Source organism: Lotus japonicus, chromosome 2 (genome assembly GCF_012489685.1).
Source record: "Lotus japonicus ecotype B-129 chromosome 2, LjGifu_v1.2".
In the NCBI taxonomy this organism is placed as follows: Eukaryota; Viridiplantae; Streptophyta; class Magnoliopsida; order Fabales; family Fabaceae; genus Lotus; species Lotus japonicus.
In genome coordinates, this window is record NC_080042.1 from 63079435 (window position 1) to 63151523 (window position 72089).

General features: G+C 36.5%; 5 protein-coding genes and 1 long non-coding RNA gene across 9 annotated transcripts; all 6 read right to left on the minus strand.

Annotated features, from left to right (window-relative positions):
• Positions 1–1180: 1180 nt before the first annotated feature.
• Positions 1181–8077, minus strand: LOC130738786 (phosphoethanolamine N-methyltransferase). Its single transcript, XM_057590939.1, has 12 exons — positions 7959–8077; positions 7665–7795; positions 6056–6193; positions 5794–5931; positions 5528–5671; positions 5157–5267; positions 4916–5057; positions 2432–2712; positions 2173–2334; positions 2024–2077; positions 1758–1832; positions 1181–1538 (listed from the first exon to the last, which is right to left on the minus strand). The coding sequence occupies exons 1-12, from the start codon at positions 7981–7983 to the stop codon at positions 1440–1442; spliced, it is 1500 nt and encodes a 499-aa protein (XP_057446922.1). The 5' UTR covers positions 7984–8077; the 3' UTR covers positions 1181–1439.
• A 2979-nt stretch (positions 8078–11056) lies between these two features.
• On the minus strand, positions 11057–14682 carry LOC130738785 (nucleolar protein 56-like). Its single transcript, XM_057590938.1, is given in 9 exon segments — positions 11057–11577; positions 11882–12016; positions 12106–12254; positions 13206–13401; positions 13404–13457; positions 13534–13721; positions 13805–13962; positions 14056–14270; positions 14398–14682. Coding segments are annotated over 9 exon segments (1668 nt in total). The 5' UTR covers positions 14603–14682; the 3' UTR covers positions 11057–11209.
• Positions 14683–17187: 2505 nt separating this feature from the next.
• On the minus strand, positions 17188–19884 carry LOC130738784 (G-type lectin S-receptor-like serine/threonine-protein kinase RLK1). The gene has a single exon (XM_057590937.1). The coding sequence runs from the start codon at positions 19873–19875 to the stop codon at positions 17410–17412; it is 2466 nt and encodes an 821-aa protein (XP_057446920.1). The 5' UTR covers positions 19876–19884; the 3' UTR covers positions 17188–17409.
• A 6052-nt stretch (positions 19885–25936) lies between these two features.
• Positions 25937–29457, minus strand: LOC130738787 (uncharacterized). 4 transcript variants are annotated; one of them, XR_009019582.1, is made up of 7 exons: positions 29042–29457; positions 28891–28933; positions 27787–27874; positions 27646–27704; positions 27290–27361; positions 26500–26794; positions 25937–26374 (listed from the first exon to the last, which is right to left on the minus strand). It is a non-coding gene; the product is annotated as an uncharacterized LOC130738787 (long non-coding RNA). The 4 variants fall into 4 exon arrangements; XR_009019583.1 differs by having other exon boundaries at positions 27783–27874; positions 28891–29457; XR_009019581.1 differs by having other exon boundaries at positions 28891–29455.
• Positions 29458–29676: 219 nt separating this feature from the next.
• On the minus strand, positions 29677–30499 carry LOC130736814 (pentatricopeptide repeat-containing protein At5g39710-like). The gene is made up of 2 exons (XM_057588596.1): positions 30053–30499; positions 29677–29994 (listed from the first exon to the last, which is right to left on the minus strand). The coding sequence occupies exons 1-2, from the start codon at positions 30497–30499 to the stop codon at positions 29677–29679; spliced, it is 765 nt and encodes a 254-aa protein (XP_057444579.1).
• A 28149-nt stretch (positions 30500–58648) lies between these two features.
• On the minus strand, positions 58649–65703 carry LOC130736815 (uncharacterized). The gene is made up of 3 exons (XM_057588597.1): positions 64386–65703; positions 60905–64237; positions 58649–59253 (listed from the first exon to the last, which is right to left on the minus strand). Exons 1-3 carry the CDS (start codon positions 65701–65703, stop codon positions 58649–58651), a joined length of 5256 nt encoding a protein of 1751 aa, XP_057444580.1.
• Positions 65704–72089: the final 6386 nt, after the last annotated feature.

Consider the following 72089-nt stretch of genomic DNA (forward strand, 5'->3'; position numbering starts at 1 on the left):
TTGAGGGATGGTGTTGCGAACACTTAACTTTTCTTTGGTCTGTACATATTGCCTACGGGCGCCACTTTTTACTACTTCCCGTCACTGGAGGATACTCGTGACGTGGTTTGTTACTTACAACGTGGGCTGTAAATATTATTGTATATTAGTTATGTTATCTTTTGTTGTCAAGTTTATTTCTTTCAGTCTTGATGATATTATCGAAAAAAAATATTCACGTTTTTCCGCTTTAAGTTTCTTTTTGGTTACTAAAGTGACGCTACCGAAAATCGGGGTGTTACACTAAGAGTCACTAGCCCACATTCTAGAGTAGTTATGGAACTCGAAGATGTAGTTGTCGGATTTGAGGCACCCGTGAAGGGTTCGAAGTATAGTGCTCAGTCTGATGCTTCATAATCGGGTCAAATGAATGACATAAATTAGGCAATTTTACCTTATTTCATTTTCACATGTAAGATTAGAATAACAGTTATCTTATGAACACTATAAATAGTGCATTGTAATTCAAAAAAGTTGTTGGACATCTTATTACTATACAAACTCTTGCAAGTTATCTTGTGGTTTTTTTTTTCAATTAATGCAATTTATTTCTTCAATTACTTTTGCAAGTTTTTCTTTAGTTCATTGCTTTAATTTTGATTTGTTAAACTCAAACTCTTTGAAGTATTGCAATCCTTTCATATTGTCACGTCTTGGTCATTCCTCATCGAAGTATTGATCTTTCAAGTTATCACCGGATAACTTGGGTTACTTTCAACTTGAACACTACCAAGCGTTTTTTTAAAACAAACAAACACATAGTCTTATTGCTTATAAATCACTTAGCTTAAAAAAGCCCAAATAGTACTTTATCTAAGTTCCCATATTGATCTTTTGATACATTTGTTTGGATGTGTTTATTTCACGTGTAAACGTGTGTGTTTCTATAAAACAAAGTCTATACTCACTTATGGAAGAAGTTAAAATATGTAACTTTTAGAGTTTTTATGCTTTAAATTGTGTGACACTACGAATCTAAATATTTTATTTATCTTAGCCACCATACACAAGTGAATAGATTAGTTTGCCTGGAAATCATTAGAAAATAACATGTTTGGAGTGACTTTTCTTTACTCTGAATCAATTTTGACACCCAGAAACTACTAATATATGTTTCTCCATAATTAATGTTTAGGACGGATTTCCATACACTGCACTAATTAATAACTACTTTCAAAGGTGGAAACGTGTCAAACCAACCAAAAACATTTTGAACAGAAGCCATATTAATTAGTCAGCATCACATTCAAATACAAGAGGATGCATAGAATGTTTCCTTCATCTTCTGCTACAACACACAAATACTTTATAACAAGAATACTTATCTAAACCATTATTTAGAAAACTGTTCACACTGAACTAAAGATAGTCATTACAAGACATCATTATAGAATGAAGCATTATTTTTTCTTGGCAATGAACAATCCCCATATCTGCTCACCAGCTGCACCCCTCATCTGCTTAGCCCTCCATCTTTCAATAATTTCAGTGTAGTCTTCCTGAAAGCAATGATTCCAGAAATGAATTGACTTGAATTTAAAAGAAATAAGCACCTAAAAAAGTAACTAATAGCATGTTTGGAAATCTTTCTACAACTGATTTTAAAGAAAAAATCAATCATGGAGAGAAGATTTTGGATACCAGAATTCATTCTTAGGAAAATAAACTGATGCAAACATACTATAAATAGCCATGTTCAAAACACATAAGAAAACCACCTCAGAGAAGTCATCAATGAAATCTTCCTTCTTGTTCTCAATGCCAAGTAACTCCTGTTGCAAAGTTTTCATGAACTGAAACACAGTTGATAATTTTGTTACAACTCCAATAGGGCAGTAAAATGTGAAATCCTTCTATAGTTGATTTTAAAGCTAGAATCAATTATGGGAAGAAGCTAATATGAGTAGTTTCTGATGTCAGAATTGATTCTAAGGAAAAATAAGCCGATTCAAACATGCTATAAATCATAGGTTGTGTGACAAACCAAATTTGTTTGATCCTCTGCAATCACATCATCAAATCCAGCATTCTCAAGCATCTGTGGATGATTTAGAATACAAGAAGCATGTCATGCAAAACAAATGTTACCAGAATAACTTCAATTGATGATACTAGCATCACATGATATCATACCTGACAATATGCTTTCATGTCATGGATATAATATCCTCTTTTTCTTATGTACTCAGCATATTCTAATGATAGATCTCCACCACTTTTGCAGTAATCCGTAATCAAAAGCGTACCTCCAATCTTCAACCATTTGTAAAATGATCTGAAAAGTGCTGGTTTATCCTGTACAAATCCTTGTAAGTTATCTATTCACATATTCTATAAAGCTTAACTTTGCTAAAATCTACAGTAACAAATAAAACCAAAGATGCTTCCTTACTTTGATGTGAAACAAGGTGTCACGAGTGTAGATCACATCAAATGTGTTCTCAGGATATGTTTTACTAGTGCAATCAGCACACTCAAATTCCACAGTGCATTTGAGTCCAATGGCTCGTTCAATAGCCATGGAAATCATGTTTATGGAGAAGTCAATGGCAACAACCTCAACATCAAAATTTTCTGCCATGTAAAAGTCACCACCTCCAATACCACAACCAACATCCAGCACTTTCTGACCAGGCTTTAGTCCCAATTTTGCCACAAACTCCCTTGTTGTTTCTGCTCAAGGAATTATAACTTGTACATTAGAATTATCTGAAATCTACAATAAATTGCCTTTACATTGATGGAATGCTACTTTATGTGATGAGTAATGAAACATCAAACCTTTTTTCCAGTCCATGGATCAGTTAAATGATAAGGATAGGCTCAAATAAGTATTCAGCCCTCCATTTTATTTACTGTCAGATTTGGTTTTGATTCTATCATCTAATTTTTATGATTTTAATTTCTTCTTTTACAAGTTACTTTGGCTTCAGTCTCCGCTTTAAGATATCTCACTATTAACAGGTGATGCAGCTAGCCACTATGCGTACTGAGTAATATTATGTGACATATTTTGCTTCCAAATCAGATCAATGGCTAGTTCTTGTTATAAAAAAGAGATCTAGGAAAGGTTATCGTTTCTCGATCGCTATGAAATTGTAAAGGGAATCAGTTTCAGGGCCTGAAAAATTTTCGCATCAAATTGGGTCCCTAAGACATTTTTTTAATTCAATTAAGGACAAAGTGTGTCAGACGGTGATGTGACTTCAATTTTAGCCTACTTAGCTTTTCCACATGGCATTTTAATTTATTTTTTAATTAAAAATTTCCAAAACTTAATTTTTTAATTCCAAATCATAAATTTAAAATAAAAACTTAATACAAACCTTAAACTAATCACTAATACTCTCTAATCTTAACCTAATAATCCCAGAATCAGGATCTCCAACCCTAAACTAATCCAATAATATAATTCTGACTGATATTCTCATCTTCTTTCATCCATCGTTTTTTTTTCTCATCTCCTCCTCCTCCTTCTTTTTCTCATCTTTTCCTCCTCAACCTTCTTCTTCTTAACCCAAACCCAGAAATCTTAACCCAATAATCCCATAATCAGGATCTCCAACCCAAAACCCAAACTAAGAAATCTCAATACAGAAACCTCAAACTCAAGTTAGAATCAAGCTTCTCTCAGGCTCCTTTCTTTGTTCTGATCTCGGATTCAAAGAGAGGAGAGGAAGATCTTCAAGAAAGTACCTTCCTTTATGAAAAAGGAGGTCGCCGGAGATGACGACCGGAGACGGCGGTCAGTGGCGGAGTAGCGGCGGCGACAGCAAGGGCCACTGGATCTCCTTCTCCTTGCGACAGCGATCATCAAGGTGGTGATTGAGTGTTCCTGGATGTTGGTGATGTTGGGGATGAAGATTTTGAAGAGAAAATTTTAGGTTCTAAACCTAGGTTTTGGAAATTAAAAATGGTGGTTCTGGTGGAAATTTTTTAATTTTAGGGTTCTGGTTCGTCGTGATCTTTGATTTGTTGGTAAATTTGTATATGTTTCAATGTGTGAAGAAGGTTATGGTGATGAAGATGATGGGGTTTGGTAGGATTGGAAGCAAATAAGAGTTGATTACTCAGATTTGAGTGGTGAAGGTCTGCTCTTCAACGGTGGTGAGGGCAATTTTGTGCAGTTTTCTTCCCCTGCTTTTCCCCTGTTTTCTTTTTCATGTAATGAAACAAAATTGCACAAGGTCAATTCAATTTGGGGAAAGATTTGGGTTTGGTAATAATTAGATTATGTTTAGATTATATTATTAGATTAGGTTTTTATTAAGATTTTTAATTTTTTTTTCTGATTATTTTGATGACTTGGTATTAAAAATTATTTTTTTAATATTTTTTAATTAAAAAAAAATTATAAAAGCCAGGTGTCACTGATGACTAGGACAAAATTGAGATTTGGCCTTAATTGAATTAAAAAAAATTTCTTAGGGACCCAATTTGATGCGAAAATTTTTCAGGCCCTGGAACTGATTCCCTTTATAATTACAGGGGCCTTCTGATGTATTAAGCCTTGTTTTTTATTAAAAGTACTAGCTATCAGATATGACTTGGAAGCAACATAGCTCATTCAACATTATCAGGACATGTGGTGCTTGTGACGTGACTCTCTATTAGCCACATCCCCGTTGAACAGTAAGATATTATAAATCAGAGACTGAAATTAATGCTATTTGTAAAAGTAGGGACCAAAACCATAAAAATTAGATGGTAGAGACCAAAATCAAATTTAAGTGTAAAAATTGGGACTAAAAACTTATTTAAGCCATAATGGTATCATTGATGAAGATCATTCCTCCATCTTAAATTAAATGGAAGGGAAATTCTCTATATATAGGATAACAGGGAACACATTGATAGGAAAATGGTAATTACATACCAAGTCCTCCAGTGCTCACAAAGCCTTGGCCAAAAACTCTCTCATAAAGTAAAATATCCTTATGATTATACTCAACACTATCTAAGAACCTCTGGAACCCCCTATCATCTTGTGATCTAACCTTTTGCCATATCCAGCAAATCTGCATCACAGTGTTACAATTTCAAATCACATGTGTTGACCATTAACCAAACAAGCTGAAATAAGAGATGATAAAAGAAATAGAAACCCTTATTATCACCTGGTTTTGATTCTTCTTATTTCTGACATAAGCTCCAATGCATTTACAGCCAACAAGAGAAAGTTCAAAGGAACTCCCCTTATTATCACTCATATGGAACTCTTTGAATACCTGCATGAAAATGGGGAAAATAAGGTGTATGGATAACAAATGGTAAAACTGAATGGAACCCCATGAGATTAGGGTCTGTCTTTACCATCAGAAATTCAATTTATGCATCATAGGTTGTTTTATGTATTTTGAAGGTACTATCTCCATGAAATACAACTCACAACATTTCACATAAGCCCAAAAATGTCGAACTCATATCTTTAATAAAGCAATTGTTGGACTTGGACTAAGAGGGAATACAAATTACACTAAGAACAAACCTTAGTGTAAAATCTGGGTTCCCTGTAGTGTGTTGGGTTGTATTTTCTCTTTGAATCTCCAGATTGGTGGAAACAAGATTCTCTGAAGAATATATATCCACCAACATTTAACCATTTGATCATCCTTTCAGCTAAATTCTCAACCTGAAGTGAATACCAAACATTTTGATACATTATGTTAACTTCAACATATCTTAACTGAAAAACAAAACCTTGAAAATTCTATGCCTTAATACTTTTCTAAAAGGTAAACAAAAAAAAATAACCTCTTGATCTGAAAGATACATAAGTAACCAGTTCGAGAATATGAGATCAACGGATCCTTCAGAAACATGCAAGTTTGGAGATGTGACATCAGCACACATGAACTTGACATTCTTGTGGTGTCCATTAATGCTTTCATTCTGCAGAAAGATAATGTGAGATTCAGGTAATCACTTCACAACAAGAGAACCAATTTCTCTTTTTTTTTTTTCATTTGACAAACATCAATCATGAATGTTCAGTGTGGTGAGAGAATGTAGTTACCTTCTTTATTGCACTCTCAATGAAGTCCACAGCAAGCAGTTGGCCAGATTTCTTAGCCAATTCACCTGTAAATCTTCCAATACCTGCTCCAAGCTCTATAACTGATTTACTTTCAATTGCAGGTAGAAGGGAGAGTACCTATGTAATTAAGAAATCACTTATCCTGACTTAAAAGGAAGAAAATAAAGGATACTGAAAAAGGGACAAATAGAAATTTGCAAGTGTTTCATGCTGCTTCTAGCCTCCAAGTATCAAAAAAGAAGCTCAGGCCAATAATTTAGTAGTTTAAATTCACAATCATAAGGATGTGAATGTTCCCAGCTTCAAACACTAGAGGTGTTAAAATAGATTTAGTCTCACAAGCAAACATGAATACTTTAACAAAATGAGTGAATTAGACCAATGAAACTAAAGAAAACCAAATATAGTTTGTAAGTTAGCTGGTAGTGCACACTGTTTGAAATTGTGAAGAAAGCAAGCAAGGAAATGAATAGGATTAACAAAAATGGATTTCAATATATTTTCCTTTGTTTATAGAAAGGAAAACAGGGATTATGGAAAAATTACATGAATGCTGATGTAACATTTTTTCCTTCTCAATTTTGGACAGAAAAGTGATTTTTTTTTGGTACATAGAAAATTGATATTAGAAAGTGCATGTGCTGATTTGTCTAAAATATTTTTCAATTCACATCTTATAAAAATAATTAAAATATAATAATAATAATAAATATTAATAATGATATATTTTTAACTGTATGCTAAATAGTTTTTTTTATCAAAAGTTAATTAATTATCACATCCCAATTTTAGTTGAAGAGATTTATATCATTTTTCAACATAATTTTTTTCTTTCTTTTTACTTTTCCTTCCAATTTCTCTCATAATAAATAACTTTAGAATTGTTCCTTTGTTAAAAAAAAACTTTAAAATCATTTATCTTCATTCCTCTTTAATTTCCCTTGCATTTCTTTCATTTTTTTTTTCAACCGAACCAAAATATAACAAAAGTCATTGTTAAATCTGAATAGCTTGTAATAACAAGCATAAAATTAAATATGGACAACAAATTGGAATATGAAGTGATTTGAGTATAAGAACTCCTCAACAATTTTGAATTTTTACACCAGTATTTTTTGTTACAAAAGGAAAATACACCGGTTTTAAATATCGGTATGTTAATAGAAAATAGCAAAAAATTGTACCAAATTTTAGGGAGGGGTAAGCAATAGAACAAATGACATTTTAGGAAATCACTGTAGGGTGTGATTTGAGGTGTTGGGGCATTAATAACAACTCAAAAATAGAAACGGCCATCACCCTCTCAGCTCAAATAAATAAAAGATCCTAAAATAGAAAGAAATTAAGTGAACTATGAGACAAATATGCAAGCCAACTTCTGGCTTCCATATTTGTAAGCATAGTGTAAGACTGTAAGGAAGCATATTATTCTTGTCTAAACGATAATGTGAAAAGTAAATATCCATAAACGATGTTATACATAAATATGAAATAAAAAGAGAGTATATCCAGCTTTTCATAACAAATTTTGAAGAGGGTAATAAAGGAAACATGTAAGTTTGTACAAAATGAAAAGAAACTAACTCACTTCTGGTCTCTCTTCCTTGTCGAGATTGGAGGCGTTGGAATCGAGCATCATTGACTCCATGGACAAATCTGAAGAATGTTCAATCCAATAGCTTTTCTGAACTTCACGTTCTTCTACAACACCTTCCATGCCTTCATTTACCAATTACCATACACTTCCAACAATTAATATATCATACTCATAATAATTCACACACCAACTATTCAACAAACAATTAAACAAACAAGTTGTAGTGCAACTAGCTAAAGGATGAAGGAAATGTATATAACATGTGTATGTATTAACAGGACTCACCTTGCGGCATTACCACTGAACCCATGGCAGAGATAAAGAACAGAAAAGAGAAATTAAGAGCTCTTCTTCCTTCGCCCTTCTATCTTTCTTCCTTATTTATAGAAACAATTGTACATTTTTTTTTTTGGATTTAGCTCTTACTCTTTAAAGTGGAAAGTGCATTTAAATTAAAAGTACGAAATTAGAATCATTAATTAACAATTAAAATTTCATTTACTTTTTTTTTTGGGTTCCATAATTTGTCATAAATACATGTCAATTTTTCTTTACTTTTATTGAATGAGACTAGTGGGTCTCACCTTTTTATTTATTTGTAACTACACTACTTGTATAAACTAGCTACTTTTCACGTGGTGTTCGGACTCCTTGATCTATTGCTCTTTAATTGACCATTTTTGTCTTTTATCAAAAAATTATGGAATAGAGAATAATAATATCAAGGGTTATGCTTCTTGAAGACTGAAGATTTTCTCCTTCACATATGGTGGCCATTAATCGTGGACAAACTAAAGATTGGCCACTATATATTATAAACCGCTGGTAATTGGTATAATATAAAAATAAACTATTAAGATCATATTACATGACATATTAATTTTTTACTTTATTTTTCAGTATAAATTCAAGGGAAAAAACAGCCAAAGCTATACATGCATAATTTGTAGAGGGTATTCCCCAGCCATAAAGCATCATGTAACGAAAAGACAATTTTTGCTAATCTGAGCTGCTTCAAATGCCATAAAAGAATATTCACTAAATTATCGTCCCATCTTTGATGCCCAAAGCATGCTGACACTTACATCTTTAGAAAGTTTTTTTACGGGGAGTGCAAAATCCTTATTGATTTGGCAACCAACTACCATGAAAAATATAGATTTTTCTATCTGTTCATGTTGACTAAATGAAGAAGGTCACCAAGCTTAAACCCTGATCAGAGTTAGGGTTTTTGACCTAGTCGTTGTTTTAGTATATCGAGCGAACATGCTTTTATTATAATGATCTTTTTCCTTTTGTAGCAGGAAAGGTAAAACTCTAAACATAATCCCGCTAAGATTTGGGCCCTATACAGATGCAGCCCAAGTACTCATATATCAACAAAATAGTGCATCACTCGCCAGACAGCGCTTGAGTACTCTCAAGATAAAAGCATCACTCGCCATACAAAGGAAATGTTGGCCAATCAGGAAAACCTTAGTTGGCGCGCCATTGAGGAGTCGCCCAAGATCTCGCTGCATTAGTCAAGCCGTCAGGGAATTCTCGCCCGACCTTCGTCTGTCTAGAGTGCTACTCTCCACTGAGGACCGTCATTCAAAAAAAAAAAGATCTATATTGTATGTGATGTGTAGCATTGAATTTCAAATATCTTCATAAGCTGAAGCGCCCTGATCAGTCCGGTGAGGGATCCGGCGTCACCCTATCCACTGTATATGAATATGCTAAGCTTCGTCTATGGAAGGAGGTTATGGGGAACAAGACTCGTGGTTGTTAATACAATACACGAGACTTGTCCTCCAAACGTTAGACCAGGTATCACCTCACTTACATGAGACTCTCGCGTTTTCCACGGTCCACCTGCCTGATGGAGGAACCTTAGCGAGGTAGCGAGATTTCGAAGCTGAATCTACACACCTAAACAGGAATAAATTGTAACTTTTATTCACTGATTTTTAGTATTTCATGGTCATGAATAAATTCTCAGATAACATTATCTAACAATATTAAGAAAAAAAGGAGAAAATAGTAAGCCTATAGAATGAACCTAAAAAAGAAGGAAGTCTATAGAGCTAGTAACATTATATTTAATTATTGTACAAGATTCTTCATTATAAAGACAAAATTGCCAATCTCTATCAGAGATTCAGAATCCAATGTCGTATCTCCGCATGGTGGTTGAGACTTGAGGGGGACAATGCATGGTTATTGGTTAGGAGCATATCACACCACTTGCATTACTCTCATATGGAGCCAATACCGTGGGGCATAAATAATTGAGATGTGGCGTCAAATAGTTAATAATTGCACCTTTGAAAAAGGAAAATATGATTAATCTTGAATATGTACCGTGCAAACACCTCATAATATTTATCCAGGTGTGAGAAAAGAAAAAAAAACAAATATATATATATATATATATATATAATATGATAAGAAGTAAGAAATAAAAATAAAAATTGAATATTATTAATAGGTGGGGACAACATACACATAATTGCGAGAAAGAACAAATCAACAACAGAAAGCCTTTATGTGTTTTGGTGTCATCTAACCCATCATTTGCATATTTGCATACTTGTGATTGTGGTGCATACGCCATACTGTCTCAAGGTACTATTCCAATCCACTCCACTCCACATATCATTCCCCACATAGATTCTGCCACTCATTATCACAAAGATATAATTAAAAAGTTAAACACGTTAATTAGGATAAATTGGATGTTAGAAAAATAAAGGATTATAGAAATTTAATTTGTGATCAATGATATCTTTAAAACCCACCTATGTTGAATGTATATACACTCAATGCTACATACACTCAGTAGCATTGAGTGCATGTTTGGTTAAGGAAGGCCATGTCTGTTTTGGTCACTCTTGGTGCACTAAAATGATAAATCATTCTTTCTAATTTTTTTTAACTATAAAAATAGTAGAATGGAGAGAAAATGCATCCACATTTCACACTGAATAATTAAAACTTAATTTATTATAATGGTTCTATGTGGATGGAATATGGCCGAAAAATAACATCTTCGTCTATTGAGAGAAGGTAGGAAAAGGAAGAGAATGGAATAACATAGGCATGGCTAGCTCCACCTAAAATGTTTTCCTCCCAAGTCCCAATATGCCCGGAATACTTACAATACATACAGATCCGAATTTGTCTAATTTTGTTATAAAAAACTCAACTCGTAAAGCATTATCCATTAATTATTTCATTAAAAGGTGACGATCGCGGTGGTCAAAGTGGCTATTTGAAAGCCTGGTCGAAAGTTCAATCTTTAAGAACCACACTCTCGAACTTTGGCTTTCACCATATCCGGGTCGGAATTGCTAGAGCAATAGAAAATAAAACATGTGACAGACTGGAAAATGATGCAATGATGCCAAAACTTGCTACGACAAAAATTTTATAATATGTAAAGAAGTCAAAGACAATTGCAACAGAAGTTTGAAAGCAGAAGAAACTTTAACATCATCCATAACAATTACATATCTAACACGATTTCAACAGTTAAACCAGCAATTCATGGTTTACTCAGTACCTTTGCTTTTTGAATTCTTTTTCTTCTTCTTAGACTCATCAGCAGCCTCCAATACTTCCCCATTATCATCCCTCTTATTCTTTTTCTTCTTTTTAACTGCTCCATCTTTCTCACTTGCAACTCCATTTGTACCATCATCTGCAGTCTGATCATGAAGCTCCACCTCCTGGTCCAATTTCCTCTTTTCTTTCTTTTTCTTCTTCTTTTCTGACTTATGATCCTCTGATGCGTCACCATTTGTAGTTTCTGGGGCCTTATCTACAGCCATGTCATCACCATCAGTTGTAGCAGCAGCTTTATTTTTCTTCTTGGCTTTCTTGCCTGAAGCATCAACCGGCACTTCTTCTGTTTCCATCTCTGTATATGCAATAGTTACTACGAATCAGCAAAATTTCATTCTACACGTGCAGTTTATTGGGAAGTACATACTTCTTGTAAAAACAAATTTAACTCTCCACCATATGGCTCAGCAAAAGAGAAAATAAAATATAAAAAAACAACAGTTAGTGGTAAAATAATTACAAATTCTGATTTATACTCACAACTACACGCATATTATTCAAGTTTAAGGAATCAAACAAGAAAAGTTTTCTTGACCAAAAAATAGGGAACAAACAAGAAGGTTTTGGGGGGGGATGGATTGCTCTCTTTTCATTCATACCTCTGTTTTCAACACTTTCAATAGCAGACTTCATGACGTCTATGTTCTTACGAGGGGCTACCCCCTTGTCATAAAAGTCAAGTCGCTCCTCAACTTGCTCACGAAGTTTCTCCCCAAATGCAGTAGTGCCACTTTCTGCATCACGGTACAACAAAATCATCTCCCACACAACAAGATGTAAAGATAGAGATGAGCCTACTAAAATTAAAATGAAATAAACAAACCAGAGAAGCAGTCAATCCGTGATGCAATTGAACATTTGTTTGCAAGATAACGAGCCATTCGGCCCTTATTTTTGGCAGATGCTCGACCAATAAAAGAAGAGTGGAATATCAGACCATATTTGGGAGTGTTTCCTTTTGTTTTTAATGCCCTGAAAAGTGCAGGCAAAGGCATTATATATTTGAACTAACACCATACAAGAATAGTTAGCATCATAATTACAGATCAAAATGAGCTATTTTCTTGACAAAACACGCAGTCAAAACATTAACAAAATAGTTTGGGGCCATATGATGGGTAACTATTACCTTTATACATCTGAACACAAGTCCTAATTATGACTTCACTTATGCTATCATCAGTCATTTGTAAAGTTGAAGGAAGGAGTTAGATAAATAATATGTAGTTTGCAGTTGCAGAGTTTGAGCTATTTACTGGTTTAATGTTATTAGTGAAATAAAAATGCACTAAAACACCAACTGCTCCAGATGTAAAAGAAAATGGTAACCTCTGAAGTCTGAAGCATGGACACTTCTTTTGAAGTGTCGGACACATTTACAACACCTATACGTGTACGACGCATTTTCCAGTCCTTATCAGGTGTTCTATTAAATTTTTTTATCGCTACACACACATACATACATAGCGGTGTACATACATATATAGCGTTGTACATGCATATATAGATACACATGTAGTTGTATGTGTGTTCGTTTCGGTGTCATATCCAGTGCTTGTGTCTTCATACTTCATAGATGGTAACCCTCTTAACATATAAAAAGACAGGATTGAACTAGAAGGAGAATGGATATGGCTGTGAAGACAGGATGGCATTGGGAATGGGAAGAGTGGAGTAAATGCGGGACAAAAATGATCCTGCCTACATATTCTCCTCTGTTGCCATCTCGGCAAAAGAAATTGATAAGAAGATTGACATCAACATCTCTGACCTAGAGTATCATATATAACAAAGCACCTACGCCCTAATGAACCCAACTCCCTTAATGAAACAACAAATTCTCAGTGTAACATAAAACCTTGAGGTTTTCGTTTTCTATGAACAAAGAAACACAACTTCAATATAAGAGGTTAAGTTTAAAACCTGAACAAAGCCTTCTCTGCGCCAAGAATTTGGAGGGTAGAAGAGGGGCATTTGGCCAAATTTGTGAGGCTACCAGCATGGGAAATTAACCGCGCACCAACAACTTCACCAATCAAAGAGGCCAAATTTGGTGCAATGTCACTCATTTTAGCAACCAGATAATCATATAGTTTCCGCCTGTACTCAGATAGGTCCTTACCCTTTGAGCAAACTGTTGGACATTAATCAAGTCTATTGGGGACAAGTCCTGCCCTGAAGAAATTCAAGAAAGAGAAGATTTAGATGAATGAGATGACAATTAAAAGCAATACAAGGTTGAGAAATCTACCCATGGACGCCTTAGCAGCTTCCACGATCTCCTTTGCTTTATCTTCATCCCCAACTATGTCAGTTAAGTCTGAAATATTGTCCTCAGATAACTTTGATTTATCCTCAATAAATTTTGCAACTTTAGCGTACAGATAATTATCATTTACAATCTTCACTAATTCCGGAAAATGCCACGAATACCACTCCCTGCACGCAATCGACGAACCATCAGAGAATTAAACTCTTCATGTCTAACGATAAAACATAAAATTTGAATATGAAAATTCTACCTGACTCTCATGGAGAACGAATTAACATCCTTATCAAGGGTATCAAGAAGAAAGATTGCTTGAATGACCATGTTGTCAACTCGATTAACATTAAACTTCACCTTAGCTCTGCTGTAACTATGCCCGAGACCAAGTTGCGCCTTTTCTAAATCCCCCGCCTACAGAATTTAATCAACAAAAATCATTATACATACGACACGGGAATCATCCTTCTTGTAAAAACACAACAAGAGGCAAGAGCAAATGCTAACCTTGAGATCGTTGACAAACCTATCGAAATGGAGCCGCACACCGCGGAGCAGCTCGCTCACAAACTCATTACATTGGCAAGGGATTTTAGTCACTTCAGATATCTGGGAACCAATCTTAGGATCCGATACACCTAAACTAAACTTCGACTTCTTCCCTTCCTTTACTTTCGGTAAGTTAGTTTCCAGTACAGTTCTCAACTCATCAGTCAATAAACCTAAACATTGAACAACAACACGTAACGTAATCAAAACACAAAATCAAAAAAAACCATTGCATCAATTCAGTTTAAGCACAGAAACCAAGAAATAACTGATTCTGAAGTGAAGTGCGGTGGTTGTTACCTTCGGAGACGGCGTTGCACTGTTTGAGGGCATCGAGGGCGGAGGTGAAGGGGTTGAAGGAGCGGAGCTTGACGACTTTGCCGAAGCGGTTCAAATCGGAGACGGAGTTGCGAACGGCTTCGGTGTTCTGGCCGATTTCATCGACGCCGTGAGCTTCCAGCAGAGCGTAACCCGACGCTGACTCGTACAGAAGGAACAGCGCCATTGTTTCCAACAGCAAGCAAGTGCATGTGTCACACAGAGAAAAGAGATGGTGTGAAATATCAATCAGTGCTAAAACCCTAATTGCTGGTTATTGGGTTTATGATGGGCTTTACTAGCCCATTCCAAGAGAATAAAAATATAAAAAATCAAAGCCTTAACACCACATAGTTTCAACTTTATTCTTCTTCATAAAAAACTTATTTTTAGTTGTGGTTACTTTAATTATGTTGTTTACTGAGTATTATTAACTGTAACTCTGATTGACTCCGTTAGAGCGTCGAGCTAATGGATCATGTGTGAGGCACGTGTCACCTTCTGTGGGAACATCGTTGTCTCACTACTCCAATCTTTACTTGTTTTTCACATGTGGAGATGATGCTATTTTACTTTACACTTAGAGGTGCTCTCTCATTCTCATTAACCAAGATATTATCGTCAACTTCCTTTCCTTAGCATTCCAAGACTAATATTAAGAATCTAGAAGATATGAGGCTTGAAAAACACAACTTAGTTCGTATTTGAAAATCTTAAATATTTTTCCTCAAAACTAAGGCTTTGTCATTACGACATGTAAATCAATCTTGTAAATGTGTGAACTAGAGTAATATTTCAAGGCAAAACTAGTCCCACATAATGCCATAACATGTCAGAGCGTGCACACCAAACATCAATATCACATATAAGTAGACAAAAGAGTCGTAAGATAATAAGACTCATAATGTCATGAGGGAACCGCCGGGTCAAACCCTCTCCAAAACAAGTAGTACAAGAGAAACATACACATAGTGCATCATCATGTTAAGGATACATGCCACTAGCCAAAATAACACAAAACATAGCTAGATACACACATACACTAAATTGAACCACTACCTCCCTCTAGATTGCCTTCGTCCTCCTCAAGATCCTGCTCCTTATCATTGGTGCCTCTCTTTGGATTGCCTTCGTCCTCCTCGAGATCCTACTCCATATTGCTGGTGCCTCTGACATAAGAATTAAGGTGGATGATATGGCATCCTCAAGGTCTCGTAATAACAAGCGAGGATAAGGGATCTCCTCTGAAGTATGTGTCTTCATTCTCGTACGCTACCGGTGTAGATGTAACGCCTTTGAGTGTAGTCAATATCCCAAGTTGACATCGTCATCCATATCGAGCGGGTACAAGGTCACATCTCGGCTGACTGCACGCCAAACAACAAACAACAAACAAGCAGGGTCAACTTCTAACACTCACATGTCACAAGTATGGTATATTACCCTAACAATCGCAGTTAAAACCCTAGACTAACATTCGCACATAGGGAAACTATATCATAGCTCTGGGTTATAGTTAGTCAATGCTCGTGCACATACATGAAGACGCTTCGGATATTCATTCAGCCAATCCCTCATGGAAAGGCAGGACAAACAAGACTCCACGATCAGGGTCGACTCTCAGCCAACGATCCGATGTCCCACAGCTCCACGATCGGGGTTAGCCACTCATGCTAACACATTGTCGCTTCATGTTTGTCCTCGTTTAGGTCCATCCGCTAAACCTCGCCACAGACTAGCCCAGTCCAGGTCACCAGTCATGGCCACCAAGCCCAGTCCAGGTCCCTTGGTGTGAAGAAAATGAGAATGAGAGGCCTCCTATTTATTAAACTTGCTGCTACAGATGGTGAAATCGGCCGATTAATGTACCTGACAATCTCTAGACCGGATATTACTTTTGTTGTTCATAAACGGAGCCGGTTTATGTCAAAACCATACTCATCACACATGTTCGAAGTCAACCATCTTCTTCAGTACCTTAAGCAGAGCCCATGACAGGGCCTATTATTCTCATCTTGTTCTAACATGCCATCTCTGATGCCAATTGGGGTGGATGCTTAACCACTTGCAGGTCCACTATTAGGTTTTGTGTGTTTCTTGGGAATTCCTTAGTCTGCTGGAAGTCCAAACAGACCATTGTGGCTTGGTCTTCAGCTGAAGCGGAATATATGGCCTTAGCTTGTGCTGCTTCTGAACTGTTGTGGTTGAAACAATTATTTCAGGTGTTTTAGATGTCAATTAATTCAGTCATGCTTTATTCCAATCATGTTTCTGCAATAGCATTGGCAACGAAATCCAACATCTCATGATCGTTCCAAACATGTTGATATCGATGTCCATTTTATTTGTAAACGTGTTGCTTCTAATTTTCTGGTCTTAGTCGTAAATTTATATTTGTTTGACTTGACACTCTTCGTAGGGAGAATTCAATTGTATACCTCGAATTGTTTTTATTGTATCTCAAACTGATTTCTACTTGATATATGCTTCATAATATTTTGACATTGCTTTATCATCTTGTTATTGCATATAAATTGTGTGGCAAGCTAGAGGACTCATGTTCTTCCCGGCCCAAATGACCACAAAGCCTTTAATCGTCCCGGTCGGCCCGAAGGATTCATGACCAAGTGACTGTCGTCGTGTTGCTCGGCTAGGACGACCAAGATAAACTCCTTAGTTGTATAGTCAGCTAGCCGAGCAAAGGTAACACTCATAGAGTTAGTAATTCAAAGACTACACAAGTAAAGCTATAATCTTGGAAGTTATTTGCAATGACTTAACAAAGGTTGAAAGACCATTATTACTCATGTAAAATTCTATAAATACAGGTTTATTTTGATCATTCCATCAGCATTGCTCATTGCTTACATACTGCTATTGTAAGACTTTGAACTTTCTCTCTGATTTTGGGTTGACATGAGTGCAAATTATACAATTCAGATAAGATAACACAGCAAGGGATAACACAACCTGACAATCTAGCTTACCAGCTAATTAATCTAGAGAATACTGAATACTAATTGGTGAAGGACATGGTGGAACTGGCACTTCAACAATACCTTCAAGCATAAGCGTCACAGTTCTCATGGTGGGTCTAAGACACGGATCCTCTTGAACACACCAAATAGCAATCATCACCAACTTCTCCAAGTTCTTCTCATCCTCCAATGCCTCCTGATCACCCTCAACCAAGGCAAGTAAAGTACCATCGTAGTAGCAGTCATAAGCCCAATCTGTTAGGATTGCTTTTGCTTCATCTTCTGACTCTGCTTCTACATTTCTTCTGCAGGAAACTATCTCTAGTAGCAGCACCCCATAACTAAAGACATCCACCAGAGCCGTGATAGGCATGTTTTTGAACCATTCAAGTGCAACATACCCTTTTGTTCCCCTTATGGCAGTGTTGGTTCTACTCTGATTCATCTTCAAGAGCTTGGCCAATCCAAAGTCGCATATTCTTGCACTGAAGGAATCATCAAGGAGTATGTTCTGAGGCTTTATGTCACAGTGGATGATCTTTGTGCCGCATTCTTCATGTAAATACACAAGTCCTCTAGCAATCTCAATTGCGATTTGTAGCCTTAGTTTCCAACTGGGTTTTCTTTTTCCCCCATTGAAAAGAAAACTTGCCAAAGTGCCATTGCTCATGTACTCATAAATTAGTAGACGCTCAGATCCTGCCTCACAGAATCCAACTAAACGAACCAGGTTCTTGTGATGAGTAAGACCAATGGCATTCAACTCATTCTTGAACTCCTTGTGAATCTCTTCCAAGGAGAAATTGTTCAACTTTTTCACCGCGACACAAGTTGTTGTGGAACCCATGTTCAGGACTCCTTCATAAACAACACCAAAAGCTCCCCTTCCTAGCTCTTTGTTGAACCCGTTGGTGGCTTCTTCCAACTCCTCGTAAGTGAAGCAACGCAAATTTGTTTCAAGTTCAACACGACTACCAGTAGTACCTTTTCTAAGCTTCTTCTTGTACTGAAGAATAAAGAAAGTGCTGAAGCATATTGCTCCAAACAATACAACATTGAGAAAAGCAGAGGTACCCAAAAGCACAGACCCAACCAAAACTAAAGTGTTCCTGTTCTTGTTTACGATGACGGGAACTGGAATTGGAGGAACAGCAAGAGAGGAATTGTCTTTCCTCACTTTCAAGAAGGCCTTAGCATATAGAGTGGCATCAACTCTCCCATTTGAAAGTGGAATTTTCTTCTTCCAGCAGCTATCACCTGCCCTGTGAATGGCAACAGAACACAAACAATCTTCCATACAAGACTCCATGCACTGTTCTTCAGTGAAAGGCTTTTGAAGCACATAATCGGAAAGAGGCCAATCAGTATCTTTCAAAACTTCATAGTCATAGAGGTCTTTCTGGTGACTGAGTTCATCTTCTGCACACCCTTGGATAAAATCAGGCTTGCAGCTACCATAAGGATCATTAGGATCAACCAGTGAGTAGCTTTTTGGGCACTGACATTTTGGCCTCTTATATTCACTCAAGGTGCAGTAGCTGTTATATCCACAAATGCCACTACCAGACTTTACAATGTAACTGCAGATATTATCTGGTTCAAACCACACTTGAGTCCAACCTCCACCCCCAATTGAATTCTTCGGATACTGATAGAGTGTGAGCACCCCATCAAAATCAAGAGTTGCTCGAAGATAAAACTGAGTAGTAGATGTTGCACTCTCTCTCTCTAACACGTTGTACTTTTCATTATTCTCTCTCAAAACATAAAAATCCCCTGATCTGTCAAAGATCAGTTTTGTTCCAGGACTTGATGAGTTGGACTTTATGGTTCCACTTTCATAGTAGTTTTCATTGACAGACCCAGATGGCAAATTTATAGAATACACCACAAGGTTTCCATCATCTTTAAAAAAGAGCTCAGACCTTCCCTTGCTAAAATTTGTGTCTGTGAGCCTTGAAGAAAGCTTTCCACCCTTTTCAAGAACCTGAGAGGGCAACAACGTGTCTCTAGGATCCTTGAAACTCTCCCAAACAGTGTTGGAGTTATCATCCTCAAGCACAAAGTTGCCAGTGTCATTCAACAAACCAAGAGAAACTCCAGCACTGACGTTCCATAACTGCTCACTACTGGGACCAGTGAGCACTAATCCTTCACCACTGAGCACCACTTTTGAGCCCCTTGGAGCAGGGTTGCCTTGGTCAGCATACCAGACAATGGTCTTCTCTGGAATCTTGGCATACCAAGTTGAAAGTAAGAAAAGGTCATCAGTGTCGTTAAGTTGGAGAAAGCCAAAGGCAAATTCACCAGAAGGTGAAACCAACCAAGGGGAAGTGCTGGTTCCAGCATTAAGAGAATCACCAATGGTTAAGCTGCTTTTGTTTTGTGATAAAACACAGATGGGTAGCAGAACCAGTGAGCAGAAGAGAAAGGGAAGCAGAGAGGAAGCCATGACTAGTCTAGCAGTATGAACTCTGTCCATACGCTTGTGAGATCTTTTTTATAGAAAACAAAATTAGAAAGCATGTCTGTTGACTTGTTGCTGGACTTCGTCAATATTTTTTTGGAGAATGGTCAATTTACAAAACCAGACGGCCAAAATTAGTAGTATGAAAGAGATTAAATAAGTATAAATATAAAATATTTCAGTCAAATGTCGTCCATTCACTAAAAAATTAAACTAAAATTTGTCACCTCATTCCCACTTAAACTAATATATTACACCAGCTCATCACATTGTAATTTTCCATCGTGACATATTATTTTAAGTATATACTATATAGTTTTGCATAAAATATAGTATTTTATATCATGTATCAACTTTATAAAATCTCATACGTACTCTCTACTCTCATAATGTTCAATGTTCATCAACTTGCTTCATAATTCATATCCTAAGTTCTATGCACATACATATATATTGAGATGTATCTTATGAAAAATATAATTTTATGTGAGAACATAAAAATAAATCATTACCATTAGATTTTAATTATGAATGATCTAGAATAAAAAATTAATAGTCATGTGATCACATAAAAAAAACATGAGACTTTTTAACAAAGTCACATGACTTCATATTTTAATCTTAACCATTCATAATTAGATACAAAAATCGTGATCTAGTATATGTTATCAGATAAAAACATTTTTTACACAAGACACATCCACACACATATATATATATATATATATATATAATTTTCTTAAATAAATAAAAAATACTTTTTCTTCACTTCTCTTCCAAACCCCTAAATAAGCCAAAGTCCTTTTTTTGAAAAATATTTGGTAGAGGGGAGATAAAATATCTCCGGACACTAATGTTAGTGCATGTTGAAGAGATCATCAAAGACCAACTATATATACTTGATAAGAGTGTCAGAAGATCTCCCTACTCTCCTTGATATAAGGGCGTTAGATGGTCTCCCTAAAAATAATTGTTCACAAACTGAAATTTTATTGATAAAAGCAAGTGGTCCTTGTTAGTAATCGAGCCAGTGACGGATCCAGAAATTTGATGGTGTGAGGGCAATACACATATAAATTCGTATAAATTTTTTTAATATTTACTATTAAAAGTGAGTGCATATTTTACCAAATGGGACATAAGTAAGGACATTTTTTACCAAATAGGTCATCAAAAACCACACACTTTTACTACTCAAGTGAGGGCATTTAGCAATGTGGAATACAAGTGAGGGCATTTAGCAATGTGAAACACAAGTGATAGCATTTTTTATCAAAAGAGCCATAAAAAACCACATACTTTTACTACTCAATTTTTTTTTCTAATGATTTTTTTAAAAATCAAGTGAGGGCATGTGCCCTCATAGTGTTCTACATACATCCGTCACTGAATCGAGCAATGCTTCATATATTCGATATAGAAAAAGGATTATGCACTGACAGTGTAAACTTTTTTTACACTGTCAACAAATTAAATTGTAAGATGTGCCACGTCAATTCATGAAATTAAATTAAAAAAACTAAATTTTTTCAATCCTTTAAATTTGATTAGTTGACGGTCGTTGGGCGAAGTTTTCACATCGTCGAAAGTGCTAAAGAGACATAAGCGTCGAAAAAAACAACCAAGAGAGGAACCCTTAGCAAAGAGTAGAAAATGGCTAAGTATTGAATCTTAAAATGGCCAAGGGAGAAATGTCGACGAGCAAAGACATCGACACCATCAAGGAAGACAATAATCTCGACGAAGCAAGCGCACCAAGAAAACTGGATATACCGACTAGCAGTTGCCACTATCTTCATAACTGCCAAGAACGTGGGATCGTGGGAAACAAGGGATCTGCATAGCAAGCGGGAAATTCAGACTGGATCGTGGGTGACTTCTAGAATACAAGCGGTTGAAGAAAAGGGCCTATAAATAGAAGAAAATACGTTGAAGAAAGGGTTCGCAATTTTCTCCACTCAAAATCACTCAAACGCTCTCATGTCCGAATCAAAGAGACTCAACGAGCCATTAGAGTTTGCAACTGAGTATGTGATTGCTTGATCCAGCCATGTTTTCGACTTCAGTTTCATGCTTTGTAATCAGTGTTTTGTACTTTTTATTTCAATTAATGAAGTTTGTTTATCAGTTTCTTTCTTTCGTGTGCTTGCACCGTTGTTTACAACGTTTCCTTTAAGCAATTCTGTCCTTTAAATCTTGTTTTTCGTCGTTGAATTCACTTCTGATAGCGTTTTTACCAAATAATTTCACAATCATTCTTATTTTATTTACTTACCAAAATCACCAATAAACAACAGTGTAAAAAAAATTTACATCTTCGACGCATAGAAATTAAACTCTTCGACATATATCATTTGATATTTTCAAACCGCTCTCATAATTGAATGATATTACAGATGACTTGACGCCTGTGTTTAAGTTTCTTTTCTTTCTTCAAACTTTTTTGGGTCAAACCGTGTGTTTTAGTTTAAGTGTCTATTAAACCTTCTTCGTTTTTTCCATTTTGTCTAGGATGGAAACTTACTACACAAAAGTGGTATGTGGGATGGAAACTCTTATACAATTAAATAAGAGAAGGTTCTACAACTAGGGGTGGGGCCTCCAACATATGAATCTTCATAGCAAATCGTCAGTCATATTAGAAAAACAATGAACTATCTAATTGGCTTTATAAAGAATGTAACACAAAAAAACTCCAAATGGCCAATACTTTCATTGAGGTCAATTATAAATTTATAATATTTTAAAATTATTATTATTATATATGTTTTTTATTTCAAAAAAAAAACTATTGAAAATTATTATTTTTTACTTGATAGACGTTAATCCCCTTTCTGAAAACGATTGCATGTCTTCTCGGGATTTAAACTTGTGTTTTCACTCTTATGAGAGTCAAACTTTTTTACCCAACCATCACCTTTTAAATTAAACTAGTTTTTTTTTATTTGACGGATGACGCCACCCATTTTGGAAACAGGTACATGTTTATCTCAATATATGTCTTTTCTCAGGATTAAAACTTGTACTCTCATCCTTTTGGGATTGTTGGACCCAAAAATATGTAATGGCTGCTAAGGTAGCCGACACACTTCGCAAGCCAATCTGGCAAATTGGCCGTTGAGAAGTGCTAGCCGAGAAGGCAGACCCAATCGATGGTGCATAACAAAACGTCTAAAGGTCTGAGTTTGGATGAGATTTAAGGAAAGATGCAGGGGCCTCAAGGCACGACAGAAGATATTTTATGAACTTCTAGAAGGCCCTTACGTGCTAAAGAACACTACATGGTTTGTCCCTTCAATATAGGGAAAGCAGTTATAACTTAAGAACAAGTCGATGCAAGGAAGATCAGCTTAAAACAAGCTTCCAAGCTGATCAGGTGCTTGTTAACTGTCGTAAGTTAGCCAAATTTGTCTCTAGAACAATATTTGGATATCTGAAATGTTACTTGAAGAATTTAATGAAACTCTCTTTCAATATAATTTCTAAACTAGTAGCTACAGATGTTACCAAAACACATGACAACCGTTGGCAAATAAGTTGAATTAAGACCAGACTCAATTGGTTCATTTAGGGCTCGTTTGACACGTCGTATTAGGCATGATAGTATAAACTTATACAATACATTATGAGTTTATCCATTGTTTGGTGATGACATTGTATTGTATAAGCTTATCCATCAAAGTCCCCTTATACGTTAAAATGACGTATTATTTAATCCATCATGTGAGTGATGGATAAAGCATGATAAGGTTGTGACGTATAAGTCACCATCACCACGACCCTCCACTGCTGCCAACTTACACCACCATTGACCCCACCACTGCCACCGGTGTTGCCGCCACCACCCGATCACCACCGCTGTACCGTCACCACTGGTGTTGCCGCCGCCACCACCACCACCACCACCGCCCTACCGCCACCACCGACACCACAACCACCACCCTATCGCCACCACCACCACCCTCCACCGTGCCCGCCACCCTACTGCAGCCGCCACCGCCTTACCACCACCACCACCACCCTATCGTCGCCAACACCACAACCACCATCGCTGCCACCACCCGATCACCACCACCGTCGCCGCCACCATCGGTGTTGCCGCCACCGCCACCACAACCACCACCCTATCGCCACCACCACCATAATCGTCGCCACCACTCTATTGCCACCACCGATACCACAACCACCACCATATCGCCACCACCACCACCATTGCATCCACCCTCCACCGTAGCCGCCACCCTACCGCAACCGTCACCGCCACCGCCTTACCACCACCACCCTATCATCACCGCCACCACAACCACCATCGCTGCCACCACCACCACCAACCTATCTCTACTGTCACCACCACCGCCACCAACACCAACCTACCACCATTGCCACCACCACCAACCTACCACTACTTCCATCACCACCGCCACCACCATTATAATCACCTCCATATTCGATTTTTATTATATATCATTATTTAATACTTCACTAAACATAAAATTGCATTAATTTAAACGATATGGTAAATTATACATGGGATGGTCAAACGCTGGATAGTATAAAAAAGTTATCAGGGCTTATACTATCAGGCCTAATATTATCAGATCTTATACTATCAGGCCTTATACTATATATACGTCGCACCAAACGGGCCCTTATATAATAGAACAGTGAAACGGCCGGCCGATATAGTGAAACTGCAAATATAAAAGAGCCCACTAGAAATATAAGAATATCAATAATGTGCACTGGACCAAATCAATTATAAAAACACACAGTACATACTGTAATAAGATTTTCTTTATTTTTGTATCTGTCATGCTTATGTCTAACTTAACTCTGAATGATTTATTTAGGATGAGATATTATTGACACTTCACCAGGGGTAAGGAGAAGAGGATTATATTCATGCTTCCGTTCAATGATCAAATTTTTTGGGGTAATGGTTTTTTTTTTCTTTTTCTTTTTCTATATCCACATGTTTGCTTTTAATTTCTATTAATTTTCCTCTTGATCTAATCTAACCCAATCTTCATATCTATTCTATTTTAATATTTATGAAATGGGAGGAATTTTCCTAACCTATCCTAACGCAAGAGAATAGGAAAGAAGTAAATAATATGTATTTCGTACATAAACTTTCCATTTTTTTCGATTGTATGAGGCTTTTGAGCCCTTGATGCAGAAGACATGTATATTGTTTTTTATTCTTTGTTTAAATGATACGGAACGAAAGGGAGGACTAATTAGAGAATCACATTTTCATCTTTGCATTTGCATAAATTAGGTCTTAGGAGAATGGTTTTTACATACTTTAAATATTACTATATATCTAAATTTGTATATAAAATTTAATAATTTAAAAAATTAGTTTTAACATGCATTAGAATAAAAATATAGAAATACTTGATATGGTTAAGTTCCTATATTGTCATTCCAATCATATCAATTATGTGTATTAAATTATTTTGTTAAGCAAACAAAGTTAGAGATTAAATCTCTGTGCATCGCACGGGTATAATCCTAGTATAATAGAACAGTGAAACTGCAGATATAGTGCAATTGAAAATATAAAAGAGTCCACTAGAAATATAAGAATATCAATAATGTGCACTTCCACCAAATCAATTATAAAAACACATTTCAAAAAAAAAATTATAACAACACACAGTACATATTGTAATTACATACCAACACCCACTACAAAAAATTCGTCATTTAGCGGAGGTTTTTTTCATTTAGTGGGGGTTTTCAATTCCCGCGAGTTACTTACTGGCGGTTTTGAAAAATCTCGAAGTTACACTCGCCACAAATTACTAGCGGCGTTTTTTCAGCAAACCCTAGTACATGCATTATGCGTTTAGCGGCGGTTTTAAACCTCCCTTATCCGCAAGCTTTATTTAAGGAGAGTTGAAAACTCCCTTAAATGCCAGAGATTATTTACAGCTTTAGACCTCCCTTGGCTGCCAGAGTTTATTCTAAGGACATTTTTAACCTCATTTAAATGTGGAGTTGACTTATTAATCATTTAAAGAGGTTCTCTAAACATCCTACAAATATTAATATTTAAATGCACATAATATGAATTAATAAAGCTCTATTGCAAATACCCAATGTAATGTGACATGGTTTAAAGACTAGCTCTATTGCACTCTTCCCACATAGAAGTCTATGCTAATCAATGAATTTTGTAACAAGATAACAACAACAAAAAAAACACAGGTTAGTTGAGGGTAACATTCTAAATGCTAAATAGAAGTAAAGCTAGTGCAATTTCATCTCAACTCTGAACCACCTATCAACTGAGCAAGATTCAGTTGTAAACAAACCTGTATACAAATTATTTTCATAGTACACTAATAGAAAGTGGGACAAAAATTTATAATACCTTCACCAAATTCGAAGGATGAAGGTTCTAGCTGCACTTGAAATTGAGGAGAAGAAGTTGATGCAGGGGAACTTGAGGATGAAAGTGGAGAGACTCTTCAATGTTTTCTTTTGATAGGTAGCATCAGTGTGACTTAAAAAGCACAAAAAGAAGCAAAAGCTAGTCTTAGATCCTAGAGACTCATATTACATTCTCACAATAAAAAATGCACAGTTCACACAAGAAGCCAATCTGGTGCAAAAGGAAAGAAAACATACCAGAAGTACCATGTCATCAATCCCTTTAGTAGTCAAAACAACATTGGCTCCAGCTTTTAGTAGTTTTTCAATACATTCCTTTGTCGTATCAGCGTCTCTGCAATTGGGGGGATATACTTTGCAAAGTTTTATTACAAATATTCATATTATTGTCATGCATCTTCTCAAGACAAAGTTCATTGTATTCCCTTTGCCACAACCATTGAGGATGCCAAAGAAGCCGCTGTTCATATTTGTCACCCCTGCATGCATGTGGAAGGTCATGAAGTTTCTCAACTTCGGCATGGGAAGGAAGCTGAGGAAATCAATAAAAAAAGTTAATGAATTTGCTGATAATGTTATCATGATAAAAAAAAATGGAGCTCTCTTTGCAGCATGAGGGGAACAATCACAAAAAGCAAAATTCAAACTAGTTAACTGTGTTCATGACTCATGAGGCTCAAGAATGAGAGTGGAAAACCGTATTCAAACAAGACAAGAATTTTGTCAAAGACAAAAGAAGCATCATATTTAAATTAAAAATAACTCAAAAAACATGCAGGTGAATAAAATACAAAGAGGAAAAAAAAATCAAAACTAAAACTGATTTGAAAGACGAACCATGATTGTAACTTAACTGAACTAAGTAAGATAGAAACTCAACAATCACATGTTGCAGAGGAGCAACACATAGATTAAGTGTGGATTTTGATCTTGTGCTTAAGTAAAAAGTAAATGAATTAAAATTCAAAAAGAAGGAGGAAAAAGGATAGAAGTAAGGTACATAATCTAACTAAAGAAGAAAATGAACCTCCTTCAGATCCTCAAAAATGCAGGTAAGCAAATACAGCAAATACTTCAGTTATCAGGAACAAGCATAGACCTGCAGAAAGAAAGTAAGAAAGAAAAAAGTAGCACAAAAGGCTAGTGAGTAAGCCAAATCATAAGAGAGATACAGGCCAGTGTTCTCAAGCAAATACACTTTTTGTTGTTTGGCAAGGATCTGATGCTCCAGGAAGAAATAATCAGAAAGAGAAGTTTTTTTAATTGAAATGTGAGTGATATTAATTATATCACTGAGCTGCCAAAGACATAAAATGTGACTGCAAGTTAACTCAACCGAAAAGAAATAATATATCAAACACCGATGGTATCATGATTGATTACCTATAAGAGGTGTTGATGCTTTAGCAATATTTGACTCACTTCGGATTAACCACCTAACTCTGTCATGTTACAATTGCAAGAGATTCAGAAAGGAATGAGAAATTTTAACACACTTAGAAAAGTGAGTCAAATCCAACCTACATCCGCATTAGAACTAGTTGATAATCCATGCATAAAATCATACTTAGAAAGTTTATTCAAGTCACACTCTTCTCTTGTTGTCAAGCACCTGCAGGTCCAAAACAAGAAGCAATCTCGCATAAATACAAGTTCAGGGTCCAACAATATTTTTTTACAAGCCACTCATTGCATTTAAGCTAGCACAAGGGGTGCTAACCCAAATACAACAAAATCAGAATAGAGTTAAATATACCAGTCAGCATGAGAACTACAGCCAGTTATAAAAGCCAAAAAGAAAGTAAAACAGTAAAGATATTGACAGTCCCAACAAGTAAAAATCCACTTCAGCATCCTGCACTTAACAGAACCAGCCTAAAAGCCACACAATAGTATGTTGAAAAACCCATCCAAAGTGCTGCAACATGAGAGCTCCATCCCCATAAAATATCACATAGGACCTTTACAACCACACCAAGCATCATCACAGAAAGAGACCAAATGCCCCAATCCGAAATAGCCAGTTATATAGATTTAGGGCATTGAATAGGATTAGATACCCACTCAAAGAATGAAGAGTGAAAGCCCTGCAATCTCGTTGTAAACCAATTCCAAGACCTGATTTGCACCAATTCAAACACTCTTTCCACCTCCAAATCAGTTCCCCTAAAAATCAAATTATCCCTGTCAGCCCATAGCGACCACAGAACTGCACACCTGACCCCTTTCCAGACACCATTCTGTTTCAAATTGAGGCCTTGAATTTCCTGTTGTAGCAGATGTAAATAACCACTGCTTGGAAGAACTGTGGATAAACCAACGCAACTATAACACCACATCCAATTCTCCATTGCTCGAGGACAAGCAAAAAACAAGTGCTCAGTAGTAATACTAAACACAATAAGCAAGAAGGAGTAATACTAAACACAATATGCAATTGAATTGCAATTAAAGTAAAATCAAACACACAAATTCAAAATTGGACAATCAATTATGTGATCCAAATGTGCAAGTCCAACCAACCAAAGAACAGATAAAAAAAGAGGCACAAAACTAAGGGAGAAACTATAATCAGAGCTTTCAACTTATCAAATGAACATAATCACCATAAGAATCATATTCACTCACATCATCACACCTTGAGATAGAGGAAAAGCATTTGAGCAAACACCTGGTGCACCAAAACAGAAATGGATGAAAAAGAATAGCAATCAATGATACTAAAATTTCCATATTAAGAGAACAAAGAGCAAAGTAGAGAGAAGAAAGGGAAATTGACCGATAGAGATACGGTCGTTCCTTCCAATCCATGATTCGATTGTCACGCGAACAGCTCAAACCTTAGATTCAGAAGGGAGGTTTTTGAACTCCTAACTAAGAAATGAAGATTAAGTTTCACCCAATGCCTTCTTCTTTATGCAAGTATCACAAGGCATGGCAACGGATTTGTGATGTTAGTAGGGCTGAATTTGACATGGTCTATCAGTTCCCCCGCTAAAGTATAAAAAATGGAGATTATACGTTTGTTCAACTACCTAGGATTAAGGCACAAAACACTCAAAAAATGGTCTCCACGGAAGGCCAATTAACAATTAGGTGGGCCTATGAAAAAAATAACTTTTCCATTGCGTTAGTGTAATAAAACTAAATCAAGAGAGTTTCCCCTCATAAGTCACATAAATTATGGATGTTTGAGAGCCAGTTCTGAATTCTCTCTCACCCAACCAAATATTTCAGAATTTCCTCATGATTAATCAATCAGACACATTTTATTTATAAATACCCACATCTGTCTTCTAAAACATAGCTGACACAAGTTACATACCCAGAAATAACTAACTCAAGCATAAAATAGGTGACTCATAAATAACTGACTCTGACCACAAACTGACTCAATTGTTCCCTGCTGCGCCCCTACCCTTCATGCGACGGCAGACCTTTATAATTAGGCGCCGCTCCTATCAAACACTTTCCACCATTAAGTAACAGGCCATCCATGACTTTTTCAGCTAACACATTCAAAAGAGCATCAATTTTACCTTTCATGCCGTCAATTCGAGCCATTGCTTTAAGCTCAGAATCATTGAGATTACAACTCCTCAATGTGTTTTGTATTACCCAACTCAGCTCATTGCCCATTCGTTTATTATATAGAGCGTCAATAAGAGTAAGTACAGAGAGAACATGAGAAGCAAAACCGTAATGCACCATCTCTGTGTACATATTATACGCCTTATGAACATTACCACATTTACAATGTTCAAGAATCAAGAATAAATAAATTATAAACTGCTCCATCTGGCTTATAATTCCACTGAAGCATTGTGTCATAAGCATTCTCTAAACCCTTTATGCAGAAACCTTTGACAAGACCCACCAGACTCTTAAATTCATTAATACTGCAGTTCTCTATCAGAGTATCATATGCTAAATTAGTTGGGACAGACAAAACCATATCATAAATCCAATGCAGAACTCTCTCCTTAGTTTCTCTTGTCCAAGCTTTCTTATCAAGTCCATTCAAAAACACACTAAATGTAACAGAATATGGCAAAGAACTACTGCGTGTAATTTTAACACTATCAGGGGACAAACCCATCTCAGGCATGCCCCTCAAAATCCGCACAGCCTCGTCAACCCTGTTCGAAGAGCAATAGGCATAAATAAGCGCATTGTAAGTAACAAGGACGGGTGAAAACTCAGAAACAAAATCATGCAAAAACCCCTTGTTTATCATTCCACCATGCAAACGAAAAGTTGTAGTGAGTGTTGAAGCTCAAGGTTTTGGGGGTGGCGGCGGTGGTGAATGAAACACGGTGAGGTCTTGGAGGAGACGGTGTGTTGGGGTTGATTGCAATGTAAGTACCACATTGCTAATGAAGGAGAAAAAAGATCAAGTTATGCATCTTGGAGAAGTCCCACATCGCTTAGATTAGTGAGGGGTGGGAGGGTTCAAGACTATATATAGGGATCTCAAGCTCCTTGTTTCAACACACCAAAACACCAAAGATGTAGTACTTGAAAACACTTTAAGTTTATATTTGTGTTTTCTTTTTCTCTTATACTCTTGTTTTAGAGTATTGTGAGATGTAGTTCAAATATTTACTTTGGAGAGTGTGGGTGTACTGGTGTTATGGGGTGGTTGAGAGTGAAGTCTATGTGTTGTAACAATTTTCACATAGTGTTTATTCTCTGGTTGTCGGTTTTGACAACGACCGTGGTTTTTTCTCCGGTTTTGGAGTTTCCACGTAATTTTCTTGTGTTGTGATTGTGTTTTATTTTTTCTTCAGCTCTGTTGTTTCCTAACAGTGGTATCAGAGCTTCCGGTTCGATGGATATTACTTTGTGTGGTATTGCGAAGGTGCTGAAGAAGTGTGACATTGTGAAGTGCTGTTTTGGGAGGTTCTGGAAAGACACCTCTCTTTTCTGGGAACCAACCTGGTGCACGGTTTATTATCGGTCTGCAGCTGCGATGATGCTGTGATGGAGGAGTTATGCAATCATGGTTGCACAAGGCGTTTTGGGCATGAGATTGTCCAGGTGGCACACGGGCATTGGTTGATTTAGATGCAAGGTGTGTGGTGATAGCGTACGGGCATTGGTTGGCCTTGATGCAAGGTACGTGGTTATGTCGATGGCTGATGAACTTCCGGAGAAAGCCAACATGGAAGTTGCACCATAAATTTTTAGCAAGGTTTCGACATGTGGAAATTCTTGGAATGGTTTAGTTCCAAGTGAAGAAAATTATTGGGATGGTTTAGTTCCAAGTGTAGTGTACTCTTTTATGGTGGAGTATGATAATTTAATTTGTCGGTATATAGACAATGAGAATTATGTTTGTCGCTGAAGACAATGATTGTCGGTATAGACAATGAAGACTGAAGGCCATTACAATCAAGGTGGAGATTGTTGGGGTTGATTGCAATGTAAGTACCACATTGCTAATGAAGGAGAAAAAAGATCAAGTTATGCATCTTGGAGAAGTCCCACATCGCTTAGATTAGTGAGGGGTGGGAGGGTTCAAGACTATATATAGGGATCTCAAGCTCCTTGTTTCAACACACCAAAACACCAAAGATGTAGCACTTGAAAACACTTTAAGTTTATATTTGTGTTTTCTTTTTCTCTTATACTCTTGTTTTAGAGTATTGTGAGATGTAGTTCAAATATTTACTTTGGAGAGTGTGGGTGTACTGGTGTTATGGGGTGGTTGAGAGTGAAGTCTATGTGTTGTAACAATTTTCACATAGTGTTTATTCTCTGGTTGTCGGTTTTGACAACGACCGTGGTTTTTTCTCCGGTTTTGGAGTTTCCACGTAATTTTCTTGTGTTGTGATTGTGTTTTATTTTTTCTTCAGCTCTGTTGTTTCCTAACACGGTGGATGGAAGGTTTTGGGGGTGGCGGTGAATGAAACAGAGTGATGAACGAGGAGCTTCATTTCGGTTGTTGAACGAGGAAATTCAAATTCTAAAAGCTTTTTAATCGAACCTAGAAGCTAGAAATATAGAGTGTTTCACTAATTTCTGTATTATTTTAGGATTTAATATTCTGAATTAATTCGGGATTTAAATTCAGGGAAATGCAAAAATACAATTTAACACCCATTTTAAGTTGGAAAATACTTCGAGAACTCAATTTCCGAAATATTTTGGGAATTGAGTTCCCGAAAGTGTTACAGGTAGCGCTAAAATAGTATTTCCCCACTTTTAAGTGGGATGACATTTCTAATGAATGAAGTGGCTAGTCCAATCCTTTTCTTTTTCCTTCTCCAAATAGACCAGCCAATACTCTTCTGTTTTGCTTCTCCATGGATGCTGCATTGTTGTATACTTGTATTGTCTTTCGGTAGACTTCGACTTTTAATATTTCAAAATTAGTGACTTTGCTCTTTCCATAGAGTTCTAATGGATTTTCATGATAAATTATTGGGTTGGGAGTTGTTTCACTTTGTCATTTCCTCTCGGTATGTGTTCTGTTTAATGTTTATCCATTTTTCATCGTTAACAATTGTCATTAAAATATATGTATGTATGTATGTGTGATTTACATGAATTTCATGTATAAAATTGATTCAACCAATTTAAATATTTCAAAAAAAAAATTTCTCTCTTTTATTTTCTATTTTAACAAACAACATTCAAAATATACTTTATTTTTCATCTCTCTTTCTCTCTTTCTCTTTGTTTTTTCTTTCTATCTTCTCTTTTGCTCTCCTTCCAAACAACAATGTTTTGAGGGCCTCTTAGGTGAAAATTTATTTTTTGAAAGGACACTGGCCCAAATTTAATCTCACTTGTATACCGTCGACCAAAAAGGCCACATTTTCCTCATGCCCGACAATTTTGTTTTTCCTATTCAATATTGAAATATTGAAAAGAAAAAAAAATTAAAATAAAATAAAATCTTCGACACAAAAGAAATTCAATTGAAATCCGGTGATTTTTTGTTTTTGTTTTTGCCCATCTCTTCTTTTTAGTTAATATTTCATACACCTGATCTTTTTTTTTTGAGATCACCTGATCTTTGTTTTTTTATTATTTGATATATCGAAGGGAGTGATGTGTATAAATAAATAATAAAAAAGTGTTCCTAAAAAGAAAGTTGGGAAAAAAGAAAACATAATCAAATTCACTTAATCTTGATATTGAAAATTGTGGTACTCACTCAACCAACTTTCTTTCTCAATTATTTTCACCATTACCTTTTTTCACTCACTTCATATAGTAAATTTTTTAAATAATTGTGATTGAGAAGTTTTTTTTTTTTGAAATAGTGATTGTGAAGCTTTATGTGAGTAAAGCTGATTTTAAATTTAAATAATTTTAATATTTTAATATTCATAATTATTTAAATTTTATGCAGTACTCAATCGGGTAAATCACTAATTTGGTCTCTGAAATTTGATAACGTTGTCATAATCGTCCATACAATTGTCCTTTGGTCATATAAATCCTTAAATTTGCTATAGTACCAGCCACGTTAGTCCTCCGCTCCAAAAAGGGAGTTAACGTTAACGGAGATGCTGACATTGCACGTTAATTGGCCATGTGTGCAGTCCACGTGGAAGTGAACGTTTGAAAAAATAGAATGTTGGGAATTTTTTTTTCTGTCAAATTAGTCTCTGGAGTCTCTCTTGAAATGAAGAATCTGAAGACTCTCTTTCTTGAAATATATCTTCACTGCCAAAATAGAAACAAATGACCAATTGCACTTGTTAAAAAAATGGGAATTTCAACTATAACTTATGGAAAACTGTGATTTGAAGTCCATGTTGTAAAAACAAAGGAATTTCACAACCAAAATTAGGGATTTCAACTTCTAACCACTCCATTTTGGACGAAAATCATACCTGCTTTGAGTTGAACGATGACCTCGGCAAATGCACAGAACCGGCGTCTCTCTTCCTTCTTCACCACGAATTTCACCACCTTGTCCACCTTCAACTTCCAACAAACCCTAAACCTCGCCTCTCTTTTGCCCGTTCTTCTTCTTTCTTATGTTCTTCTGATTTGAAGAAGAAGTGGAGAAGTCACGTTTCGTAAAGGCTAAAAATTTGACCAGGGACTAATTTGAACCAATTCTAAAAATTCAACGAATCAAAATGTGACACGTGTCTAAGGGACTTATTTGAATGGAGGGAAAATTTTAATTTTCACATGTACTCCACCTTGACATCCACCTATATCCTCTGACCTGCCACATATGCGTCGTTGACTAACGTTTTTTTATTTCAACTGACGGAGGACTAACGTGGCTAGTACTATAGCAAATTAAGGGATTTATTTGACCAAAGGACGATTGTAGAGATGATTATGACAACGCCATCAAATTTCAGGGACCACATTGGTGATTTACCCGTACTCGATCTTTACAAGATATTTTCCTCGGAATCAAACGGTCTAGCCAGGCATTGTGTTGGTTTTGAATACTACCAGTAAGTAGTGGTCATGGTCACAATATTCAAAAGGAACATTATTGAATTTGGTATACATACAACTAAGTTTCTATTTTACTGCTCTAAATATTCTTCTAATACATAGATACATAAACTGTAAAATACTTTCAGGCTCCATTTTTTTATTGCATTTATGTGAGTTCACTATCTTCTTGTTCTTTCTCACCTTACATGTTTATACTCATTGAACATCTACCCAATATTGATTCAGCTTCTTTCATCAACACCTCCTTGTTTCTCTCTTGAAATCACCAATTAACTTATTTTTTATTTTTTAGTGTTAAAAAGTTTGGGTCAACTCGGATCCGGGCATGTTTCTGAAACCAAATGTTGACTAAAAATGTATTTAGAGATCGATCATCACCAACAAAACTTTTATATTGACAACAAAAATCAAATGCACAACATTCTAAGAAAAAATGATTTATCCTTACCGAACCAATGACTGAAATCACCAATTGCCTAACGCATGCTTTGTTAGCAGTACTTAAGGAAAAATTAAAAGTTTGTGTTGTCCATATATATATATATAATGGTCTCCTAAAATGACTTTTGGGGAGCATTATCATTGTAATTGTAAAATAATGCTACCAACTTGGGTCATGATCATGATTATTTGGTCTGTGGTTCTATATAGATATGAAAGATGGTTACTGGAATGCTTGACAAATAATGAAATTTCCAAGGAGATAAGGGTGGTGGTGGTGGTTCTATATGGTAAGAGTCTCTGAATTCTGAAATAGTACAAGCAATTTTCCTTTTAACTCTTTCAAAATTCCAATCAAGAAAATCCAAGACTGCACTAATTATAGTAAGATTTTATACAGAGGTTCTTGTCGTTCATGCTTGGTTTGGAGCCCCAAACATCGCATAATGGATTAGAGCCTTCACATCAGACCACTTTGGGATCGAAACAGCAAAAATGAATTATGCTTCTTGTATAGTTGTGCACTAAAATTTTTACTAATTGTAAAATTTGAACTTTGATCAGCCGGTTAATTAAGACATTATTTCACCACTTTGACCCTAAAAAATTAGTGAAACAAAATAAAAAAAATAATAATCATACTGCACTTCAATAGTTCAATTTGATACAAGAGTACTTTTGAGTTATGATTTAATATTCAATCTGTTCAAGTCAAACAGGCTTCAAGTACCCACAAACTATTGGCCTGAATGGAAGGGGTAACATGATGTGTACGAAAAAACATTATTAGAAGAGATCACCGCTTGTATGTATTTAGTTTGGTGTTAGAAGGTTTGAGAAGAGGGGAGAGAAGGGTGGGCTCAACACATTTTTGGAGTCTCCAAATTGAGAAGGCAGGGTTGGTATTGCTTTTTAATTTTTTATTTTCTACTTTTAGTTTACGACTATCTTAAATTATCTTAATGCAATCATGAACGCCCAAAATCGTTACTTTAATTTTGTGTGTATATATATATTAGATAAATTGGTCTTTAGCCAAAAGTAATATTTTTCTCTTCTATTTTTATTATAATTTGTAAAAAATGTACTCTACTTTTCACTTTTTTCCTCACATATTTCTCTCTTTATCTAGTAAACAAAACAAAACATTAATGACTGATGGTGAGATTAGTCCTAACCAATCGAGTGACATTTGGGAAGCTAAAAAAAGAAACTCGTAAATGTAAATAGCTAAATTAAGGTATAGAGTAATTGTGAGTTTTTTTATGAGATATAACATGCAGCCTAATTATATATACTAGTTTATGACTCGTGCCTTGCAAGAATTTAATTTAATTTTTTTTTTAAATTATGTTGAAAAATTAATTTTTATTTTTATTTATTCAATAGAGGTATGTAGTTTTTTTTTTTTATGGTTTTGTGGACATTTGTGTTGCAGGTGTTTTTTTTGTAAAGCAATGTGTTTAAGGGTCGAAAGCACATTTAAATTGACTTATGCACGAAGATTTGCAAACATGAAACGATTTATTGAATATTTGACAACCATGGTCAATATACGAAAAAAAGAAGTCAAAATGTTTGAAATTGACATCGAGGTAAAAAAAAATTTGTCAACGTGAGTAAAGACATATAAGTGAAAGTTTAGCACAAAGGCTATTTATTTGTAAGCAACCTTAAGGAAATGCTACTAAATCTTTGAAACCTTGATCTTCTTCAACATTTCTGCATTTTTTTTTTTGATGGAAAACATTTCTGCATCTTTACTTCCAACAACTTCTATTATGGAACCATCGTCTGAACGACGTTTAGTAGGTGTGTTGGAGTCTTCAACTATAGCTGGAGGTATGTTTCTGTTATCACTTTTAGTGATGGTCTGCAAAACAAATCTATTTTACAATAGTGATGACCAATGTCTAAAGCAAACCTATTTTACAAATAACAACTCCCTATTTTCCGATGTACCAAAAAAAAAAATAACAACTCCCTTATTCTATACTAAGAGTGACTCTCAATTTTCTCATTTAATTTTTTTATAATTTTAATTTAACTATGATATTTCATGATGATGAATTCTAATTAAACTATAATATAATTTAAAAGCACTTAGACTATTTGTGTATTTTTTTTATACATCATAAAGATAAATTACACCCTTCAGAGATTGATCCCCTTGAACCTTCACCGCCCTAATTTATATGTTCCCCACCACTTGAGCTATCATTTGAAACTTACATTATTTGTGTATAAGAAAGGCTTATTGTGTGATATAACTTTCATATATTACAGGCCTTAAAAAACTTCATATAATATAGCCAATTAGAACTTGAAAGTCTAGAAAACCAAAGAAAAGCAGCTTATAAATAGCGCATAGATGATGGATGATCAGCTAGCTACATTTCAGCGCGGTATAGCTCCTAAAGTCTAATATTTTAGCTGAATTTATGGAAGAAGGTTTAAAATTACACCAATTAATGGTTGCCAAAGGTAAATGAAAGCAGCTTCTTTAATGTAAATTAAATAAAGCAACTTTTTCAGGGGAAAAAATCGATTGGGATCAGAGGCTGCTTAATTGTGTTAAAAGTCATTAAAGGCTACAGAATTTCTGGGTTGTAGGATCAGACTTCCACTAATATGATCATATCGATTACCCCTTTTAGATACTAATGATAAAGTCCCTCAGATAGAATAAGTTATTTGCACTACAATGTATTTTCACAACATGAATTATTTTGAACATGCCATGAGGCATGTAGCAGTAGCTCATTTCCTTCTGCTCATGCAAGCACTGAAATTATGTGCATGTTTGCATAAAAGATATAATAATGCCCAATTTTTATCTTAATGTAATTTTTTTTACGGTGTATCTAAGCATATCTTGTGTAGAGCATCAAATTATAGATCATATCTCAGTTATGCGTTCATGCCACCATGGTGTGGTCAAATTATAGATCATATATAAAAGCTTTCGTGTGTTAAAAATATAAATATTTTTCTCACTTTTAATACTAAAAGAATATCTCTCCAAAACTAACAATACAAGAAGATAGGCAACATGCGACAGGCCGACAGTTATCAATGCATTCTATGGTGATGTGAACCACTGCAGTTTACCTATTGCAGCAACTTGTGAATCGTGACTCTACGTTTTGTGGCGGTTTTTAGCAATCCTTGAAGTTACCTCCGCTGAAAGAAAGATGATTTAGAGGCGGTTGAAACCCCGTAGTTTGATGGCAAATGAAAAAATGACTTGTCCTTTCGCAGGCTAAGTAATGAGGGGAATGCATACATATGTATAAATGAAAAAAGATGATTTAGAGAAGTTTGAAACCACACAGTTTTTGTTGGTAATTAAATGAAAAAAATTGACTTACCCATTCGTAATGGTTTTTTTTTTTTTGTTTTTTGAAAGGAACCCATTCGTAATGGTTTAAACCACCACCAAAAGATAAGTCATTTCAACAACGGCAAATACAATCAAAAGGAAAATAATGACTTTCCCTTTCACGAGCAATAAGTGTATCAGTTTGAAAACATTTTGGTGGTGGTTGTTAACTGCCGCAGTTGTTTTCAGAGTTTTTGTAATGAACTTCTTTAATTATTTTTTTTCTCTAAATTAATCTTCGGGTTGGTTTGGATGGATTGATTGGATCGTTATATTAAAAAAAATGAATATTGAAAAATATTAAAAAATAAGTACTCCAGGTCTCTAATATGCAATTTCATCATAAGTTCATAACTACCGTCTACAGACATCTATACAACAGCACATAACTAAACAAGTACTTCAAGTCTTTAAATATAACAAGTAATTACAAACAAATTAGTCATCCTAAAAATCACTCTAGTAGTAGGACTTCAAGTCTCCATAAATTACATATCCTACTAGTAGGTTAGGTAAAATTAAAATTATTAAAAATATATATTAAATAATATATTATTAATATATGATTGGATTTCGGGTTGGGTTGGATGAATTATTATGAAATCCGATATCCGATCCAAAGGTGATTGGATCATAATAAAATTCATCCGATGGACCTGTTTGTCCAATTCAACCCACATTTTTACCATTGGATCAGATTGGATTGAATGATTTCATAGGGTTAACCCGACCATATGCACCCCTAAGGCCAAGTAAGAAAAATGCGTAGATTTTTAGGTTCCAAAATCTGTATGAGTGAATATAGTTTACCCTGATGGAACAAGCTCCCTTATAAAGGCTTGAATTATCCCTTGGGTTACTAGAGGTTCATTGAGATTTATTGCAGGATTGATAGGCTACTAAGGGTGACATGATTAGTTAATTGACTTGAGATGGTATTAAGTTGGTTTTATGAGGGGAATGGGGGAGGACAACCACTCCTACTCAATTAGGATGTTACAGTATGGTTTATAGTCCCTCGTGTGACTCACTTGGCCTTGGGACTTCATGAGAAGGCCCCTCCTCTAGGCCGGGTTTTGGGGTTTGAAACTTGGGCGTACACTACCTTTAAGTCCTAAGCGTTAGCTTAATGAGCTTGAGCTTAATCGGCTTGAACACTTTGTTTGGTAGAGAAGAGAGAGTAGAGAAAAGGGAAGATGAGAAGAGAGAAAGAGGTAAGAAATAGAGTACATTTATAGGTTGTTTGGTATGATAGAAAGAGATCAAAGAGAGATAAAAGAGAAAGAATGACGTGACTTCTCCCTCTCTTCGTTTGGTTGAATAGAAAGTGAAAAGAGAGAAGATTGATTTTGTGTAAAATGACATTTTATTTTAATTATAAAATACTATACATTAATTTATAATTTTTTTAAGGGGTAAAAGAAGAAAATAAAGAAATGAGTCATTATCCACATGTTATTTGATTTTCTTCTAAATTGGTGATAGTCAATAAAGTGACATGGGGCCACCAAATTTGGTCAGTCCATCTCTGCATCATGTGAACAAACCGAAGAGAGGTGGGAAATCTCTACCCAAACTCTCTCTTCCCCACCTGTCTCTCTTCAAAATCAATGCTACCAAACATAGTGTAAGTGTGACCCCTCCTCAAGACCGGTTTTGGGAGTTTCTAACTTTGGGGGTACACAACCCTCCAAGTCCTAAGCGTTTAGCTTAATATACTTTTAAGCGTAACTCCTCATCAAGGCTGGGTTCGGAGGTTTCAAACTCGGTGAAAACACAACCCTCCATGTCCTAAGCATTTAGTTCTTGAAATGTGACTCATCCTCAAGGCCGAGTATCGAGGTTCTAAACTCGGGAGGAAACACCCTCCAAGTCCTAAGTGTTTACTTGATTACTTCAATGGACTTGAACTTGCTCAAGGCCGATTTTGGGAGTTCACAACTCTGGAGGTTTATTTTAGTGGAAATGCTAGAATTACTTTTGTGTATGATACTATGTTTAAGAATTTGAGGATCTGTTTTACACTGGCTAATTTCGAGTGTAGTATTTTTAGGGTCCTTAATGTCACCCCTTCACAATTGCATTCCAACACTCGAGCTTTTGTTAAAGGCTTTGCCATCCTCTGTTGCACAGTGGGTTTGTATCCCTCTGTGAAGTGGTTTCACTTTAAAAAGGCGAAACGACATCCAAATATCGGAGAAAAAACTTCCAAAGCTGCATCCACCACCCCTAGACAAAAAGCACATTAAACCCCATATGAAAACTGAAGGGTAGTGAATAATTACGGGACTGAGTAAAAGAACTTCTAGGTACAAATAAGATAGATTTTAATGATAAAGAAGTAGAGAGAAGCATGATCAATAGCTTGAACTCGTCAACAACAAGAGTACTTTTCTAGAATAAGCTCCAATTTATCATCATTTTCTACATAATCATGTAGAAGAACTATAGTCCGATAATAATCGTTGTCTACGTACCAATTTATTTCTTCTAAATGCTGCTAACTTTGTTTTTTTAATCTTGTCATATGTCATATTCAACTTAAGACAAGCAAAGCAAATACATTTTTGGACTATCAAATTAGAAATTGAACCATCATTTAGAAGAAAAATAAAAAGCATTGGTTTTTTTCCTACAGATTTTCTGCTACGTCGTTTGTTCTCCGTTTTGGCTAAAACTTTAGTATGTCCTTCATGTCTGTGAGCTCTTTATTTTAACCTTTTTTATTTGGGATTTTATCTTCTTTACTCTTTGGCTGGTTTACCCTTGTGTTGTGGGTTCTTTTCTGCCTCCTATTTCCATCTTTATTTGGTGTAGTTTTTCCCTTTTTGTTTGGGGGTTTGTTTCCACCTTTTTGGGTGAATATTTTGATGTCATGATACATTATTTTGTAATCATTATTTTTCTATAGTGGATTACTTTTCTAGCTCGTGCTCGTGGTTGTTTACTTCTCATTTTGAGAAGGTTTTTCCACGTTCAAATTTTCTGTGTCTCTATTTTATTTTATTGTCATCTATTTGCTGTAATCGTTGGAGTTGGATTTACTCTGGAGTTATTTTGTCCAGGTTCTCAAAACTGAATAGAAGTTTTTGTGCTTCTTATTTTTCCACTACGCCACTCAATTCCCAACAAGTGGCATCACAAGTTCATTAAACAAATCATAGACCAATGGACAAAAATATTTTTCCGCTGCTTGTTGTTGAACTCTTCGAGGTAATGACCGTGATTGATATCGAAATGGACAAACTAAGAGTATTGGTCAAGTTGACAATCACGCTTTTTTTTCTCTAGTGCTTTGTTGTGGGCTAGAGTTGAATTCAATTTGTTTGCATCTTCTGCGTAAAAGTTTAATCTCATCTCTCTGAGATCCAGAAGAAAGGATGAGAGACAACAACAGATACATCCGGCCTACACAACAAACACACAAGTTGACTTTTCTAGAATAAGCTCTAATTTACCATCATTTTCTACATAATCATGTGGAAGAACTATAGTCTGATAATAATCATTGTCTATGTAACAATTTATTTCTTCTAAATGCCGCTAACTTTGTTTCTTTAATCTTGTCATAGGTCATATTCAACTTAAGACAAGTAAAGCAAATACATTTTTGGACTATCAAATTAGAAATTGAACCATCATTTAGAAGAAAAATAAAAAGCATTGGTTTTTTTCTTACACATTTTCTGCTACGTCGTTTGTTCTCCATTTTGGCTAAAACTTTAGTATGTCCTTCATGTCTGTGAGCTCTTTATTTTAAACTCTTTTATTTGGGATTTTTTCTTTTTTACATTTTGGATGGTTTACCCTTGTGTTGTGGGCTTTTCTGCCTCCTATTTCCATCTTTATTTGGTGTAGTTTTTCCCTTTTTGTTTGGGGGTTTGTTTCCACCTTTTTGGGTGAATATTTTGATGCCATGATACATTATTTTGTGATCATTATTTTTCTATAGTGGATAACTTTTCTAGCTCGTGCTCGTGGTTGTTTACTTCTCATATTGAGAAGGTTTTTCCACGTTAAAATTTTCTGTGTCTCTATTTTATTTTATTGTCATCTATTTGCTGTCATCGTTGGAGTTGGATTTGCTCTGGAGTTATTTTGTCCAGGTTCTCACAATTGAATAGAAGTTTTTGTGCTTCTTATTTTTCCACTACGCCACTCAATTTCTAACAAGTGGCATCACAAGTTCATTATCTAAATCATAGACCAATGGACAAAAATATTTTTTCGCTGCTTCTCGTTGAACTCTTCGAGGTAATGACCGTGATTGATATCGAAATTAACAGTCCAGGAGTATAGGTCAAGTTGACAATCACGTTTTTTTTTCTAGTGCTTTGTTGTGGGCTAGAGTTGAGTTCAGTTTGTTTGCAACTTCTGCGTAAAAGTTTAATCTCATCTCAGGAGTCCAGAAGAAAGGATGAGAAACAACAACGGATACATCCAACCTACACAACAAAGACACAAATAAGCGTACCTAACAGTGACAAATAACAAATAATAGTTACAACATCAATCAATGAGAAGAAGGAGAATTAAAACAAGGAGAATGATAAAGACCTTTGTTTCGGATCAACCTTTAATAGATGAGTGACTAAATCTTTAGCTTCAGCACTTATATTCTTATTAAGAAGACTCTTAGTAAGAAGACTCTTACTAAGAGACGTTGTCCTTCGGTCAATATTCCCTTGACATGTGTCAAGAGACGAGATCTCCTCGAAGGGATGACGTCCTTGTGATACACAAAAATAAATAAGAAGCCCTAACCCGAACATATCAAGGTTAGAGTTTTTTCTTGTTGTTTTCTGATTTCGAGCCTTCTCTATCCTTCAGCGTCACTCCGACCTTGGAATTGAAATACAAATACAAAATAGGAAAAAAAAAATATAATACTCCTCTTCTATATAGATAATCTTAAAAAAAAAAAAATTCAGAAAAAAAATTTACTCATTGAAAGTTTGGCTCGCAGATCATCAAACATTAAAATATGATTTGGCTCAAAATTTGGACGGAGCCCTGGTTTCTCACGATGCAAATAGACCACCGCATCAACTATATCCCTGTTTTTAAAACAAGAAATTGAATAAAAAAAATAAACAATTCTATAATTTGATTAAATATAGGTTAATTTATTACCTTATTTTACTAAGTAATTTGGGAGATGAGTTACCCAAATATTTTTCTTTCCCATTTATTTTCCAATTGTTTTCCCGCATAGGATTTTTTCCGAGGTTGTTAAGGAAGTTGGCATTCTTCTCAAAGAAAGGGGCAGGTACATTTTCTTGATGATTTTACAGGTTACCCCAGAAGAGAAACGAGAATAGTTCCATAAGAGTACAAGTTGACTTTTCTAGAATAAGCTTCAATTTACCATCATTTTCTACATAATCACGTAGAAGAACTATAGTCCGATAATAATCGTTGTTTATGTAACAATTTATTTCTTCTAAATGCTGCTACTTTGTTTCTTTAATCTTGTCATATGTCATATTCAACTTAAGACAAGCAAAACAAATACATTTTTGGACTATCAAATTAGAAATTGAACCATCATTTAGAAGAAAAATAAAAAGAATTGGTTTTTTTCTTACAGATTTTCTGCTACATCGTTTGTTCTCCGTTTTGGCTAAAACTTTAGTATGTCCTTCATGTCTGTGAGCTCTTTATTTTAACCTCTTTTATTTGGGATTTTTTCTTTTTTACTGTTTGGATGGTTTACCCTTGTGTTGTGGGTTCTTTTCTGACTCCTATTTCCATCTTTGTTTGGTGTAGTTTTTCCCTTTTTGTTTGGGGGTTTGTTTCCACCTTTTTGGGTGAATATTTTGATGTCATGATACATTATTTTGTGATCATTATTTTTTTATAGTGGATTACTTTTCTAGCTCGTGCTCGTGGTTGTTTACTTCTCATATTGAGAAGGTTTTTCCACGTTAAAATTTTCTGTGTCTCTATTTTATTTTATTGTCATCTATTTGCTGTCATCGTTGGAGTTGGATTTGCTCTGGAGTTATTTTGTCCAGGTTCTCACAATTGAATAGAAGTTTTTGTGCTTCTTATTTTTCCACTACGCCACTCAATTTCCAACAAGTGGCATCACAAGTTCATTATCTAAATCATAGACCAATGGACAAAAATATTTTTTCGCTGCTTCCTGTTGAACTCTTCGAGGTAATGACCGTGATTGATATCGAAATGGACAATTCAGGAGTATTGGTCAAGTTGACAATCATGTTTTTTTTTTCTCTAGTGCTTTGTTGTGGGCTAGAGTTGAGTTCAGTTTGTTTGCAATTTCTGCGTAAAAGTTTAATCTCATCTCTGGAGTCCAGAAGAAAGGATGAGAGACAACAACGGATACATCCGACCTACACAACAAACACACAAATAAGCGTACCTTACAGTGACAAATAACAAATAATAGTTTCAACATCAATGAATGAGAAGAAGAAGAATTAAAATAAGGAGAATGATAATGACCTTTGTTTCGGATCAACCTTTAATAGGTGAGTGACTAAATCTTTAGCTTCAGCACTTATATTCTTATTAAGAAGACACGAAGTAAGAAGACTCTTACTAAGAGACGTTGTCATTCGGTCAATATTCCCTTGACATGTGTCAAGAGACGAGATCTCCTCGAAGGGATGACGTCCTTGTGATACACAAAAATAAATAAGAAGCCCTAACACAAACATATCAAGTTTGGGAGTTTTTTCTTGTTGTTTTCTGATTTCGAGCCTTCTCCATCCTTCAGCGTCACTCCGACCTTGGAATTGAAATACAAATACAAAATATGAAAAAAAAATTGGTTTAATACTCATATTCTATATAGATAATCTTAAAAAAAAAATTCAGAAAAAAAATTTACTCATTGAAAGTTTGGCTCGCAGATCATCAAACATAAAAATATGATTTGGCTCAAAATTTGGACGGAGCCCTGGTTTCTCACGATGCAAGTAGACCACCGCATTAACTATATCCCTGTTTTTAAAACAAGAAATTGAATAAAAAAATAAACAATTCTATAATTTGATTAAATATAGGTTAATTTATTACCTTATTATACTAAGTAATTTGGTAGATGGGTTACCCAAATATTTTTCTTTCCCATCTATTTCCCAATTGTTTTCCTACATAAGATTTTTTCGAGGTTGTTAAGAAAGTTGGCATTCTTCTCAAAGAAAGGGGCAGGTACATTTTCTTGATGATTTGGCAGGTAACCCAGGAGAGAAACGAGAATAGTTCCATAGAGTACAAGTTGACTTTTCTAGAATAAGCTCTAATTTACCGTCATTTTCAACATAATCATGTAGAAGAACTATAGTCCGATAATAATCGTTGTCTATGTAACAATTTATTTCTTCTAAATGCTGCTAACTTTGTTTCTTTAATCTTGTCATATGTCATATTCAACTTAAGACAAGTGAAGCAAATACATTTTTGGACTATCAAATTAGAAATTGAACCATCATTTAGAAGAAAAATAAAAAGCATTGGGTTTTTTCCTACAGATTTTCTGCGACATCGTTTGTTCTCCGTTTTGGCTAAAACTTTAGTATGTCTTTCATGTCTGTGAGCTCTTTATTCTAACCTTTTTTATTTGGGATTTTATCTTCTTTACTATTTGGATGGTTTACCCTTGTGTTGTGGGTTATTTTCTGCCTCCTATTTCCATCTTTATTTGGTGTAGTTTTTCCCTTTTTGTTTGGGGGTTTGTTTCCACCATTTTGGGTGAATATTTTGATGCATGATACATTATTTTGTGATCATTATTTTTCTATAGTGGATTACTTTTCTAGCTCGTGCTCGTGGTTGTTTACTTCTCATATTGAGAAGGTTTTTCCACGTTAAAATTTTCTGTGTCTCTATTTTATTTCATTGTCATCTATTTGCTGTCATCGTTGGAGTTGGATTTGCTCTAGAGTTATTTTGTCCAGGTTTTCACAACTGAATAGAAGTTTTTGTACTTGTTATTTTTCCACTACGCCACTCAATTCCCAACAAGTGGCATCACAAGTTCATTAACCAAATCATATACCAATGGACAAAAATATTTTTCCGCTGCTTCTCGTTGAACTCTTCGAGGTAATGACCGTGATTGAAATCGAAATGGACAGTCCAGGAGTATTGGTCAAGTTGACAATCACGCTTTTTTTTTCTCTTGTGCTTTGTTGTGGGCTAGCGTTGAGTTCAGTTTGTTTGCTTCTTCTGCGTAAAAGTTTAATCTCATCTCTGGAGTCCAGAATAAAGGATGAGAGACAACAACGGATACATCCGGCCTACACAACAAACACACAAATAAGCGTACCTAACAGTGACAAATAACAAATAATAGTTTCAACATCAATCAATGAGAAGAAGGAGAATTAAAACAAGGAGAATGATAATGACCTTTGTTTCGGATCAACCTTTAATAGATGAGTGACTAAATCTTTAGCTTCAGCACTTATATTTTTATTAAGAAGACTCTTACTAAGAGACGTTGTCCTTCGGTCAATATTCCCTTGACATGTGTCAAGAGACGAGATCTCCTCGAAGGGATGACGTCCTTGTGATACACAAAAATAAATAAAAAGCCCTAACCCAACCTTATCAAGTTTGGGAGTTTTTTCTTGTTGTTTTCTGATTTCGGGTCTTCTCTATCCTTCAGCGTCACTACGACCTTGGAATTGAAATACAAATATAAAATAGGAAAAAAATTGTTTTAATACTCTTCTTCTATATAGATAATCTTAAAAAAAAAATTCAGAAAAAAATTTACTCATGGAAAGTTTGGCTCGCAGATCATCAAACATAAAAATATGATTTAGCTCAAAATTTGGACGGAGCCCTGGTTTCTCACGATGCAAGTAGACCACCGCATCAACTATATCCCTGTTTTTAAAACAAGAAATTGAATAAAAAAAATAAACAATTCTCTAATTTGATTAAATATAGTTTAATTTATTACCTTATTATACTAAGTAATTTGGGAGATGGGTTACCCAAATATTTTTCTTTCCCATCTATTTCCCAATTGTTTTCCCACAGATTTTTTCCGAGGTTGTTAAGGAAGTTGGCATTCTTCTCAAAGAAAGGTGCAGGTACATTTTCTTGATGATTTGACAGGTCACCCCAGGAGAGAAACGAGAATAGTTTAGTTGACTTCTCTAGAATAAGCTCCAATTTACCATCATTTTCTACATAATCATGTAGAAGAACTATAGTCCGATAATAATCGTTGTCTATGTAACAATTTATTTATTCTAAATGCTGCTAACTTTGTTTCTTTAATCTTGTCATATGTCATATTCAACTTAAGACAAGCAAAGCAAATACATTTTTGGACTATCAAATTAGAAATTGAACCATCATTTAGAAGAAAAATAAAAAGTATTGGTTTTTTTCCTACAGATTTTCTGCTACATCGTTTGTTCTCCGTTTTGGCTAAAACTTTAGTATGTCTTTCATGTCTGTGAGCTCTTTATTCTAACCTTTTTTATATGGGATTTTATCTTCTTTACTGTTTGGATGGTTTACCCTTGTGTTGTGGGTTCTTTTCTGCCTCCTATTTTCCATCTTTATTTGGTGTAGTTTTTCCCTTTTTGTTTGGGGGTTTGTTTCCACCTTTTTGGGTGAATATTTTGATGTTATGATACATTATTTTGTAATCATTATTTTTCTATAGTGGATTACTTCTCTAGTTCGTGCTCGTGGTTGTTTACTTCTCATATTGAGAAGTTTTTTCCACGTTTAAATTTTCTGTGTCTCTATTTTATTTTATTGTCATCTATTTGTTGTATAGTAAGAAAAAACAGGACATGAGAGAGAATGGAAAGGCAATTGATTATCAGATACACTCTTGGAAATTCCTGAGTCAAATTATGACTAGTATGAGATATGCAAAATGTAGGAAGGTTCATATATATATATATATATATATATATATATATATATATATATATATATATATGAGCTTTATAATAGAAATGGCAGAGTAAGTATTAATTGCCTTCAATTGGAGATACTTTTGGGACTTAGCTTCTTATTGCAATTGGTCATGCTCTTGGAAAATTAACTCTAATGCTTTGTTTGGTAGCGAAGATGGAGATAGGGAAGAGAGAGTAGAGAAGAGAGAAGTTGAGTATAGAGGAATAGATGAGAAATAGAGTGGATTTAGAGGTTCTTTGGTATGGTAGAGATAAAGAAGAGAGAGATGAAGAATAATGAGGTGGAAGAGAGAGAGAGAAAAATTAACTTTTGAATAAAAAAACATTTTTAAAAATAAAAAAGTCAAAAAGCATATAGTGGCGGTTCTAAACCGCCACAAAAAATGTGAAGAAAATGCAAAAAAAAGAAAGTGGCGGTTTAAAACCGCCACTAAACATGACGGAATTGAAATAAATAAATATAAAAACTGGCACATGTTCTCCCCCCTTTACTGTTCATTTCCACTCTTCAAATTGGAGAGACCAAATAAAGGCGTGGGACCCACCAATTAAACTCTCTCTTCCCTCCTCTCTCCAACGACCAAACACACATGACACCTCCTTCCTCCCTCGATCTCTCTCTCCCCCTCCATCTCTTCTCTATCTCTCTACAAACAAACACAGTGTAAAAGAGATTGTTGTCTGATTTAAGCAATCTACTACTGTGTGTAGGTTTTCCTATTTAGAATTTAAGTTTCCATATAGCGTTCGAAAACAAAACATGAATACTATCTTTGGTTAGATTAGAGTTAGGGAAGAGAGAAATAGAGATGAGAAAGTTGTGATTTTTTTTTACCCACTTTTCTATTCTATCCTCTATTATTATACTACTTATAAATATTTTAGATAAAAATGTCAATTTATGTAAAAGTATTTTTTTCTCTTCTTATTCTCAATTTAACCGAATAGACGGTCTAAAACAAAACCTTGTTTTAGGGGGGATAATACCCGTCGGTACCGGATTCAAAAAATAGGGGATCGTTCAGGCGCAAGACAAGATACCAAGATTACCTTAGAAACAATAAAAATTATTCGAGGTAGAAATTAGAGATGTTTCTTTCTACCATAGAGAATTATTCTATTTTTTCATTTAATAAAATTTATGCGATAAAATAAAATAAAATCTAGGATGGAATGATTCCTAAGAGCATATTCAAGGCTTTAAATACAGTTATTCGCTCGGATAATAAGAAATATAATGTAGAGAGAGACTCTATGAGCTTGTTTTTGGTGTAAATTTGAAAAATAAAAACAAAAACATCTCTGAGTTGTTTTGACTTTTAATTAGTTTTAAAAACTGAAAATGAGAACTGTATCCAAAAGCAGCTTTTGAATACATGGTATGACAAAGAATTTTCACATTTTTTTCAGCTTTTAAACACAAAAAATAGTTTTCAAAAACTATAATATTTGTCTCTTCTTATTTTCAATTTAACCAACAAAGAGAGAGATTTATGTAATTTTTTCTTTTTTCTTTCTCTTCTATTTTTAATTTTTTATCAGGCCATGAATGAAAAATTAAAACAGGGCATGAGAGACAATATTGGAAAGGCAATTGAAAGTCAAAGTTCTTATTGGGTCAATTATCTATTCAAAATTTCATATATTCAAGAAAATGATTCGTTCAAAAAAAAGCAAATGATATTATTTTCATTAGATAATTTTACGTTAAACACACTACACACTACACACAACACACACACACACACACACATATATATTTAAAATATAAGTAATAAATGTTTAGAATTGCAATTTTTTTGGTAAGTAGGAAAAATCTAGAATTACATGTTAGTTAATGAGTATATTTTTAAATCATATAAAATTTAGTATGAAAATTTTAAATTTATTATATCACATTATTTAATATTTAATTTATGATATAAAAAATATTAAATAGAGTAAACTTGGAAAATTAATTAAAAATGACAAAATTAAAGTACGTAGTAATACCAAACTAATTATTTTGTGTAACAAAAAAAAATAATTATTTTGTAAAACAACCCCCGATGTGTTTATCAGAAATGGAAATGATTTGTGTATCTCAGAACAATAGGACACACAACAAGCATACAAGTTTTACGGTATGTCACGAAAAAAAAAACACATCACCACTGTGAAGATTTAAAACCTCCACAAAATTCCTGTATGAAAAAAAAACACACATGCAATTTAGATAATTTCAGATAATCACAAATTCACAATTATATTTTCATTTTGTATTTTTTTCAGACAATTTAATTTTTTGTTAGTAAAAAACTGTTACAAAACTCGTATGTCTATTGGGTCTCAATTAAGCTGGAATGGAAGGTATAGTATAGTAGAGTAGAAGAATGATCTGACCACTTTACAACCAAAACCAACAGACATGTACGAAGGTATAGCAGAGGATAGAGGCCAATTCAAACGTGAGAAACCCACGAAGCAGTGTCATGCTAATGGCCGACCCAACATAAGTTAGTGGGGGACAATCAAAACGATAGCCACAAAACTCTCTCTCCCTCTTTTACATACAAAAACATAATTTGATAAAGACTGCACAACCTTGTTTACCTTAATTTGTTTGGCATGATAGAGTTTACCTTTTCCGATATACAAACATTGAAAAATGCTTTTCTTAATAAAGGCATATTCTTATTTGTATTATAATTTATAAAGAATATATAATCTCATGCATGGGTTTTGCTAAATAGCCAAATGCAAGAAGTAGTTAAAATAAAGGATTATGGGTTTGGCGGAAAACAAGTTAACACATTTGGATTTCATTTCTTTAAAATAAAAGAGTCATTTTAATAGTGATTATTTACTTTGAAAAATTAATAAAGTATTCAATAATAGTTATGATAACTTACTTTACACTCTTGCCGGTTCACATATATTAAGTATCTGGTTGTCGTGTACGTCGGATGGAAAAACCAACGTAATGATTCTCTAATCAAGCGATTACTCGAGAAATATATGTTCATTAATGCAAGTTCCTAAGACACTCCAAAAAACTCTTAGTGATTGCTATTGAGAGGTTGAAGAAGAGGTAACAAGTTGAAACTAATGTAACAACTAAAATGGATGAATAAAGACTTAAAAGACTGAAAGTAAAGCTGGAGATATAAAGTAATGATTGAAATATAAGCAAATGGCTGGAAAAGTAAAGGAAATAAAGTAAATGGACAAAGGAAAGGAAATATGAGATTTTTTATATTGTGCATCCCTCCAATCGACATCTTAGAAAGATTTCTCATGCATGAGTTCCCGTACATGGGTGAGCAGCCTATAACCAGATGCATGCTGGGGCAAATCATTGGCTTCGCAACTATTCTCCCTAGGGACGTGCATAATTGTGATATCGGCAAAACTTCCTAACAATTGTAGGTCTTCTCGTGGTATTCGGCTAAATTAGAATAGTTGCACTTGAACTCTCTAGTGATTTGCTTGATGACCAACTGAGAATCTCCAACATGTGGATAGCCTGAGCTTTGAGAAGTGTCAATAAATGCAACCATAATATGAGTGCTTCATGTTCAGTCTTATTGTTTGAGTTATCAGTTGGTAATTATTGTGCCCTTTTGGATTCTTGATGACTTCACCTGCTCTTGCCCTAGAGCAAGTCCTAGCTCCATCAAAGGCTAACATCCATGGTTTAAGATATACATATGCTTGAGTCTCTTTTCATGGATCATTTACCTCTAGCATGAGATGTTAAAGTAGGAAACCAGCTATTGCTTGTCATTTTATGCCCTGTAATGGAGTATAGTTCAACGCGGAGGAATTCAAATTAATTTGTTCACTTCATCAATCTCCCCCTCAAGACATGCATGTTAATCAGGTACTTGATGATATCAATTTTGCTCAAAACATTGACCTCTTTAGGCAGTAAATATATTCAAGTTTAGTGCACGGATAATACAAATGCAGACATGACTTCTCGATGAAAGTATATCTAAGATTTGCATTATATAGTTGTTTGCTTAAATAGTAGATAGCCCTTTCAATCATGTCTTCAACATCCTGAGATAACAGGTTGCTGATATACTCTTTTGATGCGGCTATGTATAACTTTAAGGGTAACCCAAGTTGAGGTGGTATGAGCACTGGTGGCTTAGACAATGCCTCTTTGATTTTTCTAAATGCCTCTTCTTGTTTCTCTCCTCAGGTAAATTCCTCAGCGTTTTAGGCCTTCAACAAAGGTGAGAAAGCTTTGAGTTTACCATCCGAATTGGCAATAAACCTCCTTAGGAATTTAATTTTTCCCAAGAGGCTTTGCAACTCCTTCTTGTTAGTGAGAGGCCTTGCTTCTAACACAACTTTGACTTTGTTTTTATCCACCTATATGACTGGTTATGCACTATGAACCCAAAGAAGTTCCATACTGAAACACCAAACATGTATTTAGCCGGGTTCATCTTGAGGCCATGATGTCTCATCTTGGCGAATGCTTGTCGTATATCGGCAACATGGGCGGTGACATCCACTGATTTGACTACTACATCATCTATGTAGACTTCCACACTTTTGTCGATGAGCTCATGGAAGATTAAGTTCATTGACCGTTGGTAGGCGGCTCTGACATCCTTCAAGCCGAACGACTTGACAACTCACTCATAAATTCCAAGAGCATTGAGGCATTTGAATGTTATCTTGGGAACATCTTCCTTGGAAATGAAAGTCTGATTGTACCCAAAATGCTCATCCATGAACGAGATAATACCATTAGCCGCAATCTAATCCACTAGCATATCGACTGCATATATATATATATGATATTCATCCTTTGGTGTTGCTAAATTAGGTTTTGATAGTCAGTGCACACTCGCACTTGCCCATTTTCTTGGTGACCATTCAGCATAACGAGCTGTTTCTAATAAACCATGTGTTGAGTAATCTTTCTATCTCTTCCTTGACTTCAGGAAACACATCCGGGTTGAATCTCCTTGGTTGTCGCTTGTGGGGCTTGAGTCCATCCTTTATAGGCAATCGAGGTTCCACTAATTCCCTGGATAACCTAGGAATCTAATGGTAGTTCCACGAATAAAAGTCTTGGAACTCTCGAATCACCTCCATGATGAGTTTCTTATCTTTTGTCGACAAGAGACCACTGATTCTAGTGGTTCTAAGTTCTTGTTCAATCCCTAGATTGACCTACTCTTTCAAAGGATCATGAGCCTCAAAGCTTGGGATGTGTCTTCTTATGGGGGATGAATAATCCAACTCCAATAATGCTCTTTCACTAAATGGATCTTCCGATTTGACTGGGGTTTCCAGTAAATTGACTAACCTGTCAAGTACATCTTGATTCAACTTATGTTGTTTCTTCATTAAGAACCTCATATGACCGTAATTCAGACTGTTCTTTATCACTTATTTCTTCTATCTCTCTGTATATTTATTGTGAGCATGACCAACATAATTTTCGGAGAATAAATGACTGCTTCGACTATTGTAACATCCGAAGCGAATGAGTTCTTATTTTCTAGGAAGATCTTAATTCTATGTCCCAAAAGATCAAGCCTTAGTGCAAAGTGGAGGGCATACACAATATTGGGTGGATCCAATCTCTTCCTAGCAACACATTTTAACTGGGCTTACCATCCACATCAAAGAAAGAAGATTGGCTAGCCATGGGGCATATCGTGGTATTGACAATTAGCACCCCGACATACCTCGTACGATCCTCTTGTGAAGTCAGACATCTTCATGCTGATTTCAACATGTATTGAGGATTTTCCCAATTTCTTCAAAGTGGACAACGACATCAAATTGAGCATGGCCCCTGGATCGACAGATACCCTTGACATGAGCTTGTCATTGACGTGGTATAGATAGGCTTAAGGTGTTTTTCCAATTCTCTTGTAGGTTTTTGAAATGGCACAACTACCTCAGTAGCGGTTACAAATGATGCCCACTCCACTTTATCCTCAAGCACATCATCACCTTTCCATTGTTCCTTGTTGGCCTTGTACCTAAACAAACTCGTAAGGCGCACCATCTAATTGGTTGTCATCCTTTCACAAGGCTTCCAAGTCTTCATCTGCTATGGAGAAGTTGAGGTTAAGGGCTTCCCCTCCTTTCTTGGAGTTAGGAGTGTTTGTACATACTTGTGGAGGAATCATTGACCCTAGCTTCTCGACTTCATGAAATAATTGTAGGTAAATCCATGGGTAAATTTCCCATGAATTTTCCTACAATTTTTCATGCAGCAATTTTTTGGTTGTTATCCTTTCAGAAGGCAGGCTAGCTTCCAAGTCTTCATCAGCTATGAGAAGTCGATGTTAAGTATTTCCCCTTCTTTTCTTGGAGTTAGAAGTGTTTATACATTCGGGATCAGTAGGTTTAGATTGTAGGCTAGATTGTACATTTCCCATGAATTTTCCTACAATTATTTCTTATCAAATTTCCTAATGCTAATTCCTATGATTATTTTTTAGGAAAACCAACAAAAAATAATTTTCCTTTGATCTTTTCTGCTAATTTCAAATTCACAAGAAAAACTAAGAATTTGTAAGAAATTTTGAAGAAAAATCCTGCAAGAAAAATCTACATGGTGGTTTTTAGGAGTGAGTTGTATTAAATAGTATATGTTTAAGCATCTTGAAATTGGCAAATTGCTCTATTCGAATGTTGTTTTCTTTCTACGTGAATAACGTTGTGTAGGCTTTGAAAAAGTTTGGTTGATATTTAGAAAAAGTTTGTTTTGATTGATTCATGCAGTGAGATGAAAATGATGGTGGTGGAGGTTGGCAGTAGTACCAATGGCTGTGGTGGAGGGTGGCGACGGTGGTGGTGGATAGGCAGGGGCGGACCCACGTTCAGTTCAGGGGGTTCAGTTGAACCCCCTGAAAAAAAAAATTCCTACATACCCCCCTATAGTAATTTTTTTTTGAACCCCCTGAAATTGAAAAATTGCACCCAGGTCCCAGACAGCCTCACTCTCTCTCACGCACTCATTCTCACTCTCAGTCTCTCTCTCACCTCACCTCACTCACGATTCACGAACGCACCACCACCAATCCACCACAGCACCACCGGCCGCACAACGCACCACCACGACACCACCGACACTGACACCTTCCATCTCTGCTGCTGTTGAAGGTTAGTTAGGTACTTAGGTTTAGGTATTGGAAAACCCCAAAATTTAAAACCCCAAAATTGAAAACCCAAAAATTGAAAACCCCTTGATCTGTAGTTTATTGCCTTGATCTGAAGTTGCTGATACTTAATCTTCAACCTTTGTTTCTGAATTCTGATGGCCCTGTTCGGCTGTTCCTTCCTTTGCTCTGTTTTCCCTTTTGCTGCTTTGTTCCCTTTTATCTTGCTGTTTTGTTTGAAATCAAAGTGGGAATGTGGAATCAGATTTTGAAATCAGTCAGATAAAGGCCTGACAATGGCTGGTCCAACCATTATTATGCATTAGAGCATTGTGATAGCAGACCCCAATCATTACACTGGATGAGTAGGTGGTGTATCTGGCTCCTGTTTATTCGCTTATTGCTGCTGTGGGGTGTGTGGAAGGTTGATTAGACCACTAATTTGGGGTTGTGTGGATTGTTGATTGGTGCCTTGGAATGCTTGTTAGTTGCAAGGGATACTGATCTATGATTTGTGCTGCTTATCACACGCTGGCTATCTCCTAGGAGCTCGTTGGTCTTTATTTATTTTTATCCCTTTTTCCTCCTTGAAATCTCTCTGGTTTGGGCTTTGTTTTTGCCCTGTTTCTCATTCCTGCTTTTCTGTTCTTCTTGGTTCTTTTCTATTCTATTTACTTGTAATTTACCATGGGTGGTACCCCTTGTGCCCTTCAATACAAGTATTTGGCTTACCCGAAAAAAACTAGTCTTACTGTTTTATTTTATATCACTGTCCTACATGTGTTGAAGCATCTCTAATTTGTTCCTTGGTTTCCCCAAATAGGTAGGCAGTGCAGCAGCTTATTTGCTTTGTTCTCTTGGCTTCTTTATTTCTTGTTATTACCTGGCTCAATTTAAGGTAAGTCTCCAAACTGTTTGAGGGATTGAGTGAGTGAATAGAAAATAGAACTATACAGGTCAATGATTGTTAATACTAAGAAATCTCACTATTTATAAGTGCAAAGCTTGTGTTCTACTTGATGGATTGAATCGAGGTTTGCCTAAGTTGGGAATTGGACAGAGTCGGGGTGGTATTGGTGGTGAGGATGGAAATGAAGGTGGAAAGAGCATTGAGAGCAAACAATGTGGGACTCTGGATTTCTAATTTGCCATATAGGCTTCATATGAACTCTGTATTTTGATTAATTGAACATATCCTTTGAATTTTAGTTGATAAATCCATTAGCTATTTGGTTTATCTCATCTTAATTTGGTTGATAGAGTTCCATGAGTTGACCAGTTGAGGATATTTGTCAAGTAGAGAAACAATATATATTGATTGGAAACTCTCCTATAGTTTGATGTAGAGAGCTCAGAGGACCGCAAAACTACTACAAGATTAGATACTTTACCTGCTGTTAATCAAATCATCTTCATCACTTAATGTATGTTTTTGTAACTTTGTTCTTAAACATTGGTCACTGTTGACTGCTTATACAGACTGGCATTTGTGTAAATGCATGTTAGTTGATCTTTAAAATTCTTTATTAGCCAAAGATTTAAATATTTTCCCCAAAAAAAAATAAGGGATCAGAATTGTCAAGAGTTCAATAAGGGACTGCAAGATGTGGATTGAAACATTTTATTTATATATGAGATCATCTACAGTTTGTTTAAATCGGGGTAGATTATCTTAATCCTTTTCTAGAGTAATTATGCAAAGCTTTATTATTGTTCATTTGAAAATTTTGAACCCCCTGACCCCGGGGTCTTGGATCCGCCACTGTGGATAGGTGGTAGTGTTTTTTTTAGTTACAAGAGGAAGACGAAGGTAGTGATTATATCAATTTAAGTTTAATTTATTTTGTATTATTATAGAAACATTTTAATTTTTTTATTGATAATGATTAAATCAAACACATTTTTACTTAATATTTTAATTAATTAATTTATTTATTTTATAACAAAAAAAAGTAAAATATTTTTTAATATAAAAATCTGAAAATAAAAATGAAAAGAGAAAGGTTATTCAAACCAAGCAACCTTTGTTTGCGAAGTAAAGTTTTCTTGTTCATAGAGAAAGTGATATAGATGATTCAGACTTTGGCTAATTTCCTTGAAATAATAATTGCTTATGAAGATTCTGAAAACTTACCCATCAATATTGACTGCTGATACTTCAATCAAAATTTTCAAGCATGTGCTTTTGTGATTTTCCACATATTCTCTCACACACAAATATATAGACACTATAGTCAGTGCATGGAATATCTTACAGCGGACAGACGTGTATCTAAGAGTTGGGAGGCTGTATTGACTAATTTTATCTTAAACTTGATTATTATTTTGAATTCTTAGGCAATTTTGCAAATTCGTCAAAGAAATCATTAATAGTACACAGCATACTTTGCAATGCCTAGTATATATATAGGATGCAGAGTACTACTCATAATAGTGACTGAAGCTTTGGGGTTCAAATTCAAGAAAAGCAAATCGCAATATCGTCTAGGCTATATATGTTGCACCATCATACTACTCATTTGATGTTAGATTTTAAAAGCATGATGTGATGTCTAAGTGGGAATCACCGAATACCATTCTTATATCGAATAATGTTTTATTCGCACTTCTTTTTGAGGTGGAGAGATATGGAATGAGGAGAGAGATAAGAAGAAAAGAAAAAGTAAGAGAGAGAAAGTATGATATGTGATGGATGATAAAAGGAGAGAGATAGAAATAAAAAGTGGTAAAAATTGAGTGTTTGAAAAATGAGGTGTGTATATATCATTATTGTTCTAATATCAAATACAAGAATAAACTCTGAACATGTCGACTTAATGAGTCAAAGAGCAATCACGTTAAATGACTTGAAGCTAGTGTTTTAACGTTTGTCATGTATTGCATAAGTTAATGCTATTCACTTGTGCAAAAGGCTGGTTGAAAGCTAGATTTGGCCTAAAGGGTTAAGGCCAATGGTAATATTTTAAGTTAAGTGTCACCAACACAAATTATGGCAATGCTAATTTTGATGATGACTAGAGACCTTTGTTCGTTCTTTGAGTATCTTTGACTTTTTTTTTTTAAGTTCCAATTAGCATTAATCAAGAGGTAGAAGCCTCAAAACGGGTACAACTAGCAGTATCTTGCTGGATCAAAATAGATGTACCAGGGGGATCAAATCCTACCCAAATCTGATCCTGGTGCTCAAAAGCTAACTTAGCTAGATAGTCCGCAACAGCATTGGACAATCTATTACAATGATTCAAACAACTTAAATTTAGGGAGACAGAAAGTGATTTGCAATCCTGAACAACTGAGGCCAGGTAATTGTTGTGAGGGGTCGTCCTGTTCCAAGCTTGGACAAGTTGAAGGCAGTCAGATTCCAGTTCAAGGTTATGGAAACCCAGTTCTCCGGCCAGGGTGATGGTTCTTCGAAGAGAAATAGCCTCTCCAATAACTGGTTCGAATTCTGTCTGGAGAAAGGAGGTACCAGCCGCAAGGAGTTTTCCTGCATGATCCCTGAAGATCAGTCCCAGTCCTGTCCCCCTGTTTTCGCGAATGGAGGCATCAAAATTCCCTTTGATCGTTCCTATTCCTGGTGGCTTCCAACGAGGGGGAATCGGGGGGGATTGGTTCGACTGGCTTTGATTTTGTTCTGGTTCAGGGGTCACCATTCTGGATGCTTGGATAAGGACTTGTTCAGTGGCTGATAAGTGCTCATTTTACGTATATTTGAAAATCATTTTAAGCACTTATTTGACTTGTATGCTTGCATATTGTATCATTTTATCCCCAAAGTATTTAGTTTAGTAAATACATAATTTTAACTTATAAATTGTGTAAACATTATATATTTCATGTGTTTAACTTGGATTTTGATGTAGGAAAGAAATTCATGAAGAATCCAAGTTTAAAGTAAAAATGTGCAATTTTAGAGAGGCTGGGTGCTGAGCACCAACTTGGAGATGCTGAGCACCCTAAGAAGCTGAGGAATCTTTGTCCTGAAGAAAGTAGAGCGCTGAGCGCCCAAAATATGGCGCTGAGCGCCCATGACGGTGGAAACTCTTCAACTTGAAGAAACAGGGGCGCTGAGCGGCCTCTAAAGGGCGCTGAGCGCCTGTGGCCGCCTCAAACACGTATAAAAGGCCAGAAATCATATTTTTGAGGGATCTCTCCTATTCTCTTAGAAATTCTCTCAATTTTGGCACCAAAACAGATCAAGGGAGCTTGGGCTTCATGGAGGAGAGGTCCTTGGGTTTAGGATTGATGGATTGAAGCTCCGGAGCATGGCGACGACCGCCGAAGGACCGTGACAACCTCTCGAAGGCGATGGAAAGCTTGGGAAAGCTTCTATCGCCGTGGATCCTTCGCCGTTCTTCTGGGTTTCATCTCTTCTTCCTTATCCCTTGTATATGTTGTTTCTATTTTTGTATTTAGCTTGTTGAAACTTGATTCTTTGATTTGTTCTAAACTCATTCATTGATGTAAATGGAAATATTTCATGTATGGTGTTTCTTTCTATGCTTCATGCTTCTAACCTATCAATTGATAATCAAAAGAGTTCCACTAATTTATAAATAGATCGGAAGGTTGATATGAATTAGTGCATGCTCAGTTCAGTGAAGGTAGAACGCCTATGTCTTAGGTCACAATTTGTGTGTTAAAGTTTTACTTTCTTCGCTTCAAGTATTGATTGGTTTGTGTTAGATTCCTATGGACTAGCATGAGATCGGGAGATAATTGCGGGTCCGGTTAAAGAGAGAAATCACTCAGTGAACTAGTTGTCTTAGGGTGAGAATATCTTGGGTAGGAGCAATAGTGGATTTCCACATGACAGGTGGGGTTCTGAGTTCTAACAAGAGTTTCTGGAGTGACAACGGAGACTTGCAAGCCTAGGGTACCTTGTCTTAGGATGAATTGATCATTGGGAATGTCTTTGAGAGAGAAGTTGAGCTATATTATTCCTTTTGGGTTTTCTAGATGGTAAGGGATTACGTCTAGGAATTCTAATTGATAGATTCACCTAGGCTAGGGATAGTTAGGTGGATAGCTCTCGGCATCATAAATGAAATGAACCATTACAAAAGTGTTTGAGTTGAAAGAAATTAGAGGATTAGGGGAATACATTCTAAATACGTTTTCTTCTTTGTTATCCCTGTAAACATTCTTTTACCGCTTTCCTTATATTCAAAACCATAAAAACAATTTATTCAACATCTTTGTATCCGCTCAGATCAATGTTTAACTGGTGGAACTAATGTTCACACAATCCCTGAGGACGATAAACCCGTATCTGCTTTACTATGATTGAATCATAAAGGTTTAGCCAAAAGCAGTACAAACAACGAGGAAAAAACCTTTATCAGTGGCCACACGCTTTTGCTCAAAGAGCCATGCGTTTCTTCTTTTCCAGATGGCCCATGCCACTGAGAAGAGCCATTGTTGACCAGTATTAGGGAGATGGGACAGCAGATGTTCAAGCCACTCTTTGAAACTCATACCCTCTGTTAGATTTATATGGAGCCCGAGAGGGGAGGAAAACCAGATAGCTCTAACCTCGGGGCATGTGAGAATAGCATGGCAGGTTGATTCTCTATCATCGCCGCACATGGGACAAATGGGGTCAGTGTGAATGCCTCTTCGAATCAGGTTAGCTTTCACAGGGAGAGCGTTTTGGGCTGCTCTCCAAATGAACTCTTTGCATCGAGGCTGGATATCAACCTCCCAAATGTTAGACCAAATGGAGCTTGTAGTAGGATTAGAGGTGGAGGCTTCATCATTGCTTGAAAGAATGGAATGGTGTCCCGACTTGACCGAGTAGATGCCTTGCTTAGTGTGGGTCCACATGAGTTGGTCATCTCTTGGTTGTGATGGTAGAGGAATCTTGAGGATCATTTCCGCTTCTGGTTGGGTGAAGAATTCAGCAATCTTGCGTGTGTCCCACGTATGTGTCTCATTGTTTATTAGCTCTGAGACCCAAACTGGAAGCATATCTGAAGTATTAATTCCAATCCCAGTCCTTGGTGTTAGCATGTGGGGCAACCATTTGTCTTTCCAGATTCTAACTGATCTACCGTTTCCAATTCTCCAAGCTGACCCATTGTCTATCACTGATTTTGCTCCTAGGATGCTTCTCCAAGTGTAGCTTGGGTGATAGCCAATTTGGGCATTTGCTAGCTCAGAAGAAGGGTGGTATCTAGCCTTCAGGATCCTAGCAAGTAAACAATTGGGATTTGTTCTCAACCTCCACCATTGTTTGGCCAGAAGAGCTTGGTTAAATTCTTTGATGCTGCGGAAGCCTAATCCCCCTTTTGCTTTCCTCTTTGTGATCTTCCCCCAGCTAAGCCAATGAAGTTTCCTTTTGTCCACATCTCCTCCCCAATAGAAGCGGCTTATAAGGCTTTCAATATGATTGCAAAGAGAGTTGGGGAGAGCAAAGCATCCCATAATGTAGGTAGGGATAGCTTGTGCTACTGATTTGACTAGCACCTCCCGTCCGGCTCTAGAAAGGGTGCGTTCCTTCCAACCCTTCAACTTTTTCCACCCCCGATCACGAGCAAAGGAAAAGACTTGGGTTTTGGACCGACCCACAAGAGTTGGGAGGCCAAGGTATCTCGGATGGCTTGCCACGGCTTTCATTTGCAGGAGAAGTTTGAGTTCATCCACTCGGGTCTTGAGGACACCACGGCTCCAAGAAATTTCTGATTTATCAAGGTTTATTTTTTGCCCTGAAGCGGCCTCATAGGAGTGGAGAATGTGAAGGATGGTTGCTGCCTCTTGAGTGGAAGCCTTTGCAAATATGATGCTATCATCTGCAAAAAATAAGTGTGAAATTACAGGGGCTCTTGGGGTGATACGGATACCTGAGAGGGTCTTTGAGGCAATAGCATGCTGGAACATGGCTGAGAGAACTTCTGCACAGAGAATGAAGAGGTAGGGTGATAGAGGGTCGCCTTGTCTAAGACCTCTACCTGGAGCGAAACACTTGTCAGGGCTACCGTTGATCAAGACTGAGAAAGTAACGGTGTTCACACAACCCATCACAACCTTGATCCACTGAGGGGGGAAGCCAAAATGAGTTAGGGTGCGCTCAAGAAAGGACCACTCAACTCTATCATAGGCCTTGGTCATGTCGAGTTTGAGTGCAATATTACCAGACCTGCTTCTATTACTCTTCATATGGTGAAAGCATTCAAAGGCCACCAATGCGTTGTCCGTGATCAAACGGTTCGGGACAAAGGCACTTTGGTTTTCAGATACAATATCCGGGAGAATGAGCTTTAAGCGGTTTGCAATCACCTTGGTTACCAACTTGAAGAGAGTGTTGCAGAGGCTAATGGGCCGATAGTGGCTAGTATGAGTCGGCTTCTTGATTTTTGGGATGAGGACAATAAGAGTGTGGCTAATGTCTTTGGGGGATTTCTGGCCATTTAAGATTTGGAGGACAAGGTCAGTGACATCTTCACCAACAATGTCCCAAAACTTCTTGTAGAAGAGTGTTCGGGTTCCATCGCTACCTGGGGCCTTTGTAGGGTGCATGCACTTCAATGCTTCCTCTACTTCCAAACTAATATAGGGGCTGTTCAAAATGAGTTTGTGGGACTCAGTGATCCTTCCTTGTACAAGGGACGCAGGGTCTGTATCCAAAGAAGGGGGAGTGGAGGTCGTGAAGAGATTACCAAAGTAAGCATTTATGACCTCTGCAATGTCCTCATCTTCCACAAACCTGTTGCCTCTGTCATCTTCAATAGATTCAATAGTGTTCTTGGATTTTCTCTGTGAAGCTTTCTTGTGGAAAAAGCTTGTATTTTTGTCCTCGTGAGCCAGCCACGACGCTCTCGATCTTTGGCACCAAAAAATTTCTTCATGTTGGAGAAATTCATGGAGTTCACTTTCTGTCTTCTTGGTCTCCAGAATAACTGCTTCAGTTTGGTCTTGCTCGTGTAAGGATTTCAGCTTGTCTTTTAGTTTGTTGACCTTCCTGGTAGGATTACCAAAACGAGCTTCGCCCCAAGCATCGAGGTTAGCTCCTGTGGCAGTAAGACGGCGATCTGCACCTCCACGGGTATGCCTCCAGCTTGTAGCAATCACTTCTTTACAGTCTGCATCTTTGAGCCACATCTCTTCGAACCTGTAGAGTCTCACTCGCTTTCTTTTCTTTTTTTGCTTGAGGGAGCAGGAGATTGTGATGGGGGAATGATCGGAGTCAAACCTTGGGATGTGAGTGACCTGGATGGATTTCCAGGATTGTTGCCAATTGCTGTTGGCCAGGGCTCTATCTATACGCTCTTCGATGGTGTGGGGAAGAGGTCTATTGTTGGACCAAGTGTAGATAGGGTGGGAGAATCCCAAGTCCTGTAGGTTGCATTCTGTGATAACCTGATGAAAGGCCATAGATTGGTTGCAATCCCAGGCAAGGCCACCTTTCTTTTCATCTTGGCAAAGAATTTCATTGAAGTCTCTGAAGCATAACCAGGGAAGGTGGTTTGTTGGTTTAAGGCTTCGGAGGAGTTCCCATGATCTCCATTTTTGTTGCTTTTCTGGATGACCATAGAATCCCGTACCTATTGCTGTTTTGTTGACATGGTGAAGGGGAAACTGGAAGTTGATGTGGTTGAGAGAGTGTGAGAGAATAGAGAGGTCCAGTCCTGAGTTCCAGTAAAGGGCCAATCCTCCGGCTTGACAGTTACCTGTACCAGAGCAGTCTACTGCAAAAACTCTATCAAAACCTTCAATGCGACGGAGGCGTTGGATTTCTGTAAATTTCTTCTTTGTCTCCATGAGGAAGACGATTGTGGGAGCTTGAGAGAGGATGAGTTGTCGCACAACTCGAATTGCCTCCGGGGTCCCAAGCCCGCGGCAATTCCAGCTTAAGATTTTCATTGGGACCGGCGGGACTGCTGGGCAGTCTCCACCGATGATAATCGTTGTTTTGTGGGGCTGGTGCAGGATCTGTATCCATGAGGGAGGTTTCATCCTCAACACAGTCTTTCCTCTTCAGGTCTCCTTGGCTAACATGGGTATTGTGTTTTTCCTCTGGGCAATCCCGAGCCTTTCTCTTCCACAATTTCATATTTCTGGCCACAATTGGCTCCGGTGGGGTTTTGGGGACCACATCGCTTTCTTGCGGGTCTGGGGCGTTGTCCTGTTGCTCTTTCCTCAGTTTTTGCGTCTTGTTGGGGTCATGGGGAGAAACAGTTATTGTGGTTTCCCCTTGGTTTGTCGTGATTATGGGGGAGTTAATGAGCTTTGGGGGTTGCAAAGAGGCCTGCTCGTTGTGAAGAGAGAAATTACCCAATGATTCCACTAGACCCAACTCCACATTTAATATGGGGGTGGGATTCTTTAAGGGAGTGGTCCCCTGTTTTGGGTCTTTGCCGGTGGAATTTAGTGCGGTCCCTTCATCTCCACTAGTTTCATTGTTCACTTCCTCACTTCCTTTGGTGGGTTCCTGCATTATTCCAGAATCTTTTTCTTTTGGGTGAGTGGAGCCTGGTACGGTAGAGCTGTTCCCTGCTTCAGTGAAAAGGTTCTTCTTTGCCAGGGATATTCTACCCTCTTGTCTCATAACTGTAGTATTCGTGGGTTTGAGTGGGGAAGCACGCACCCAAGGTCCATAGGGGAGGTTCGCTTCATCTTCCTCCTGCCAAGTATCTTCTTTGTCATCACAATAGCGGAGGACATGGTCCAAGGCTCCGCATCCGAAGCAGAAATCTGCCAAGCGTTCATATTTGAAGAGGATTCGCAGAGGGGGTTTACCAGATTTGGGAATCACCGTTCCCCTCTTGAGGGGCTTGGTTACATCTAACCAAACCCTGAGGCGTAGAGAGTTTCCCAAGCGCTGCTCCTCCTTGCTGTCCCAGGCTTCAAAAGTGCCCAAGAAATCTCCAAGCTTTTTAGCCATCTGCTCTGAGCGCAGATTCATAGTAAGGTCATAAACCCTAACCCAAAATAGGGTGTGGGCCAGCACAACTTCCTTCGGGTTCTCGTCCGGGGCCAGCTCCCTGAGGATGATGAGGTTGTGGTTAAAGTTCCAGGGTCCTAGTTTCAGAGCGTTGTCCCTGTCTTGTTCAGAGAAAAAACGTAAGGTAAAAAGGTTTTTTGCGATGTCTCTGACTTCGAATCCATGTTTTGTTTTCCAGGCAGACGTAACCATGGACTTAAAAGCCCGATTGTTGACAGATTGTTGGGTGTGAACCCTACCAACAAGCCACCATTCTTCTCTTTGTTGCACATCTGAGTCGTCGAGAAGGAGAGGAAACTCCTAGATTTCATCGGGGCGAAGCGATATGTTGTGCCAGGGATCCATCAGGGAATGGATCAGGAGATCCCACAGGAGTGGGAGGGAAAGGAGGCACAAGGCCTTGGAAGCAGGTCTCACAGGAGAGGCCGCCGAGAAACCCTAGCGGAGCTCAAAGAGATAGTTTTTATGACAGATGATAGTTTTATCATATAGTTCAAGACATCATCTCCCTCCCTTCTTGAGTATCTTTGACTTGGTAGTATTGTACAGGCTTGGACGTACCTCCTACATCATGTTGTTATACAATTTGTGATGGACCATGACATTTTTCTAGTGCAGTATAGGTCAAGTGTGTCTTGATCAATCCCAGAATGCACAACACGATGACAGAGGTACTGCACAGCTCGCAAGATACCCACCAACCTAGGTACCATCAAGAAACCAATAAAGGATCTAACGCATCATCAATATTAGTATTGTCTAGCTATATAATCTTTTACCGACCTGTTGGTGATTTTAGTATCATTAATGGATTTTAGTAATAATGTGATTTATTGAAGGCCGATGCAATTATGCGTTAAGCTCGGAAACGAGTTAGGGTAGTGCGGAGCGCACGCTTGTTGAGCCAACGCATAATTGATCGTGATTAGATTGCGGGGTTCCAAGGGGCGGAGCCCCGGGCGGGGTGCGGGGCAGCGCCCCGTTCGAAATTTTTTGAAAAGGAATTCGGTTTTATTAACCGTTTTTTCAATTCCTGAAACAAACTCCTTATAAAGGAGTTATTTGGCCCTCAGTTCAGATATAGAAAACAGAAACCAAAAATACGTTCTACATTCTTGATCTGTTCTTCATTTGCCTGAAGCAGATTGATCTTCAGAATTATCCCAACAAGGATTTCGTGAACCCAGGCAAGAATAGGGTCGAAATACTTTGTTCGGAAAGTGTTCAACACGATTCTTCGAAGTTTTCCAGGATTATCATACCCAATATCTAACAAACGAACAAAGTATCTCTGATAATCATGGCTGGAGGAAGCACTGGAGGAAGCACCGTCAAGGAGATGACTACTAATTTCGGAAAATTGGACAAGTTTCAAGGACAAGACTTCAGGCGTTGGCAGAAGAAGATGCACTTCATGTTGACAGCGTTGAAGGTGGTGTATGTCCTGTCTACACCAATTCCAGAACTTCTGGAGGATGACACGGTTGAAAATATAAGGCGCAGATCAAAGTGGGAGAATGACGATTACATATGCAGAGGGCACATTCTTAACGGTATGTCTGATCCCTTATTTGATGTTTATCAAAACGTGGAATCTGCAAAGGAATTGTGGGATTGTCTCGAATTCAAGTACATGGCAGAGGACTCATCTAGTAAAAAGTTTCTTGTAACCGATTTCAACAGTTACAAGATGGTTGAAACAAGGTCTGTCATGGAACAATTCAATGAACTCCTCCGAATCCTTGGACAATTCACACAACACGGATTGATGATGGATGAAACAATATCTGTCTCAAGTATCATAGACAAGTTGCCTCCTTCGTGGAAGGATTTCAAACACAATTTGAAACATGGAAAAGACGACTTGTCTTTGATTCAACTTGGAAGTCACTTGCGCATAGAAGAATCTCTAAGGGCGCAGGAGGGTGACAAGGGAAAAGGAAAAGAAGTTGCTGGACCCTCGGTTAATATGATCGAAGAGGGTGGTAAGGACGATAACAATAGAAACAAAGGAAAGAAGCGTGCTTTCAAGAAAAACAAAGGAAGTTTCGGTTCTAACAAGAAACCGAAACTAGAATGTTGGAAGTGTGGAAAAACAGGCCACTTCAAGAGGGATTGCCGTTCAGGCAAAAAGCACGACAACGCGAATGCAAGTGGTTCGGGAAAAGGGTCTAAGGACCAATCCCAAAACCAAGGTCAGAAATCAATTTGTGATTTGAATAGTTTTATTAAACATTCGGTTTCACTAATTTCTGAAGCATTTTATGTGCAGGATGATGCTATCGCGTGGTGGATTGATTCTGGCGCCACAACACATGTTTGCAAGGATCGTTTCTGGTTCAAGAATTTTGTTCTAGTGGAAGATGGATCTGTCCTCTACATGGGAGATCATCACTTTGATCCTGTTGAAGGCAAAGGAAGCGTGGTGTTAGAATTCAGTTCTGGAAATACTATTACTTTGTTTAATGTTTTATATGTTCCTAAACTACGTAAGAACTTAATTTCCGGTCCTGTATTGATTAAGCTTGGATACAAGCAAGTGTATGAATCCGATAAATATGTTTTATCGAAGTCTGGTGTGTTTGTAGGATTTGGATATTATAATAATGGTATGTTCATGATGAATTTGAATGGAGTTCCTAATGATTCTGGTTCTGTATTTATGTCCATTTCGAATGTTAATAAATCATCTTTATGGCATGCACGTCTTGGACATGTACATTATAAAAGAATGCTTGAAATGTCTAAAGATGATTTAATTCCTAGTTTTGATGGAAATGTAGAAAAGTGTAAAACTTGCATGTTAACAAAGATCACTAGGCAACCTTTTAAAAGTATAACAAGGAAATCTGTCATACTTGAATTGATACATAGTGATTTATGTGATTTGCATGCTACTCCATCATTAGGACATAAAAAGTATCTTGTCACTTTCATAGATGATGCATCCAGATTCTGCTACGTTTATTTGTTGCATGCTAAGGACGAAGCCTTAGATAAATTCAGAATTTATAAAACTGAAGTTGAACTGCAACAGAATGTGTTGATTAAAACATTACGTACGGATAGAGGTGGTGAATATTATGATCCTGTATTTTTCCAATCCGTAGGAATCATTCATGAGACTACGACACCTTATACACCTCAACAAAATGGTGTGGCTGAAAGGAAAAATAGAGTTCTTAAAGAAATGGTGAATGCCATGTTATCTTACTCTGGTTTGAGTGAAGGGTTTTGGGGAGAAGCCATGTTAACGGCTTGCTATTTGTTAAATAGGGTTCCTAATAAAAGGAACAAGACTACCCCATATGAACTTTGGTATAAGAAACGACCTAATTTAACATTTCTACGTGTTTGGGGTTGTAGGGCCGTGGTTAGACTCCCGGACCCTAAAAGGAAAACTTTGGGTGAAAAGGGTGTAGCTTGCATCTTTGTTGGATATGCTGAGCATTTTAAGGCTTATAGGTTTTATGTTATAGAACCTAATGACTCGATTTCTATTAACACGATTATAGAATCGAGAGATGCCATATTTGATGAGAATTGTTTCTCTTCTATACCTAGACCAAAGCACTCTATACCAAATTCGGATGAATATCTAAAGGATGATCATTCAAATGATGTACCAAGTGAGACATTCGAACCTCGTAAAAGCAAAAGAGCTAGAAAACCTAAATCTTATGGGTCTGATTTTCAATTATATCTAGTTGAAGGATCAAAGGATCAGATTGATAATCAATACTATTATTGCTATAGTATAGAGGAGGATCCAAGAACGTATGATGAAGCTGTGAAATCTCGAGATTCTGCTTTTTGGAAAGAAGCAATTGATGAAGAGATTGCTTCTATCATGGAAAATAATACTTGGGTATTATCTGATTTACCACCAGGTTGCAAACCATTGGGTTGCAAATGGATCTTCAAAAGGAAGATGAAATTCGATGGTACAATTGATAAGTTTAAAGCTAGATTGGTTATCCAAGGCTTTAGACAAAAGGAAGGAATTGATTACTTTGATACCTATGCTCCAGTTGCTCGTATCACCACTATTAGATTGTTGATTGCTTTAGCGGCTATTCACAATCTAGTGATTCATCAAATGGATGTCAAAACTGCATTCCTGAATGGTGATTTGGAAGAAGAAGTGTATATGAAGCAACCTGAAGGATTTGTAATGCCTGGTAATGAGCATAAGGTGTGTAAGCTAGTTAAGTCATTGTATGGGCTTAAACAAGCTCCGAAGCAGTGGCATCAAAAGTTTGATGAGGTTGTTTTGTCTAGTGGTTTCATTATGAACCAAGCTGACAAATGTGTATATAGCAAATTTGATACATCTTGTAAAGGAGTTATCATTTGTCTATATGTTCATGACATGTTGATCTTTGGCACCGACCAAAATCAAGTTGATAAGACGAAGAATTTTTTGTCATCAAAGTTCTCCATGAAGGATATGGGAGAAGCGGACGTTATTCTTGGTATTAAGATTAAACGGGAGAATAAGGGGATTGTAATTACGCAATCTCATTACATTGAGAAAATACTCAAGAAGTTTAATCATGAAAGTTGTTCTCCGGTTAGTACTCCCATGGATCCGAGTGAAAAACTTATGCCAAATACAGGTAAACCTGTGGATCAGCTTGAATATTCAAGAGCTATAGGCTCTTTGATGTATGCTATGATTAGCACTAGACCGGATATTGCTTATGCGGTTGGAAAGTTGAGTAGATTTACTAGTAATCCTAGTAAACATCATTGGCATGCAATAACTAGGGTATTCAAGTACTTGAAGGGTACTATGAATTATGGATTGTTATATGTGGGATTTCCTTCGGTGTTAGAGGGTTATTCGGATGCTAGTTGGATAAATAATGTTGAAGATTCATCCTCTACAAGTGGATGGGTGTTTTTTCTTGGGGGAGGTGCCATCTCATGGGCTTCCAAAAAGCAAACTTGTATAACTAGTTCTACAATGGAATCTGAGTTTGTAGCATTAGCTGCTGCTGGTAAAGAAGCGGAATGGCTAAGAAACTTGGTATATGAGATTCCAATATGGCCTAAACCGATATCACCAATTTCTATCCGTTGTGATAGTGCTGCTACATTGGCTAAAGCTTATAGTCAAATATACAATGGAAAGTCTAGACACTTGGGTGTTAGACATAGTATGATTAGGGATTTAATCATGAATGAGGTGATATCCATTGAGTTTGTTCGGTCGCAACAAAACTTAGCTGATCACTTGACGAAGGGGTTAGCTAGAGACTTAGTGAAGAAGTTGATAATTGGGATGGGATTAAAGTCCATCTAAATCTACTAGCTATGGTATACCCAATTCCCTTCTAATACAACGTTAGAAGCAGAATTCAATGTGGAAAGATCATAGTTAGAGATTGGAGCATTTGTATTTATCTTCCCAAGGTATGTGCTCAGACCTGCAAGTGATGGCTAGGTTGAAGTATATCTTCTTAATGGTTCTTTGAAAAATTGCAAATGCAGGTTCAAGATTAAAAAGATCACCTATGTGAGCATGAAGTTTTGCCGCTTCAAGAAGCTTGAACTTGGCTTCCTATATGCTTATTAATGGATAAGGACACATGGCTTGTAAAGTGTCAAGTATGAATAGTAGAGTGTTGTAGAAACATATGTGTACGATATCTTCAGATATTCAAATGGGTTGACGGGCTCAATCGTTATGATACCCCGATTCTCGAGTATTTGGAATGTGTATTTGTACTAAGATGAAAATTCAATCGCAAGACATTTTCATTTATGCATTTGTTTGATTGTTATATCTGTGTGTTATACACTTGTATATATTATTGTATATATACTGAGTAGATCAAGGATTACACTAAAATGGGGGGGATTTGTTGGTGATTTTAGTATCATCAATGGATTTTAGTAGTAATGTGATTTATTGAAGGCTGATGCAATTATGCGTTAAGCTCGGAAACGAGTTAGGGTAGTGCGAAGCGCACGCTTGTTGAGCCAACGCATAATTGACCGTGATTAGATTGCGGGGTTCCAAGGGGCGGAGCCCCGGGCGGGGTGCGGGGCAGCGCCCCGTTCGAAATTTTTTGAAAAGGAATTCGGTTTTATTAACCGTTTTTTCAATTCCTGAAACAAACTCCTTATAAAGGAGTTATTTGGACCTCAGTTCAGATATAGAAAACAGAAACCAAAAATACGTTCTACATTCTTGATCTGTTCTTCATTTGCCTGAAGCAGATTGATCTTCAGAATTATCCCAACAAGGATTTCGTGAACCCAGGCAAGAATAAGGTCGAAATACTTTGTTCGGAAAGTGTTCAACACGATTCTTCGAAGTTATCCAGGATTATCATACCCAATATCTAACACGACCTACATAACAAAACATCAAATTTTGGTGCATCCGTCTAGCTTTTGTCCAATGGTAAACGAAGGAGGTGAAGTGGCTCTGATGTGGTTCGTTTGATGACATGAATTTCCATGTCTGCATCATGTAATTTTTATTCATGTGATAAAATTTCATCTCATTATTCACTCATTTTAAAAAGATAATAACATTCTTTAACCTTCATCTTATACCCTCCCTC

What these genes read in the sequence shown, in the direction of transcription:
- LOC130738784 (XM_057590937.1), bottom strand. Translation starts at nt 19,875, where the DNA reads ATGGACAGAGTTCATACTGCTAGACTAGTCATGGCTTCCTCTCTGCTT.
- LOC130736815 (XM_057588597.1), bottom strand. Translation starts at nt 65,703, where the DNA reads ATGGTTACGTCTGCCTGGAAAACAAAACATGGATTCGAAGTCAGAGAC. An exon ending in GCGGGCTTGGGACCCCGGAG is followed by an intron (nt 64,238 to 64,385) that starts GCAATTCGAGTT and finishes GCTCTGGTACAG; the next exon opens with GTAACTGTCAAGCCGGAGGA. An exon ending in GCGTGTGGCCACTGATAAAG is followed by an intron (nt 59,254 to 60,904) that starts GTTTTTTCCTCG and finishes AGCACTTATCAG; the next exon opens with CCACTGAACAAGTCCTTATC.
- LOC130736814 (XM_057588596.1), bottom strand. Translation starts at nt 30,499, where the DNA reads ATGATAAACAAGGGGTTTTTGCATGATTTTGTTTCTGAGTTTTCACCC. An exon ending in ATTATAAGCCAGATGGAGCA is followed by an intron (nt 29,995 to 30,052) that starts GTTTATAATTTA and finishes AATGTTCATAAG; the next exon opens with GCGTATAATATGTACACAGA.
- LOC130738786 (XM_057590939.1), bottom strand. Translation starts at nt 7,983, where the DNA reads ATGGGTTCAGTGGTAATGCCGCAAG. An exon ending in TGTATCTTTCAGATCAAGAG is followed by an intron (nt 5,672 to 5,793) that starts GTTATTTTTTTT and finishes TATTCACTTCAG; the next exon opens with GTTGAGAATTTAGCTGAAAG. An exon ending in AACCCAGATTTTACACTAAG is followed by an intron (nt 5,268 to 5,527) that starts GTTTGTTCTTAG and finishes ATTTTCATGCAG; the next exon opens with GTATTCAAAGAGTTCCATAT.